Raw genomic sequence first — 70,490 nt, forward strand, 5'->3', positions numbered from 1 at the left:
CAGGAATGGCTTCCTCACAGTGACCTTTTCACCTCCTTGCTGTTGGCAGGCCTTCATGACCTCTTGGTGCAGCCCAAGATCTTCTACTTTTGATTAATTATTATGAAACCCAGGAACTGTTCTTAGTTCTATTGGTCTCAGTGAGTTTCAATTTGTTTTGATGACAGTTCATTTATTCTGTTTCCTCCTAAAAACAAAACTTTTAACACAATATCATGGCAAATAATGCATCACTTAGCTCTGGCTTAGGCATCTACTAATCATAAACTTGCCTTTTTTTTCTACTCTATAACTTAGTTATAAAAATTTCTCCTAATTCTTCATTAGAATCTTAACCTTTTAGAACCTTGACTTAGTCACCCCATGGGGAATCATGGAATCAAGGAGCCCATTGTGGCACAGCGAGGCCGCATGGAACCAATGGTCCATTGTTACACTGCGGATTCAAGAAGACCATGGGGACAGCACGGAACCTCATGGAACCATACGTCCATTGGGACACAGCAGGGCCGCATGGAAACAAGGGGACCATTGTGGCAAAGCAGGGCCTCATGGAAGCATGGAGAGCATTGTGACATTGTGGGGAATCATGGAAGCATGGAGAGCATTGTGACAGTAAGGAAACTCATGGAACCAAGGCGACCAGTGGGACACAATGGAACCACATGGAACCAAGGCTCCATGATGACTTTGTAGGGCCTCATGGATCACAGGATCCATTGTGACACAGCAGGACCTCATGGAACCAAGGAGCCTTTGTGATACTCCAGATCCTCATGGAACCCAGGGTGCACTGAGACACAGCGGGGCCTTGTTGGAACCAAAGACACCTCTGCAAAAAGCAGGGGAGCTCATAGAACCAAGGAGTGCATTGTTACAGTAGAAAACCTATGGAACCAAGGAGCCATTGTGACACTCTGGGCCTCAATGGAAAAAGGACATTGTTGATAGCAATGAACCTCATCGAAACTATGGGACATTGTGACACTACAGAAACTCATGGAGCCAAGGAGACCACATAGAGGAACCTTTTGGGACCAAGGGGCCATTTTCACACTACGGAACCAAGGAGACCATTGTTGATGGTACAAACCTCAGGGAACCAAGGGGCCATTGTTATACTGCGAGGCCTCATGGAACCAAGGGGCCATTGTGACACTGCAGGGTCCTGTGGAACCAAATATTCATTGTGACACAGCGGGGCTGCTTGTAACCAATTGTGATACTGTGGATCCAAGAGACCACGGGGACACTACGGCACTTCATGGAACCAAGGGGCTGTTGTGACACACCAAGGCCTCGTGGAACCAAGGAGAACATTGTGGCAGAGCAGAACCAAGGAGGACAGTATGGACCCTAAGGGAGCCAAGGCTCCATTGTTATACAGCAGGGCCTCCTGAAACCAAGGAGCCATTGTGAACCTGTGGGGCATCATGGAGTCAAGGGCACCACTGCTACTGAAATCTGCTGGAGAGAAATCTTCTCACACAGTTTGGAGGATTTGAAAGCAGCTATTCTTTATTACAGCATGGTGGTCACTTGGGTGATCCTTCATGCATGTGAGTGCACTGAGCATGGAGTGACCAGAGTTTATATCAGACACACTGATTACATATTCATTAGCTATCCCTACTTCCTTTGACTTTATTGGACATAGGTGTAGCCCTTATCAGAAGTGCTATCTATTTCTCCAAGGCTGTGCTGTTCTGTCCTACTGTCCTTGATCAATGTTGTTCTGTCCTACTGTCCTTGTCACAGTGCTCGCCCCACATGAGGGGTGTCTGCAACCCCCCCCAGCCAATGGGCTTGGGCTGGGCAAGTGTTCCCAAGGGAACAGGGATGGGACAGCTGGGCTGGACTGACCCAAGGGATGTTCCATTCCGTGTCACACCGTGATCAGCAAGAAACTGAGAGAAGCAGGAGGTGGAGGGCATTAATTTCTTTTGTAAGACATTTTTCTTTCAAACAGCACCTACACATACAGAACCCTCTCCTGCCTCGAGGTGGTTGAGGATTTTCTGCTGATAGGAGACTTCCTGTGCATTTGCTTTGCCTCTGTTTGCGGTTTTTGCTTTTTGTGGTTGGTTTATTTGTGGGGTATTTGTGTGATTTTGGGTGGGTTTTGCTTTGGTATTTTTGGTTGGTTTTTGGTCTTCTTCCCTATTGAACTGCCTTTCTTCTGATGCATATGTTTTTTCTCCCTTTTCTTGTGGCTTGGTTGGCACCTGATGGCAAGACAAATGTATCCAACTCAGTCCACTTGCCCAATTATGTTTTGCAGTCACCATTAACTAGATGAGTTTGGTCACAGACTCCCTGTAACTTGGCAGCATCCACAAAGGCATTGAAAGTGCATTTCATCCCATTGTAGAGAGAATAGAAATGTTCCCCAGTGGTGCTCAAGGGCTGGCCACTGAGGGATGGCACCAGGGAGTGGCTGCCAAGAGGACTCTGGACCATGGATGACATTTGACCCTCATTGTTCAGCCCAATTCCCACCCACTCCATGTTCCATTTCTTCAGCCCAGCTCCCACCAACCTGGCTCTGAGGAGACCCCAGCAGAGCCTGGCACAGGCCTGGCTGGAGTCTGGGCACACAACATGCCCTTCTTTGCCCTCCCACAGGGCTTCTGCAATCCCTGCCTTGTCCTGCCAGTGCCTGCAATGGCTGCAGGAGGATTTGCCACATGCCCTTCTGTCTTGGTTTTGAAAGGTGTCTGCTAAGGAAGGCAGAAGCCTCCCTTGAAGTGGCAGATATAAGCCCTTTCCCTCTGAGTTATTATAATTTTGAAATCAAGGGCCTTTAGGCAAAGATGTGGGAAAATAGGAGTAACAGTTCTTTACTCTCTCTCTCTATATATATATATATAACCAGTCAAACAAAAGAACAACTATGGCAGTAGCAGCAATCACAAACCCAGTCCCAGCCTTCTCAGCTGTCAGGCCCTTTCCCCTCGGGTGCAGTTCCGCTCGCAGCCGGCAGGGGCGCTGGCGGCTCCCGGTGAGCAGGGCAGGTGCGATGGTTCCCCCGCGGCTGCAGGGGGCGCTCCGGAGCGAGCTCGGGGAGCACGCGGCACTGGTGCCCTGGGATCCCGGGGAAGGATGGAACAAAGGCTTCCCAAACCGCTGGGCAGCTGATCCCGGACTCTCGGGAACAGCAGGCTGGAGCGGCAGGCTGGAGCAGCAGGCACAAACACAAATCCCGGGTGGCAGATGAGATGTATCCAAAAGGGGAACCCCCCGGAGGTCTGAGCAGGCAGGGCAAGCACAGCTACAATGCAGCGAAAGCTCGAAGCAGGAGCGGGGCAGGGCGGCCACAGCCCGGCCTCCAGCAGGGCAGGGAAAGCGGCTTTTGGGATCCCGGCGTTGTTTCCAGCAGAAAGAAAAATGGCCGAAAAAAGGAACCAGCAGCTCCTTTCTCTCCAGCTTCTCTCTCCGGATGCTGAGAGCGAACTGAACCCACACCCAGGTGAAACAAAAGAGTGGCCAGGCCCTTTTGTTTCTCTTAAGCACCCAGCGATTTATCGTCTTAATAACCGAATAGGGGAAAATTCCTTTAACAGAAAAAAACTAGATCTCTTAAAACCCCAACATTATCCACCTTGATTTTTTTCCCATACTAACATGTTACATGAAACTTAACCTTTTTAACCATATAAATACATGCATCACCCAAATTATATACATATATACATGCTCATACTGATACAAGTACAGAGCCACGTGTAGTTCACTCTAAAACAAGGTCTCCTTGCGGTATGCATCGGGTCTCTCCATGCCTTTGCATCACCCACCAGGTGCAACCTGGTCCCTGAGCAAAAACAACCCCACAGATGGGTTTGTCTTTGCTCAAGGCAGACTTTACCCAAACAGTTTTTCCAAGCATACCTCTCATGTGCACCACTGGAACCTTATCCCCGTCTGTTGTTTGTAGGGGTTCGGATTGGGCAGGGCCTGCTCGGCTGGTGGAGCCTCGGGTGTTAACTAACCAGGTGGCTCTTGCTAAATGCACCTCCCAGTTTTTGAAAGTCCCCCCACCCAGTGCCTTCAAGGTGGTTTTAAGCAGTCCATTACACCGCTCAACCTTCCCAGCTGCTGGTGCATGGTAAGGGATGTGGTACACCCACTCCATGCCATGTTCTCTAGCCCAGGTGTTAATAAGGCTGTTCTTGAAATGAGTCCCATTGTCAGACTCGATTCTCTCAGGGGTGCCATCCCTCCAAAGGACTTGCTTTTCCAGGCCCAGGATGGTGTTCCGGGCAGTAGCGTGAGGCACAGGGTAGGTCTCCAGCCATCCAGTGGTGGCTTCTACCATTGTGAGCACAGCACTTGCCTTGGCGGGTTTGAGGCAGTGTGATGTAATCAATCTGCCAGGCCTCCCCATACTTGTATTTGGACCATCGCCCACCATACCGCAAGGGCTTCACCCGCTTGGCCTGCTTGATCGCAGCGCATGTCTCACAATCATGGACCACCTGGGAGATACTGTCCATGGTCAGATCCACCCCTCGACCTCGTGCCCACTTATAGGTGGCATCTCTGCCCTGATGACCTGAGGCATCATGGGCCCATCGAGCTAGGAACAGCTCTCCTTTATGTTGCCAAACCAAGTCTATCTGGGACACCTCTATTTTCGCAGCCTGATCTACCTGCTTGTTGGCACGATGTTCTTCATTAGCCCGGCTCTTGGGGATGTGAGCATCTACATGACGGACCTTCACGGATAGCTTCTCTACCCGAGTGGCAATGTCTTTCCACTCCTCAGCAGCCCAGATTGGTTTTCCTCTGTGCTGCCAGTTTGCCTTATTCCACCTTTCCAGCCAACCCCACAAAGCGTTGGCTACCATCCATGAATCAGTGTAGAGGTAGAGCTTTGGCCACTTCTCTCTTTCAGCTATGTCCAGAGCTAATTGGACAGCTTTGAGCTCAGCAAATTGGCTCGATCCACCTTCTCCTTCAGTAGCCTGTGCAACTTGTCATGTGGGGCTCCATACAGCGGCTTTCCATTTCCGGCTAGCGCCTACAATTCGGCAGGAACCATCAGTGAAGAGGGCATATTGTCTTTCACTCTCTGGTAGCTCGTTATATGGTGGGGCTTCTTCGGCACGTGTCACCTGCTCCTCTTCTTCCTCAGAAGATAACCCAAAAGTCTCACCTTCCGGCCAGTTCGTAATTATTTCCAAGATCCCAGGGCGACTTGGGTTTCCAATTCGGGCACGCTGCGTGATGAGGGCGATCCATTTGCTCCAAGTAGTGTCGGTGGCGTGATGCGTGGAGGGAACCTCTCCTTTGAACATCCACCCCAGCACCGGTAGTCGGGGTGCCAGGAGGAGTTGTGCCTCTGTGCCAATTACTTCTAAGGCAGCTTGGACCCCTTCATAAGCTGCCAAGATTTCTTTCTCTGTGGGAGTGTAGTTGGCTTCAGATCCTCTGTAGCTTTGGCTCCAGAATCCCAGTGGTCGGCCCTGAGTCTCACCAGGCACCTTCTGCCAGAGGCTCCAGGACAGACCATTGTTCCCGGCTGCAGAGTAGAGCACATTCTTCACCTCTGCTCCTGTCCTGACTGGGCCAAGGGCTACCGCATGAGCGATTTCCTGCTTGATCTGGACGAAGGCTTGCTGCTGTTCAGGGCCCCAGTGGAAATCGTTCTTCTTGCAGGTAACCAGGTAGAGAGGACTCACGATCTGGCTGTACTCCGGAATGTGCATTCTCCAGAAACCTATGGCACCTAGGAAAGCTTGTGTTTCCTTCTTGTTGGTCGGTGGAGACATTGCTGTGATCTTATTGATGACCTCAGTGGGAATCTGATGCCGTCCATCTTGCCACTTTACTCCCAGGAACTGGATCTCTCGGGCAGGTCCCTTGACTTTGCTCTTCTTGATGGCAAAACCAGCTTGCAGGAGAATTTGAATTATTCTCTCTCTCCAACACTTCTGTTGCGGTGTTCCCCCACACAATGATGTCATCAATGTACTGCAGATGTTCTGGAGCCTCACCCTTTTCTAGTGCAGCCTGGATCAGTCCATGACAGACGGTGGGACTGTGCTTCCACCCCTGGGGCAGTCGGTTCCAGGTGTACTGCACACCCCTCCAGGTGAAGGCAAACTGAGGTCTGCACTCTGCTGCCAGAGGAATGGAGAAAAATGCATTGGCAATGTCAATAGTGGAGTACCACTTCACTGCTTTGGACTCCAGCTCGTACTGGAGCTCCAACATGTCAGGCACGGCAGCGCTCAGCGGTGGAGTCACTTCATTCAAGGCATGATAGTCCACAGTCAATCTCCATTCCCCATCAGACTTGTGCACAGGCCAGATGGGGCTGTTGAAGGGTGAGTGGGTCTTGCTGACCACCCCTTGACTCTCCAGCTCACAGATCATCTTGTGGATGGGGATCACATTATCTCGATTTGTCCGATACTGCCGGCGGTGCACTGTCGAGGTGGCAATTGGCACTCGTTGCTCTTCCACTTTCAGGAGCCCAACTGCAGAAGGATTCTCTGATAGTCCAGGCAGGGTGTTCAATTGCCTAATGCCCTCTGCCTCCACAGCAGCAATCCCAAATGCCCACCTGAGTCCTTTTGGGTCTTTGTAATAGCCATTCCAGAGGAAGTCTATGCCCAGAATACACGGGGCCTCTGGGCCGGTCACAATCGGATGCTTTTGCCACTCCTTCCCAGTCAGGCTCACCTCAGCTTCCAAAAGGGTCAACTGCTGTGATCCCCCGGTCACCCCAGCGATGGATACAGGTTCTGGCCCCACATGTCCCGATGGCATTAAAGTACACTGTGCCCCAGTATCGACCAATGGATCACATTTTTGTGGCTCCGATGTGCCAGGCCATCGAATCCACACCGTCCAGAAAACTCGGTTCTCCCGTGCCTCTTCCTGGCTAGAGGCAGGGCCCCTCTGGCCGTGGTTATCATTCTTTCCCTGGGCGTACATGCTCGAGGTACCTTCAAGGGGATCTGACATATCATCCTCCCTTCTGTAATACCTGGCAGCTCGGTCACGGGGGGCTGAGGCTACCTTCACCTTAGTGGAACCCCCTCGGTTAGTGCCTCCCTCCTTGAGTTCACGCACCCGCGCTGCCAGGACAGAGGTGGGTTTCCCATCCCACCTTCTCATGATTTATCGTCCTAGTAACAGAATAGGGGAAAATTCCTTTAACAGAAAAAAACCTAGATCTCTTAAAACCCCAACATCTTCCCTGCTGAGCCTGACCAGTCTGGGACTCTCCCAACACCTGGATGAGAAGGCCAGTTCTTTCCCATAGGAAGGAAAGCACAGAGCCCTGGTGTTTCAGGGGCAGATTAGAGGCAACAACCAGAGGCCAAGTCCAGCCAGAGCTGTCTGTCCTGGCAGCTTTTGTCTGGGAGAAACCCTTGCATATAGGCAATTTGGAGGAGAAGTACCAGTTTTGGCCATGGGTGCTGGGACAGGAGGGATGGATCTTTTCTATAGGAAGGAAAGCCCAGAGCCCCAGTGTGTGAAGGCAGGTGAGAGCCAGCTCTCAGGAAGCCAAGGGCAGCCAGACTTGCTGGTAATGGCAGCTTTTGTCTGGGAGCAATCCCTGGATATAGGGAATTTTGGAGGCAGAATCCCATTTCAGCCATGAGTGCCTGAAGAACAGTTCTTTTCCCTTTGAAGGAAAGCCCAGAGGCCCAGGGTTTCAGGGGCACATGAAAGAGACCCTTGACATGCCAAGGTCAGTTGGAGCAGTCGGGCCAAGCCAACCACACCTGTTACCTGTTCCCTCGGATCCACGGGGCCCCGCAGTGTCACAATGTTGGTGTCATACTGGGTTCTTGGTTCCATGAGGCCTCGCTGTGTCACACTGGCCCCTTGTTTCCATGGGGCCCCACAGTGTCCCAATGGTTCCCGCGTTGCTTCCATGGGGCCTTGCAGTGTCACAGGGGTCTCCTTGGTACCGCAGTATCACAATGGACTCTTGGTTCCATGGGGATTCACAATGTCAGAAGGTTCCTTGGTTCCACAAGGTCCTGCACAGCCCCTTGATTCAACGAGGCCTTGAAGTGTCATAATGGTCTTCAGAATTCCATGAGGCCCCGCAATATCACCATGGACCTTTGATTCCATGAATCCCCACACCGTTACATGAATCCTTAGTTCCAAGGGGCCCTGTAGTGTCACAATGCTCTCCTTGGTTCCATGGTGCCACACAGTGACACAACGGCCCCTTGGCCTGAGAAGGTCCCATAGTGTCACAATGGTTCCTTGCTTCCATGAGGCCTTGTAGTGTCACAATGGACTCCTTGGTTCCATGGGGCTGCAAAGTGTCACAATGGCCCCTTGGTTCCATGGGGCCTGTGGTGTCACAACAGTCTCCGTGATTCCATAAGGCCCTGGCAGTGTCACAGTCGACCATTGGTTCCATGAGACCCCACAGTGTCACAAGGGCCCCTTGGTTCCATTGAGCCCCACAGGATCACTATGGTCACCTTGGTTCCACAAGGCCCTGAAGTGCCACAAGGGTCCTTTGGTTTCACAAGGCCTCAAAGTGTCAAAATGGCCCTTTGGATTCATGAGGCCCCACTGTGCCACAATGGACCCTTGGTTCTGCAGTGTGAGAATGCCCCCTTGGTCCCTTGCAGCCTCACAGTGTCACTGTTGTGCCCTTGGTTCCACAAGGCCCTGCAGGGCCACAATGGTCCTTAGGTTCCACGAGGCCTCCAAGTGTCACAATGGTCTGCATGGTTCCATGAAGCCCCACTGGCTCACAGTGGTGAAAGGAATGAGATCAATTTGTCTTTACAAACAAACTGTGGCTCTGCTCATAGGTAAAAGCCAGATACTGAGAGGTCAAAGAAACAGTGGGAGGAATTCCACTGATTGATGGAAGGAGTGAGAGGGATTTGTCTTTACAAACAAACTGTGGGGTCTGCTGATAGGTAAAGATGGATACTGAGAGATGAAAGAAGCAATGGGAAGAACCATAAATTCCATAAGAATAAAAAAAAGGGAGGGGTATACATTAGATGGGGTCTGTGTTAAGTGATTTGGGAAGTCTGTACCTCTCAAGTACCTCAGCCAATGGGGAAAGAGAGAGGGAAATGCAGCCAGGAAATCAGGAGAGAAAGGAGGCTGCATCCTCTAACAATTTGACAGATCCCAGGGGAATGCCCCATGGCCTCTCCCTTTATTCAAATACAGTAATGGGACTCCTCTATTTCCTTTGTGGACATAAACCTCTGGTGTTTTTGGGTTAATTTTCCTGACAGTGGCTTCCTTGGTTCCATGATGCCCTTTAGTGTAACAATGGTGTCCTTGGATCCACGGTGTCAGAATGGACCCTTGGTCCCATGGAGCCCCTCAGGGTCACAATGGTGCCCTTGATTCCATGAGGCCCTGCCGTGCTGTAATGGCCCCTTGGTTATAGGAGGCTCTGCAGTGTCACAATGGCCCCTTGGTTCCAGTGGGTCCCAAAGTGTCATCATGGTCTCCATTGTTCCATGAAGCCCCGCAATGTCACTGTGGTCCCCTTGGTTCCACAGGGCCCCACAGGGTCACAATGGACCCTTGGTTCCATGAGGTTCCTCAGCCACAAGGGTCTCCTTGGATCTGCAGAGTCACAATGGCCCATTGGCTCCATGTGGCCACTCTGTGTCACAGTGGCTCATGGTTCCATGAGCGTTCATACTGTCAACAACCATCTCCTTGGTTCCACAGTGCCACCATGGATCCTTGGATCTGCACTATGACAATGGACCATTGGTTCCATGGGGTCCCACAGTGTCACTGTTGACTCCTTGGTTCTGTGAGGCCCCGCTGTCACCAAATCTCCAAAATATCAGCATAAGACTCCTTAACACTGATTTGGTGTTAAAGAGAGCATCATTTATTCAGGCCTGAGCTCCAGCAGGGGATAACTCCTAACCTTACGTGGACACGTGACTCTACAAGTGTGTTGCTCACATACAGTCGCTACATGCGTATTACAATTCACCCATTTCCTTAAAACCCACCCCAAGTTCCCAGATTCAGTCCTTGTTTTTTCTAGCACTGCACCCTTGAGCCAGGTGTCTTCTTCTTCTCGTCCAACCGTCCCTGCTGGGAAAGCAGCCCCTGCATGCCTTGTTCCTCTGCTAAAAGTTCACAGACACGGTAAAAATGGAATGAACCCTTTTGGTATCAAGCGCAAGGCTTTGTGTGCCAAGGCAGAGGCAGGCAGGAGGCAGAGCTGCCAGCAAAGGAAGGGGCCAGCCAGGTGGGGCAGCCGGGGGGATGAGGACAGCCTGCAGGGACAGAGGCGCAGGGCAGGGACAGCGTGGCACAGCCTGGGCTGGAGAGGGCAGAGGGATGGGCAGCAGCTGCCAGGCCCTGACAGAGCCAACTTGTGCAGCACTTGGGCCACGGCTGCTGGCCCTGGCCCTGAGGCCAGCAGGAGACAAGGGACCCTTGCAGCCCTGGGGCCTCAGGGCCTCCTTGTCCCTGCTCAGCAGCCTGGCAGGGGCCGCCCCATGGTGCTGTCCTGGGCACTGCCCATCCCCACATCCCAGTGCCCCGGCAAGAGCCCTGAGCACTGAGGGAGGGACAGGATCTGCCTTGCCAGGGGCTGGGGCTCAGGCCTTGGCCCTTTGCATTCCTGAAACACATCCAGCTTTGCTCAGCATCAGAGACACCTTTCCCTTGCTTGTCCCCCCCTGTCATCACTGCCTGCAGTGTTCTGCTCTCACTGGAACCTGGGGACACTTTCTCAGTCCTGTCCCTCAGTGGGAGTGGAGGAAGCTCAGATTTGCACGAGGCTGCTCTGAGTGCCAGGGGTTGGAGGAGGGAAATGGTGGGGTGGGCGTAGGGACAAAGTGTGATTGATTGTCAGCCATAAAGGGCCTTGATGTTCAGATCTATTCCGACTGCATTAGGAGGAGCCAGGATCAATATCAGCTGGAGATCCCCGATATCAGTGTATAACAGGAAGAAGGTAAACAGGGCACAGAAGAGAAATCATTTCTCCTTGTATTGTTACCACAGTACATTCACTTTGAATAGACTTCTGAAATCTGTCTAATTAACCACAAAAGAATTGAAGGCAGAAATGATTCCCAGAGGCTTGTCCTGTTAGGGTGTTTTGAATTGTTAATGTATAAACAGGAAAAGAATAAACTGGGGAAAAGTTATTATTTCATTAATTTTTTAATATAATATGTTCACTTTGAAAACACTTCCAGAATTGCTCTAATTAACCACAAAGGAATTGAAGACCTCAGTCATTCCCGGGGCTTGTCCTGTTAGGGTGTTTTGAATGTTAATGGTCCTTTGGCACTGAATTCCTGACCTGAAGAGCTGAAGGCTGAAGAAGCCTCTGCAGAAGTAAAATTGAGCAGCAACCTCCAGGTTGCTGAGGATGTCAGCAGCCCCCACTGAGGCCATCGCTGCCAAGAGACCGTGGGGGCAATGAGCAGACAAGGAGAGCGTCCCTGGGGCTGGGGAAGCAGAACTCAGAGGCACCCCTGGCTCCAGGTGGGAAATGGGCTCTGGGATGGGGCTGTGAAAGCCCTGCCTGGGCTTGGCCAAGCAGCACAGCCAAGCCCTGACCCCATCCCCTGGCAATGGGCATCGGTGGCCTCACAGGATGCTCGTGGCTGTCCCGCAGCACTGGGATGTGGGGTGTGCGATGGGGAGGGCAGGAGAGCAGCAGGAGCCCTCCAAAGCTCTGTGGGCTGTGGGAGGAGGCCACAAGCCCTGGGGCTGGCAGGAACTGGTGTCTGCTCATGGGCCTCAGTGCCAGGGACAGCAGCCACAGCCAGGGGACACAAATCTCACTGCTGGGCTGATGAGGCCGACAGCTGGACTGGGGCCTCACAGAATGAGACCTAAAGACAGTCAGAATTGACCCGTGAGAATATGACAGGGACATTTTGCAGCTTCAGTGAAAGCCACAGAGAAGGCCAAGAAGATAATCCATGAGAGAAAATGTTCTGGACACAAGGAGAGGATGTTCTTGTAATGGGACCTTGAGAGTGTACAAGGAAGAGCTTGTGGATCATATGTAGCAGCTCTACCTTTGCTTGTACAGCTGATTGTTTTACTGCCTGAATGGTCATTGCTTGTTAGACAGCCTTGTCATTGTTTGCCCAGCAGCCAATCTCAATAGGCCACAGCCATTGTGAAGAGGTGTAAGAATAGCAGGAGAGAAAATCAAAACTTCTACCACTTTGGATTACAACAAGTGTGTGCTGTTCTGTCCGCCTGCACAAAAGCCACAGCAGACTTTGGCCCATTCAAGAGACTTATTTGGAGAGTTCCTTGGGAAGCAGCCCTTAAAAACAAAGGGGTCCAGGAAAGATGGAAGTGCTTCAAAACAGAAATCTTGAAGGCGCAGGAACAGACTGTCCCTGTGTGCCAAAAGATGAGCCAACAAGGAAAACAAACAGCCTGGATGGGCAAGGAGTTTTGAAGGCACTCAGGGAAAAAAGAGGGTGCACCACCTTTGGAAGGAGGGTCAGGGGTCTCAGGAAATGTTTAAGGGAGTTTTTAGGTCATGTAGGAAAAAAAAGTAGAGAGGCAAAAGCCCAGTTAGAACTCAATCTGGCCACTGCTGAGAAGGACAACAAAAAATACTTTTATAAACACATTAATGGCAAAAGGAAGGGCGAGGAGAACCTCCATTCTCTGTTAGATGGGGGAGGGAATTTAGGAACTAAAATGAGGAAAAAGCTGAGCTACTTAACCGAGATGAGGGAGCTGCTGGATGAGCTCCCCAAGTGTGGATTTCAGTGTCTTCATTGATGATCTGGATGAGGGCATTGAGTCCACCACCAGCCAATCTGCAGATGCCACCAAGCTGGGTGCGAGTGTGGATCTGCTGGAGGGTAGGAGGGCTCTGCACAGGGACCTGCACAGGCTGGATCCAGGGCCCAAATCCAACCATGGGAGCTTCAACAAGACCAAGTGCCAGGTCCTGCACTTTGGCCACAACAACCCCTGCAGTGCTACAGGCTGGGGACAGAGTGGCTGGACAGCGGCCAGGCAGAAAGGGACCTGGGGGCACTGATGGACAGCAGGCTGGACATGAGCCAGCAGTGTGCCCACGTGGCCTAGAAGGCCATTGGCTCCTGGCCTGGATCAGGAATGGAGTGGCCAGCAGGACCAGGGCAGGGATTCTTCCCCTGGACTGGGCACTGGTGAGGCTGCACCTCGAGTGCTGTGTCCAGTTCTGGGCCCCCAATTTAGGAAGGACACTGAGGGGCTGGAGCGTGTCCAGAGAAGGGCAACAAGGCTGGTGAGGGGTCTGGAGCACAAGTGCTGTGAGGAGCAGCTGAGGGAGCTGGGGTTGTTTATCCTGGAGAAGAGGAGGCTCAGGGGAGACAAGGAGGTGTCAGGGCACGGCTTGGGCTTGATGATGTCCAAGGTCTTTTCCAGCCTGGTTGATTCTGGGATTCTCTGAAACCCCCTTGAAGCAGCTGCAGGATGAGCCCTGGGCCTCCTCTTCAGAAGGTCCAGCAGCCCCTGTCCCTCAGCTTCTCCACACGGGCCCCAAAGCCCATCCTGTCAGTCCTGCAGAGCCTCTCCAGCTCCTCCTCCCTGCCCCACAACAGGGAGCCCCACAGCCAGACACAGCAGCCCAGATGTGCCCCCCTGGCCTCTGGTGCCTCTGGCAAGGGAACAGCTCGAGGCACTGCAGGGCCCTGCAGACAATTCCTGCAGCACTTGTAGGATGATCCTGCTCCCCAAGGGACCGTGGTGCCAAGGCAGGAACTGCAATGGTGAGTGTGGCCAGAGAGGAAAGGGCAAACAGGGCTGGGCTGTTTGCAGGGGAGGGGACAGGGATGGGCAAGAGCAAGAAATGTGGATCAGGAAAGAGGAAAGAATGCAAAGGTGAAGCAGAGGAAATGCTCAGGGCTCTTTGGGGGTGGCTGCCAGGCAGCCCTGGCTCTGAGCAACAACGTCTGCAGTGGGACAGGAAACTCAGAGCTGATGGGAACAAACTTTCTGGCTGACTTGAGAGGCCCCGACAAAGCTGAGAGGTTTCCCTGCCATCCCCCAGCCCTTGCTCGCCCCCAGGGGCTGATGGCATTTGTGCTCACTCAGGTTCATCTCCCCACAGCAACAGCGTGGGGTGCTCACGCCTGGGCTGTGCAGTGCAAACAGGGGCTCCTGAGCCAGTCCTGCCGTGTGTGTGCCTGCAAGGATCCAGCCCCTCTGGGAGCTGGGCAGAGGCCAGGGCTGCAGAGGGGGGATGTTGCTGGCAGCTGCATGAGGCCGCTCTGGGACGCTGCCCTGGGGTGTCCAGCGCAGGGGGGATGGATCAGCCCCTGCTCTGCTGCTCCTTCCCGGCTCCCCCAGGGACCCTGCAGAGCACCAGCCCTGCTGGTTGCCCCCACCCTGCCCACGGCCACCCTGGGGCTGCTCACGGGGGTTTTCTCTGCTGAGCACTGGCCTGGGCGTGCTCTTGAGAGAGCCCGGGCAAGGAGCCTGGAGCCCCCAGGCCCTGCCCTGAGGCGTCAGCGCTGCCCCAGCAGTGCCCATGGCCTGTCCCTGCTGCAGCCCCGGCACTGCCAGCCCAGGGCTGGGAGCGAGCCCCAGAGCACTCAGGCCCTGCAGCAACACGAGGGGCAGGAGGGCAGCGGGGCAGTGGCACGGGAGCAGCACTGGCAGCACCAAGGGCTGCTGCTCCTGGCCACAGCTGCTGTGCCCCCCTGAGCTGCCCCCAGCTCTGCACACAGACATTGCTGCTGCAGCTCCACACAAGGCAACTAAAGGGGCATCTCTGCTGGAAACTTTGCTGGCACATCCTTGAGTTCATTTAAAGGCACCGAGAGCACAGCTCCTCATTGACACAGGCTGGGGCCACAGCCAAGGTGGAGAGAAACAAAAGGAGAAACGGAAGAAAGATTGCCCTTGCTTTGTGGAAAACAATAAATAACTGAAGACAGAAAAAATAACCCCAGAACCAAACCAACAAGAACTATCAAAGACGAGTTTTATTACAAGTGATTTGCAGCAATTGGCAACCAGTTTAATGTTTCTTAAATCGTCCAGCCATCAGTGTCCACACTGCAGCCTTGAGCTCCTGGTTCCTCAGGCTGTAGATGAGGGGGTTCAGGGCTGGAGGCAGCACCGAGTACAGAAGTGACAGGGCCAGATCCAGGGATGGGGAGGAGATGGAGGGGGGCTTCAGGTAGGCAAAAAAGCCAGTGCTGAGGAACAGGGAGAGCACGGCCAGGTGAGGGAGGCACGTGGAAAAGGCTTTGTGCCTTTGTCCCTGCTCCGAGGGGATCCTCAGCACGGCCCTGAAGATCTGCACATAGGAGAAAACCATGAACACAAAACAGCCAAAACCTAAGGATAAACTAACCCAAATGAGCCCAATTTCCGGGAGGTTGGAGTGTGAGCAGGAGAGCTTGAGGATGTGTGGGATTTCACAGAAGAACTGGCCCAGGGCATTGCCCTGGCACAGGGGCAGGGAAAATGTATTGGCCGTGTGCAGCAGAGCAGTGAGAAAGCCACTGGCCCAGGCAGCTGCTGCCATGTGGGCACAAGCTCTGCTGCCCAGGAGGATCCCGTAGTGCAGGGGTTTGCAGATGGACAAGTAGCGGTCATAGCACATGATGGTGAGGAGACAATACTCTGCTGAGATGAAGAACACAAAGCAAAAGAGCTGAGCAGCACATGCTGAGTAGGAGATGTGTCTGGTGCCCCAGAGGGAATTGTGCATGGCTTTGGGGACAGTGGTGCAGATGGAGCCCAGGTCAGTGAGGGCCAGGTTGAGCAGGAAGAAGAACATGGGGCTGTGCAGGCGCTGGCCGCAGGCTACGGCACTGATGATGAGGCCGTTGCCCAGGAGGGCAGCCAGGGAGATGCCCAGGAAGAGGCAGAAGTGCAGGAGCTGCAGCTGCCGCGTGTCTGCCAATGGCAGCAGGAGGAAGTGGCTGATGGAGCTGCTGTTGGACATTTGCTGCCTCTGGCCATGGGCATCTGTGAAAAAGTAATCATGGAATAGTTGGCTTTGCAGAGGACTTTCAATATCCCAGCCCAGCTTGGTGGCACTTTCCCCCCACTGCCTGCCCAGGGCTCTGCTGCCTGGGGCTGTCCCTGCCAGCAGCTGCTCCCTGTGCCCAGGCCTGGGCCCTGCCAGTGCTGCCAGAGCCCAGCCCGGCCCTGGGGGCTCAGCTCTGCCCTGCAGACCCCTCCCAGCCCAGGCCACTGCCCAGGGGCAGCTCTGGCTCTGCAGGCTCTGATGCCAAAGTCCGAGCACCCCTGAGGAGGCTGCAAAAGCGACGCTGATGCTGCCTGGAAGGGACCCTGTGCTGATTTCTGTCACTGCCCGGTTTCTTCAGATCTCAGAGAAAAATTTTTTGATTTTTCTCAACCTGAACTGAGAGATGAACATCTATGTGCAATTTCCCTTCCAGACAACCCAGAGCAGTCGATTAAAAAATCAGGATTCTTCTCTTTTATGCAATCCCTGCCTTGCTATGCTCCCTGTATAATCTACTAGGGAATATCCTGGAGTTAAATGTCCTGCTGGGAGCAGTCCTGAACAATGCAGCATCCCCACCACACAAGAAGAACACTTGCAAGGCTGACCAGCTGTCTCCTTCCACCCACACCTTGTCCCCCAGCACTGAGAGCAGCTCCCCGGGCCGGCTGAGAGCTGCCCCTGGCAGGCAGCAGAGTCCCTGCCCCAGCTCAGCGCCCTGGGCTGCAGGACCCTGCTCTGCAGGACAGCCCTGGGCACCCTGGCTGCTGTAGCCAGGAGATAATCAGAGGATGGACTTACAGAATCTGCAGGCATTGGGATGTTGCAGCTTGAGGAGATCACTGCAGGAGCTGCAGCTGCCTTGTCCTGCAGCCAGAGGCTTCCTGTGTCAAGGGCTGGCCATGATTCTCGCGCAGTCACTTCTCAGCATCTTCCCAGCCCTGACTGACTGAAGCTCTCTGTGCCTCTGTGCTGTGCCCGGGCTGGCTGCAGGCAGTGGCCCAGCCCTGCTGGGCTGTGCCCAGGAGCTGCTCCTGGCCAGAGCTGTCTCTGTGCAGCGCTGCCGCTTGCCAGGAGCTGCCTCTGTGCCAGGAGCCCGGCCCAGCTCAGCAGCACAGACACAGCACAAGGACTGTAATGACCCTCTCGGGGCTCTGGTGCTGAGGCCCTGAACATCAGTCCCTGAGAGGGAGATGAAGAAACCTCTCAGGAATTCAAAGTCACAATCAAACTCCAAAGTTTCTTGAAGTTTTAATGGGTGCCACTGAGGGACAGGACTGAGCAAGTGTCCCCAGGTTCCAGTGAGAGCAGAACACTGCAGGCAGTGATGACAGGGGGGGACAAGCAAGGGAAAGGTGTCTCTGATGCTGAGCAAAGCTGGATGTGTTTCAGGAATGCAAAGGGCCAAGGCCTGAGCCCCAGCCCCTGGCAAGGCAGATCCTGTCCCTCCCTCAGTGCTCAGGGCTCTTGCCGGGGCACTGGGATGTGGGGCTGGGCAGTGCCAAGGGCAGCACCATGGGGTGGCCCCTGCCAGGCTGCTGAGCAGGGACAAGGAGGCCCTGAGGCCCCAGGGCTGCAAGGGTCCCTTGTCTCCTGCTGGCGTCAGGGCCAGGGCCAGCAGCCGTGGCCCAAGTGCTGCACAAGTTGGCTCTGTCAGGGCCTTGCAGCTGCTGCCCATCCCTCTGCCCTCTCCAGCCCAGGCTGTGCCACGCTGTCCCTGCCCTGCGCCTCTGTCCCTGCAGGCTGTCCTCATCCCCCCGGCTGCCCCACCTGGCTGGCCCCTTCCTTTGCTGGCAGCTCTGCCTCCTGCCTGCCTCTGCCTTGGCACACAAAGCCTTGGGCTGCTCCAGACTCCTTCTGGGGGACGTGTTGCACCACAGCCCTGCCCTGGGATGGAAATTCCTTTCTCTTCATGTCCTTTTTCAATCCAAGCTCCAGCTGAGGGCTGGAGGGAAGGAAAGGATGGCACCAGGACATTCCATGTCCAACCCAGCAGAGCAGGGACAGCTCTGGTGGCACAATCCCTCCTGGCCCAGGACAAAAGTTTGGGAAGGTCTTTCCATGCAAAGGCTTTGCTTCAGCTAAGGAAAGCTCCTTGCTCAGGGTCACCTTTCCTGCTCAGCCAGACACTCTGAGTTCCCCAGCAGGAGAAGAGAATTCCAGCATTCCCACAAGCTGGCACAGAAAGGGGAGATTTCCACCTTGAGAGATGCTCATATTCCAGTTTTTGCATTCAGGCAGCTGCAGGTCCCTCAGTTTTGGTTCCACAGCAGCTGGAAATACAATCCAGGGGCTCTGTTCATGCCCAGCCACAGCAGGTGACACAAGGACAGGGCACTGCCAGTGGGACAATTGCAGGGAGCGCCTGCAGTGAGCGCTGGTGGCTGGAACTCAGTGCAGAAAACACCCCAGGGGCCTCCACGGCACCCAGGCAAAAGGATCAGTTCTGGCCTTGCTAGGGAGGACCAAAATCACTACTTTTCACCCCAAGGTTCCACTGCCGGGTGTTCTTCGACCCCCAGAGGAGACCCCCGAGGGGCACGAAATGAGCCCCTACCTGTGATGCAGGAGGGTTCGGGGCAGAGGAAGGGCTGCAGGAGCCGGGACACGGCTGAGATGCGGCTGCCACAGCGGTGCCCCGAGCTGGCAGGGCCATGGTCACTCAGGGTCAGCAGCCGGTCACTTCTGTTGACTGGAGGCGGGTCTGGACGCTTCTCTTGGAGCGTCCCCAGGGATGGAACGTTGGGGCTGCCACTGCTGTGTCACACAGCCGGGAATGCCGGGGCTGCCCTGGTCCTGTCCCACCCCCACAGCTCTGCCAGCTCCTCGTGGGGACAGAAAGGCTGAGCCAAAGGCTGAGAACTGCACAATGGGCTGAGCTGGGAGGGACCCACCGGGATCATCGAGTCCAACCCCTGGCCCTGCCCAGGACACCCCAACAATCCCAGCCTGGGCCTGGGAGCGGTGTCCAAAGGCTCCTGGAGCTCCGGCAGCCTCGGGGCCGGGACCATTCCTGGGGAGCCTGGGCAGTGCCTGAGCCCCCTCTGGGGGAAGAAGCTCCTCCTGCTCTCCAGCCCAGCCCTGCCCTGGCCCAGCCCCAGCCGTTCCCTCGGGTCCTGTCCCTGCTCCCCCAGGACAGAGCTCGGAGCTGACCCCGCGCTGCCCCTCGGGAGGAGCCGCAGCCCCGGGGAGCTCTGAGCTCCGCCTGCTCTGCTGGGGCTGAACAAACGCAGCGCCCGCAGAGCTCCAGGGCAAGGTCCTGCCCCCGGCTCAGGGCTTGGCCGCTGCCACTGGGAGAAAATCAACTTCAGCTTTTGCCCAACAACAGGGAGGAGAAGCAATTCTTGGATCAGAGAGACTCTTTCCAAGCGCCTGGAGGGACAGGACAAGGGGGAACAACTTCCCACTGCCCGAGGGCAGGGTTAGGTGGGATTTTGGAAAGGAATTCTTCCCCTGTGAGGATGCTGAGGCTCTGGCACAGGTTTCCCAGAGAAGCTGGCTGCCCCAGCCCTGGAAGTGTTCCAGGCCAGGCTGTAGAGGGCTTCCTGCCCAGGAGGGTGGGATGTGTTGGGGTGGGGATTGTGAGGGTGGGATGGGGCCTGGATGAGACAGCTGAAGGCTGGGGATGATGAGGCCGAGTGGGACCCCATTCCTGAGTGGGTTCTGGGGTATCCCCACACTCCTGAAGGAATTTCAGAGTATCTCCTGTTCCTGTGCACACCAGGTCATGGTTACAGGACCAGGAACAGCCCCAGCCCGGCTCCCTGGGACTCTCTGAGGGCTGATTGGGTTTGTGGTCTATGGGGGATGCAGCGCTGAGACCCCTCCACTGTCCCCATCAGGTTCTTCTTCCCCAACTGGTGAGGACTGGGACAGTCCCAGCGCTTCCAGCTGCTGAACGACCGGGCCGGGCCTGTCCTGGCCTACCCCATCACTGATTACCCTTTTGCCCAGGTGAGCCCTGCCAGGCTGGGTCCTCATCCTGCTCCTCCTCCTCCAGTGCCCACCGGTGCCTGAAGGATTTGGATGCTCTTACCTGGCTCACCTGGAGCTGCTCATAGCCATCCCACAGTGAGCACAGGCCAACCCAGATTGCCCAGATGGGGGTCACTGTGTCCCCTGAGGGGGACATGCCCCAGGGATGGAGGCAGGGAAGCAGCAGGAAGCCAGAGTCTGGGGCAGGATGTGATTCACGTGGGCACTGGGACACGAGGACGATACAAGCACGGGCCAGGGGTCTTGGGGTGCCTCAGGTGTCCTGGCACAGCAGGAGACGGGAGAACCCCCCAAACCCTTGTGTCCTGCCCAGTCCCGCAGGGATTTCCTCAGGGGCTGCGTGGTCGTGGGGCTGAGCCTGCCCACACAGGAGGAAGGGCTGAGCCTGGCTGTGCTGGACATGCTGCACATCGCCGAGGAGGAGCAGCAGAGCCCCGGACAGGTCTGCAGCCATGTCAGGTGAGCCGGGGTCTGGGGGGACAGTGTGGCACCCATGGGACAGCCCAGCATCGCTGGGGACAGCCTGGCATCCATCAGGTCAGCCTGGAACCCATGGGGGTAATGTGACACCCATAGGGACAGCCTGGCACCCCCTGGGGCAGCCTGAAAACCACGGGGGCAGCCTGGAAGCCACTGGACAGCCTGACACCCATGAGGACAATGTAGCACCATGGGGACAGCCTGGCATCAATCAGGACGGACTGGCACCTATGGGGACAGAGTGACACCCATTGGGACAGCCTAGCACCCATCAGAACAGCCTAGAACTCCTAGGGACAGCCAGGCACCTCTGGGGACAGCCTGGCATCATTGGAACAGCCTTGTATACCTGGGGACAGCGTGGCATCCCCTGGGAGAGCCTGACATCCATGGGGACATTCTGGCATCCCCGGGGACAGCCTGGCACCCCTGGGGACAGTCCGACACCCTTGGACTGCCTCCTGTGCCTCCTGTCCCGGGCAGCTCCATGTCCTGGATCCCGGTGCCGCTGCAGAGCCACATCCAGCGGCACAACTTCTTCCCCTGCCAGGGCCCCCGCTGCAGCAAATCCCTGCGGGAGCTCGGGGGCTGCCGGACAGACGGACCCGGTCTCAAGCTCCAGCCCGTGCTGGCCCTGGAGTGGCTCCAGTGCCACTGGCCTGAGGAGACTCCATGTCCCCTGCCCAGGATCTGCCCCGGACCTTGCCATCCCCATGCCCGGAGACAGTGGCGTGTCCTGGAGCTGCGGCGGCTCCGAGGCACTGGCAGTGGCTGTGGCGGGGGTCCCGCAGTGTGGGGACACAGGTAGCTGTGGTGTCACCCCAGCAGTGTCCCCACAGAAGTGCCAGCACTTGTGCAACTTCCCCAACATCACCGACATCAGCCCCGAGCAGGCAGTGAGCCGGGAGGACAGCCCCGTGGAGACCCGGCTCATCACCCTCCCCAAGGAGGACAAGCGGGTGCTGTGAGCTGGGGGGGTTTGGGGAGCCCCCAGGGGGTCCCCGCCCCGCTGAGCCCGGCGGTCCCTCCACAGCCACGCTCCAGCCGGGATTCCAAGCGGTGCCAGCTCCGCCAGGATGAGGAGGGGCACTTGTGGCTGTCGGGGGTGGCGCGGAGGTTCTGCAGCCTGCGGGAGCTGCTGGGCACCTCCGGGTGCCGGGGGCTGCAGGCAGAGTGGGCTGAAATGCACCTGGAGGCCATCTGTCCTTCCCACCCAAAAGGTGACACCAGGGGATGTCCCAGAGAGGGCTGTGAAATCACTGAGTGGCTGTGACATCATGGAGGGGCTGTGTGACATCACAGAGTGGGGTGTGGCATCACAGGGCAGCTATATGACATCATAAAGTGAGCTGTGACCTCACAGAGAGACCTGTGACTTCATAGGATGTCTGTGTGACCTCATAGGATGTCTGTATGACATCACTGAGTGGTCTGTTACATCACAGGGCAGCTGTGTGACATCACAGAGCAGGCTGTGACTGAATGACATCAAAGAGTGAACTGTGAGGTCACGGGACAGCTGTGTGACGTCACAGCACCAACTCTGACATCACAGTGAAAGGTGTGACATCACCGGGCACACTGTGACATCAGAGAGTGGGCTGTGACATCACAGCGGGGCTGTGTGAGGTCCCTGGGTACACGAGGGTCTTGGTTTAAAAGACAGATGTCTGCCCAGGAAAGCGGGAACTTTCCTGCAATGGAAGGATCACCCCCTCATTCCGAATTGTCACTTCGTGATACCAGGAGCTCCCAGGCAGAAATATGGCAAAAGGAATAACTCTCTGTACATACATACACATACATCTGTATTCCTGTCAGAGGAGATCACACAACAACCGAGCAGTGACAGGAGTTCCCCCGTCGGGCTCCCCTTCCCCCGTGGCTGCAGTTCTGGCCGCTCCCGGCAGGGGGCGCTGGGGGCCCGGCGGGGCGGGCGCTGTCTCGCGGCCAGCAGGGGGCGCTCCGGTAGCGGGGCGGGGCCTTCCCGGGCGGTGATGGCGGAGAAAGGGACCCGGCGGGGACGGCCCCGGCCCAGGCGGCCCCGCACGCGCTGGCTCCGGGCCCCCGGGCGGCAGGGAGCAGCGAGGAGCAGGCCGGCTTCGGGGGCAGCGCCGAGAACCCCAGCGCAGCAATACCCGGGCCAGCCACACCCACTCCGCCACCCACGCGGCCGCTCCTCGATCCCGAACGGAAGGGAAGGGGCAGCCCCAGACCCACCCCCGCAGGGTCCCGGCCGAGCTCACACCTCTGGCGATATCCCCCAAGATGCAGGAGGTCCGGGGGCAACAGTGACAATTCCCGGCACAAACGACCATGAGCCACCCCCAGAGACAGGATTGGGGCCGAGGGGATTTGGTGTTGGATCCACTGAGATTTGGGGTTGGATCCACTGAGATTTGGGGTTGGATCCAACAGGCTTTTCTGTTGGATCTGTTGGGATTTGGGGTTGCATCCAATGGGATTTTGTGGTGGATCTGATGGGATTTGGGCTTGGATCCAATGGGATTTGGGGCAAAAAAGGGCAAATTCTGGAAATCCCAATGGATCCTGAGGGAAGGAAGCTCCTCCCAGTCACCCCTCAGCTGCCCCGAACCGGAGGCATTTATTGATGGCTCTTGGAGACTCATGGAGATTCCTGGAGATTCGTGGAGATTCCCAACTACTCCAGAGACACCTCCAGCACTGGCCAGAAGTTCTCATTGCTCATCCTCATTGTCTTCGGCCTCGCAGGGCTGAGCAGATGCTCCTTGGGATGGGGATCCTCAGGAATGCTGGAGCCGGAGCTGGATGCTGACAGCACTGCAATCACCGGTGTTTGGAAGCTCCAGGGATCCTGAGGATGGATCCGCTTGGATTTCTCCTTCTTCTTTACCTCTTCCCCATCTCCTTCTCCTCTTCCTCCTCTGGAGCGTGGAGTTTTGGCCGTGTGCATCTGGCGCCGGCGCCTGCAGCGGTCCCGTTGCTGTCCGGCCTTTGGAATCTTGGGATGATCCCTGGAAGGATCCAATGAGAAAGGTCATCCCAAGCTAGGGGACACCAGCTTGTCCCAAAGCCTTCGGCCTCACCTGTCTGGGCACTTCTCCGACTTCTTCTTCCTCCCCTCAGTTTCCGACTTTTCTGACTTTTCCAACTTCTCCAGTTTTTCCTGCTTTTCCTTCATCCCTTCGGATTCTGACTTTTCCGACTTCTCCTTTTTCCCCAGTTCACATTCTGATATTCCCGATTTCTCCTTCCTCCCCAATTCAGTTTCCAACTTGTTTTTCCCCAGTTCAGTTTCTGACTTTCCCAACTTTTCCTTCCTCCCCAATTTAGTTTCTGATTTCCTTTTCCTCAATTTGGTTTCCGACTTTCCTGACTTTTTCTCCTTCTTTGCCAGCTCCATTTCTGACTTCCTCTCCTGCTGCTTCCTCCCCTGGGTTTTCTGGTTTTCTGGAGTTTCTTTCTCAGGTTGTTCCTCTGCTCCTGATATTCCAGAAGCTGCCTCTGGAATTGGGAAGGAGAGGCCAAATCAGAGGTGACATCACTTGTCCCATTTCTTCCCTTTTTTCCCCCCATTTCTTTGCTCTTTCCCTATTCCTTTACTTTCCCCCCTTTCCTTCCCATTTTTATCCATTCCTTTGCATTTTCCCTCGTTTCTTTGCCTTTTCACTCTCATTCCCCTTGGCCCTCTCCCCCATTTTTTCCTGTTTTTCCTTTTTTCTTGATTTTTCCCCAGTTTCTTTCCTTTCTCCCCTTTATTTGCTTTATTATCCCCAAAAATTCCCATTTCCCCATTTTTTGCCGTTTCCCCTCTTTTCTTTGGTTTTTCTTTCCTTTCTGCCCACTTCTTTTCTTTAGTGTCCCAATTAATTTCCATTTCCGTTTTTTGCTATTTCCACCTTTCCTTGATTTTTCCCCAGTTTTTTTGCTTTATGTCTTGGGGTGGTTTGATGATGATGCTCTGTTCCCTAACTGTGCTTTGTGCCCAGAAAACAGCTGCTGTAGCTTTAGGATGGGCCCGGGGCGTGGGGCCGGAGCCTTGGGCTCCTGCGCGGTTCGCTTCAGTCTCTCTCTGGCGTGGTCGGCGGCTGCACGGGTTGGTACTTCGCTGCCTTTGCTGGATTGTTTTTGCCAATTTAGGCAGGAAGCTTCTGAGGTTTTGGGGTTTTTTTTCCCTTCCCCTGGCCTGGAGGCTTTTCCCCGGCAAATCCTTTTGGTGGCTTTTTGGGTTTTTTTCCTTGAACCGTCTCAGTTTGTTTTTTTCTTCTGCCCGAGGAGCCTGCGGGGGCGGCCCCGGCCAGTCCGGACCCCGGAAAGACGGAGCCAGCAATGGAAGGGACATTAAACTCCACCACCTTCGCCTGCTGCGAGGAGGAGACCAGCGCCAGAAACCCAACAGGTTCCCAGCTGCCACGGGAACTCCTCCTTTTCTCCCCCTTCCCAGAGACAAAGAAGGGCAGCCGCCGTCTTTGCCTCTCGGCCACGCGGCGAGGTGGGGGTGGGTGTAAGGTTCAGTTTTCTCTTTTTCCTGGGCCTTGTGGGTATCTTGCTTTGTTAATAAACAGTTTCACTTTTTTTTCGCTTTCATCCCCTGGTATCCATTTCTCTCACTGGCAGAAGAAAAGGGAGTTATTGAAACCCTTTCCCCCTAGAGGCTCATTCCAGGGCACTTCCTCCTGAAATTTGTCTCCAAAACTGAGACCCTTTATTATCCCCAAAGATACCCATTTCCCCCATTTTTTGCTATTTCCCCCCTTTCTTTGATTTTTTCCTCTGTTTCTTTCCTTTCCGCCATTCCTGTACTTTATTATCCCAGTTAATTCCCATTTCCCCTTTTTTTCCTATTCACCTTTTTTTTTTCTTTTTCCCCATTTCTTTGCATTTTTCCCCATTATTTTTTAATTTTACCTTTTCTGTCTCTCCCAGGTTTCCTGCCTTTCCCACCTTTCCTGATCCGTGGCCCCAATTCTCCCCTGGGATGTGGGGTCTCCTTGGGGAGGTTCTGGAGGCTCTGGAGCAGCAGCATCCTCGGAAGCGGCACCTGGACCATTTCCCTCTCAAACCTGGGTGGGAAACACCGGGATCACCCCGGAACAACCCTGGAATCATCACGGTTTTCCCCAAATCCATTACATTTCCCCCTCAATTCACCACATTTTCCTTAATCCACCTTGTTTTTTCCCCCAAATCCACTATAGTTTTCCCTAAATCCACCACGTTTTCCCTAATCCACCTTGTTTTCTCCAAAATCCACCTGATTTTACACATATCCACCTTGTTTTCCCCAAATCCACCTTGTTTTTTCCCAAATCCACCATATTTTCCCCCCAAAGCCACCATGTTTTTCCCAAAGCCACCAAGTTTTTCCCAAATCCCCCTGTCATAGGTTGGCAAGCATAGTCCCGGAAGGGATGTCCTTGCTGAGGGTACTTACAGTTTCCTCTGGGACCTGATAGAACCTATCAGCTGGCCAGTTTGAATATGGACAATTCTCTAAGCCACTTAAAGTTGTGACCACCTCTGTGATCCACCTTTAAGAATAGGCAAACTCCCCCCCAAGCTCTCTCTCGTTTCCGGCGCTGGCACAGGTGGCTGCGGGCCCCGTGTGGGGGCCAGCGGGCCCGGCCCAGGCCCTGCACAGGCCAGGCCAGGCCAGGCCGGGCCACGGCCATCCTGGAGCCATGGACCTGTTCCAGCCGTGGAACCCCCCCCACTGCCTTGCCGTGGGCAGCCGGAGCGGCTCGGCTCTCCCCCCTCTCCACTGTGATAAGAAACATTCAACATTCCAGCTGCAAAGCTGCAAGGCCGAGGTGAGATTAACCCTTTTATTGCTGTGAAGAGCTGAAAACCTGAGGGAAGAGAGAGAGGAGATGCTTAAAGCTGAAATTCTGTTGTGAAGCTATGATATATCAGAGTATCCTGTTGTAATTTCATGAAGATATGGGGGGTGGAGTGTTCAACTCGTAAGCAAAAGCACCTGTGCTGAGATAGGCAGATGCTGATGCAGCTGTAATTTCATGAGAAGTTTGGACAGGGAGAGATGAACCAGATGAGGATTTTTGCTCCAAACGGGAAAGAAGAAAACCTCAGTTCCTAGAGATGGACCAGATGAGGACTTTGGCTCCAAATGGGAAAGGAGAAAACCTCAGTTCCTAGAGATGCTCCCAGAGATAGTCCTAACGATGAAGATGAGGAAGACCCTTTGCTCCCAGGGAAGGAGAAGGGCCTCTGGTTTTGTTTCTGAACGGCTCAACCTTAAAATTGTACCCCAAAAACCTTCCAGAGTGGACCCTCGAAAGCAGTTGTGGGAAAAGCTGCAAGTCGGGGGAAGGGACTCACACGCAGGCAGAGAGACTCCTCTTCCTAAATGGACTGAACAATATTTGGAAGTGGGCGGCTGTCTCGTTGTGATAATGTTTTCATAGCACGAGCAAGAAGAGACTTCTCTTTCTAAATGGACTGAGCAAGGTTATTATGGAAGTGGCAAACAGACTGAACATCTTAAGGGTTGTCTTTTTCCATTGTCAGTGGGAGAAGGGAGGAAGGTGGGGGGAGGAGGAGAGTTCTGAAGGTGGTATAATTTTTTTTCTTCTTTTAGGTCTGTTAATAAACTTCTTTATATTCTTTCAAGTTTGGTGCCTGCTTTGCATTTCTCCTAATTCTTATCTCACAGAAGATAAACAGTGATGAGTATTTTGGGCCAAACCACTACACTAAATTGGTGTTTCCGCCCGGTTACAAACCCAACCCGCTACACCCCCCATTATCCCCAGATCCATCACATTTCCCCAAATCTGCCTTGTTTCCCCCCAAATCCAACACATTTTCCTTTATATACTTTGTTTTTCCCCAAATCCAGCTTGTTTGTCCCAAATCCATCATGTTTTTCCCAAATCATCCCATTTTCCCAAATCCACCACATTTTCCTTAATCCACCTGGTTTTTTTCTAAAATCCGCCACATATTCCCCCAAATCCACCCCATTTTCCCAAAACCCACCACAGTTTTCCCAAAATCCACCATCCCCCAGACCCACCCAGCGCAGAATTCCAGGCCCCCTAAATCCAAGGAATCCTGGAGTGGGTTGGGTCAGACCCTGTTCCGGTCCCACCCCAGCGTCCCCCCCTTCCCAGAGCCCCGGGATCGCCCCTGGACGCACTCAGGAAAGACGATGATGGAGCCAAACGAGGTCAGGGCAGCCACGGGGACCCCCCGAGGCACCACCATGTCCAGGAGCTCCTGGATCTGCAACGGCAGAGAACAGGGATGGGACCTTCTCCTGGGGATGAGCAGCTCAACATTAGAAGACCCCAAAGATGGTGGGATCTTCTCATCATGGATGAGGAGCTCAGCACTGGGGGAGCCCCAAGATGGCCGGAGCTTTCTACCATGGATGCGGGCCTCCACAATGGAAGACCCCAAAGATGAAGAACATAGTGTTGGAGGAGCCCAAAGAGGACCCCAAAGATGGTGGGACCTCCTTAAAATGGGTGAGGGCATGTTGGAGGAGCCCAGAGATGGTGGGATCTCCTCAACATGACCAAGGGGCTCAGGGAACCCAGAGGTGGTGGGACCCCCTCAATGTGGATGAGGAATTCAGCATTGAAGGAGACCAAAGATGGTGGGATCTTCTCCTCAAGGATGAGGAACTCAGCATTGGAGGAGCCCAAAGAGGACCTCAAAGACGTTGGGACCTTCTCCATGTGGATGAGGAAATGTTGGAGGATCCCAAAAATGGTGGGATCTCCTCAACATGGCCAAGGGACTTAAGGACCCCAAAGATGGTGGGACCTTCTCCCCATGGATGAGGGAATTTTAAAGGACCACCCCACTCCCATCCCCCAATCCCCTCAACCCCCTCACCTTGAAGACCCCCTTTGCCAGGTTCTCCTTCCCGGCCACTGCCCCCAGGAAGTCATGATAGAACCTCATCCGGACCTTGCGCCGCTCCACCAGCAGGACTCCAATGTCTCTTAGGACCAGGGCCACGTCCTGACCTGTCCCCAAGCACCGCGACAGGAGGGACGTGGTGGCCTGGAGGGCGCCCTCCACCCTGCGCCGGGGCAGCCCCAGTGCCGCTGCCACCGCAAACGTCCGCAGGGGATCCAGGTTCCCTGGCAGGACATGGAAGATGGGGGGATTTGGGGTATTCTTGGGGGGTTTGGAGTTTTCTGGTGGGGTTTTGGGCGTTTCTCAAGGTTTTATGGCGTCTCCTTGTGGCTATTGGGGTCCTCTCATGGTTTTTTGAGATTTTTCAGGGTGTTTTGGAGTCTTCTTGTGGGGTTGTTTTGGTCTCCTGGTGGTTTCTGAGGTCTTCTTGTGGTTTGATGGGATTTTTCTCATGCTTTTTTGGGGTCTCCTCATGTTTTTTTGGGATGTCCACATGATTTTTTGGGTTTTTTGGGAATCTTCTTAGGAGTTTTGGAGCTTTCTCCTGTTTTGGGGGGATTTTCTTGTGAGTTTTTGAGGTTTTCTCATGTTTCTATTGGGTCTTCTCATGGGGTTTTTGGGTCTTCTCTTTGTCTTATAGGGTCTTCTCATGGGTTTTGGGGTCTTCTCATGGTTTTATGGAGTATCCCTGTATTTTTGGGGGTTTTCTCATTGATTTATGTGCTTTTTTGTTTGGGTGTCCTCATGATTTTTGGAGTCCTCTTGTGTTTTTTGGGGTCTCCTCATCGGTGTAAGGGTCACCTGATGGTGTTTTGGGGTCTCCTGGTTATTTTTCGGGTCTTCTTGTGGTTTTGGGGGAGGGGGGTTCCTTGTGGTTTTCAGGGTTTGTTTTTTTTTTTGTGGTCTTACTGTGTAATTTTTGGGTCTCCTCATGATTTTGAGGGTCTCCTCATGGTTTTTTTGGGTGTCCTCATGGTTTTATGGGGTCTCCTTGTGAGTTCTGGGGACTTATTGTGGTTTTTAGGGTGTCCACAAAATTTTTGGGGTGCCTCATGCGTTTCAGGGTCTTGTGATTTTTAGGGCCTTCTCGTGGGGATTTTGGGGTCTCCCCATGTTTTTTGGGGTTCTTGTGAATTTGGTGGTCTCCTTGTGGGTTGTTTGGGGTCTTCTTGTGTGTTTGGGGTCTTTCTGTGTTTTTTTGGGGTCTTTTTGTGGGTTTTGGGGTCTTCCTGTGTTTTTCTGGGGTATCCCTATGTTTTGGGGGATCTCCTCATTGTTTCATGGGATCTCCTTGTGGTTTTGAGGTCTTCTTGTTGTTTTTCCTTGTCTCATGGTTTTTTGGGTCTTGCCATCTGCTTTTTCAAGGTCTTGTAATGTATTTTGGGGGTCTCCTCATGGTCATTTGTGGTCTTCTTATGGTTTTATGGGGTCTCTGTGTGCTTTTTGGGGGTCTTCTTGGGGTTTTTGGGGTCTCCTTATGATTTTTGTGGGCTTCTCATGTTTTTTTGGGTTCTTCTTATGGGTTTTGGGGGGTTTTCCCATGGGTTTATGGGGTCTTCTCATGTTTTTTGGGGTTTTCCCATAGGTTTATGGGGTCTTCTTCTAGTTTTTTGGGTTCTTGTCATGTGCTTTTTTGGGGTTTTGTAATATATTTTTGAGTCTCCTCACAGTTTTTCTGGGTCTCCTTGTGATTTTGGGGTTCTTCTCATGGGCCATTTTAGGGTGTTCTCATGGGTTTGGGGGCCCCTCATGCATTTTTTTTGGATCTCTTCTTGGTTTTTGGGGGGTTTCCTTGTGATTTTGGGATCTCCTTGTATTTTTTAGGGGTCTCCTTGTGGTTTTTTGCATCTCCTCATGGATTTTTAGGGTCTCCTCACATTCTTTTGGTTTCTTCTCCCACCTTTCAACTCCCCATTTTCCACCCCTTCCCTCAACTCTCCCCCTCCATCCGTGTCCACCTCAGAATGCCCATGGTCCTACCGGGCTGGAATTCCCAGTCATCCATCAAATTGTGGCTCTGGACCAAACTCCTGGCCAGGCAAAAAATCGGCCTCTGCGTTGTCACCTCCATGTCCCCAACCTGCGCCTGCCAGGGCACCACATCCAAGGCGCCAAGGGTTGGGATCCGCACCCCCTGCAACCAGAATTTTTGGGATTTTGGGATCTGCTTCCCCCCAGAAGTGGAATTTTGGGATTTTGAAGTGGAAATTTGGGATTTTGGGGTCTGCACTCCATGGAACCGGAATATCGGCATCTTGAGATCTTCACCCTCTGCAAGCAGAACTTTGGGATTTTGGGATCTGCTGGAAGTGGAATTTCAGGATTTTGGAATGAGCCAGAGGTGACCTTGACCCCCAGGAGGGGACACAGTGGGGGAACTGGGGTAACCTTGTTCCGCAGCAGGAGCTGGTCCAGGACAAAGTCGGCCACCACGTCCCAAATTTTCTTCCACTCTGGGAATTGAGGGAAACTGAGTCAGGATTCTGACAGATCTGACATTCCCAGGGGTCCAGGGGGTGCCGGTACCTTTGGGGGTGGTGGCTGAAGCCACCTCTGTCCTCCCCCAGAGCTCCACCTTGGTCCTCCTGGTGGTGGGAGGGTGAGAGGTCATTCTGCACTCTCTCAGGATGTGGGATCAGGATGGGGGGGGTCTGGGATGTCCCACCACCAGACTAGCTCCTGTTGTGTCCCCAGGACACTCGGTGACACTGCTGGTGGCACTGTGACTTCGGCGGGGCCTCTGTGACATCGTGGTGACACCGCGGGGTCACGGGCAGGGATACGGGGCTGGGGCAGGGAGGAGGGATGGGACATGGAATGGGGGACATGGAATGGGGGACATGGGGGTGTGGGACAAATGGGATGGTGAGGGAGGTATCTTTTCAGCTTTTTACCGGCTAGTGCTAGTAGTTCAATGCCTTAGAAAGCCTCGAACAACCCAGAGAGGTAGCACGGGCAATCCAGCGTTTCAGTAGCTCTAAAATCGGTACCTGTGTCAGCTGCAAAGCAAATACCTCCAGCAGAAGCAAAGAGGGAGAAATACAGCTCTCTGCTCGCTCAATTTCCCACAGTTAGAAGCTTTCAAAAGAAACAGACGACAAGAGATGTTCGCAGAAAGGGTAGCAGAGCCAAGAGAGGGCGGGGCCTCCCTTGATCTTCTCTTTTATTCGGAGAAGGGGAAAGGGGAGGACTGGGGGCGGACCCGGGGTGACCGGCCAATCAGACACTGCTAAAGAGTCTGAGTTACATTTGGTTTTGCCCACGCTTAGAACAAAGGGGCTCAGAGCACATGGCAGAGGCAAGTGTCTTGGGGAGGGGGAGGGGACGCTCAGAACAGGCAGCAACAGGATGGGACAGGGAAGGGGGGACATGGGGGTGTGGGACAATGGGATGGGACATGGAATGGGGGATATGGGGGTGTGGGACAATGGAATGGGGGATATGGGGGTGTGGGACAATGGGATGGGACATGGAATGGGGGATATGGGGGTGTGGGACAATGGGATGGGACATGGAATTGAAGACATGGGATGGGCATATGGGGGATGTGGGATGGGGCACATGGAATGGGGACAGTGGGGATGTGGTGGATGGGAGGTGGGGATGTGGTGGATGGGAGGTGGGGATGAGGGACACGGAATGGGGAGGGAAATGTGGGGCATGGGGGATGTGGGGCATGGGGGATGGGACATGGGATGGGGGACAAGGGGACGTGGGAGATGGGACATGGAATGGGGGCCACAGGATAAGGACATGGAATGGGGAACATGGGGGATATGGAGGACATGGAACGGGGGAATGGGATGAGGGACATGGAGGATGGGGGAACTAACTGGGGGACAAGAAATGGGGGACATGAAATGGGGGACATGGAGTGGGGACTTGGAGGATGTTGGATGGGGGACACAGAATGGGGGACAAGGGAAACCTGGGGGACACAGTCTCCAGGTGTTCAAAGAGATTACAATAAGCAGACACAATGACAAAGCAATTTTTGAGGCATTTTTCTTATTATCAGGTCCTTACACCCGGTCAATGCCCAAATCCGGGGACAGGGATCCCAGTTTCTTGGCTTCACCACCATCCAGCTCCACATGGGAGCTGCGATATCCCAGCACGGAGCAGCTGGGTCACCCGGGGCTCTCCCGACTGGCGGCTGAAATCTTTTCACGCATCTCGCAGCTCACCTGGGGACCGGGAGCGGGTGATTATCTGTGGCCTTGCCTCTTCCTCCTGTTGTGAGGGCCCTGCCTCTTCCTCTTCATCCCTCACTGAGGGACTGGGGATGATTTGGTCTCAGATTTCTTCTCCTGTATAGCAGGAGCTGCTCCGGCAGGGGCTGTTCCCCTGGCTCAGCTGCAGTTGAGGTGCCCACGGTGCCTGTTGCTCTGCTTTCCTCCTCCTCCCCCTGAGGGTGCTGTCCAGTGACCAGCAGTGTCGCAGAAACAGTAGCCAGGGCCCAGCAGGCTGCACCACTTTGCACCTCTCTGGAGCTGCTGCAGCATTTCCCTTCACATATTCTATCACTTTAACGGGGTCCTGTGGCTGTTCAGGGGTGAACTTCCAAACCATTGGAGGAGAGGAGTTCTCCAAATACTGGCCCATTCCCTCCCACATTCCATGCCACTCGTGACTATCCACCCTCGGGGCAGGTCTCTGAATGACTGTCCTGGAAACCTCTGTCCTGACCCTAAACATGGTGTGGACCCCACTGAGGAGACCCGGCAGACTCAGCAGCAAGAACAGGATTTCCTTAACATCCAGAGGGAATTCAGAATTCCAAAAGCTGTTGGAAAAGGCCTGAAGGAGGAGAAAGGGGTGAAAGGCTGGGCAAAATCACCCTCCCCTGTTCCCCCCACAGGCTGGGCACAATTATTAATGAATTCCCAGAGGTAGCAGCCGAGGCCAGGGCAGGAGAGCAGCACTGGAGACACATCCCAAATGACCCCCACTGCCCTTGATGTTCTCACATCACAAACTGGTATCCCGCAGCACAGCAACAAAGCAATCCTGGTGCCTCTCCCTGCTCTGGAAAAGATCCCTGAGAGGAGCACAGACAGGAATATGCACAGGCTGAGGTCCCACAGCCCCATGAGCAGACCAAGGCACATTGTGCCCAGGGGCTCTGTCCCTGATACAGCAAATGCTCAGATCAAATTTGCTTCCAACCTGCTCTGTGCAGATCTGGTGTTTTACAACCCAAATGCCCCACATTCTCCCCAGAAAGGTGCTGTCCCCCATCCACACAGCCCCTTTGCAATCACAACCTGCTATAATTTCCCCTTTGCCCTTCATCTCTCAGTGTTCACACGGGGATTGTGAAGCCCCTTCTGCTCCAGGAGCCTGGTTGGGAAGCAATTGGCCCCATAACCTGGGGACAAGATATTAATGACAAAACTGCTCATCCCAGCAGAGACAAGACAGGGGCAGAGGAAAAGGGAGAGCCAGGCCCAGGAGACAGGGCTGGAATGGTGATGGCTGTGAGGTCACTCCCAGTGCAGCAGCCTGGCTGGCCCTCAGCAGACATTGTGGCCAGGAAGCACTGTGAGGTCACCCAGCACATCAGAGACCCCACACAACAGGAATTCCATCCCTGGGGAGGTGAAGGAGTGAGGCAGCAGGGAGAGGCCCCACCTGGGCTCTGATTCTGGGGCACCTCTGTTGCACAACCTGACCAGCCCTGGCACCAGCCCTGGAGGCCGGCCGGGCTCATGGCCACCCTGCTCTGCACCAGCCCTGCAACCAGGGAAAAATCTTTCCTCATCTCCTGGCTGAATGTCCCATTTCACCCAACACGTCTTTCATCCTCCTCACACGCTCCAGCCAAGCTTTCCCTGCCTAAAAACAACAAAGGCACCATTTCTACATTTCCCCTTTGCAAACTGTCCTTGCTGTCACCTCCTGGCAGTGGCCTCATGGGCCCTGTCAGAGCCCGCCCTGTCCCTGCCCTGCCCCAGCTCTGCTGCCCCACAGCTGCTGGATCAGGAGGGGCAGAGCCATGGGGGAGGGAAATGCACAGCGACTCTTCCTGGGAGGGACCTTGGGAGGTTTCCAGGCCAGGCCAAAGCCCAGCCAGCAGAGAAAGGGACCCAGGGATGGGCTGTTTGTGTGCTCTGCCATGGCAGGAGAAGATGCAGAGCCACCAGCTCCCTTCATCCCGTTCTCTCTCTGTTTTCTCATGCTTGTGCCCCTACAAACCACCATGATCCCTTCCTTTCCCTTCCTGTATCCTTTTCTAGGCATCCCTCAGGAAGTCTGGAAAATGCTCTTTCTGTCTGACCTCCATGAGTCTCAGACCCAGAGGCAAAACCCCATCCTCATCTGTGAGGCCATCCTGGGAGAGTCTGCCACTGACCCACGTGGGGAATCTTTCATGCAGAAATGTTGGAACATTCTCTGACTTGTTTTAGACCATTCGAATTTTGAATTGTTTCTGCACAAATATGGCAATTCATGTCCCTGGTATGGCAATTCTTTGATTTTCATGGAAATGTTGGGGATTAGGTGAGATGAAAATGCTAACATGGTGAAAGTAGGTATTTGCAGCCCTGTGGAGAAGGAGTTGGTAAAATAAGAATCAAAGAATGATGGGGCTGAGAGACCTCAAGTACAGGATCAGTATGTGGAGGTGGAGATCCCTGGGCTCAGTGGTTTGGAGACTGAGGACAGAACAGGAGAAACCCAAGAGGGATTGAAGGGTGGATTCAGAGATGGTGGAGTTGAGATGTCAGCAAAGGAAGGGGCCAGCCAGGTGGGGCAGCCGGGGGGATGAGGACAGCCTGCAGGGACAGAGGCGCATGGCAGGGACAGCGTGGCACAGCCTGGGCTGGAGAGGGCAGAGGGATGGGCAGCAGCTGCAAGGCCCTGACAGAGCCAACTTGTGCAGCACTTGGGCCACGGCTGCTGGCCCTGGCCCTGAGGCCAGCAGGAGACAAGGGACCCTTGCAGCCCTGGGGCCTCAGGGCCTCCTTGTCCCTGCTCAGCAGCCTGGCAGGGGCCGCCCCATGGTGCTGCCCTTGGCACTGCCCAGCCCCACATCCCAGTGCCCCGGCAAGAGCCCTGAGCACTGAGGGAGGGACAGGATCTGCCTTGCCAGGGGCTGGGGCTCAGGCCTTGGCCCTTTGCATTCCTGAAACACATCCAGCTTTGCTCAGCATCAGAGACACCTTTCCCTTGCTTGTCCCCCCTGTCATCACTGCCTGCAGTGTTCTGCTCTCACTGGAACCTGGGGACACTTTCTCAGTCCTGTCCCCCAGTGAAACCCATTAAAACGTCAAGAAACTTCAGAGTTTGATTGTGACTTTGAATTCCTGAGAGGTTTCTTCATCTCCCTCTCAGGACTGATGTTCAGGGCCTCAGCACCAGAGCCCCGAGAGGGTCATTACAGCCCTTGTGCTGTGTCTGTGCTGCTGAGCTGGGCCGGGCTCCTGGCACAGAGGCAGCTCCTGGCAAGCGGCAGCGCTGCACAGAGACAGCTCTGGCCAGGAGCAGCTCCTGGGCACAGCCCAGCAGGGCTGGGCCACTGCCTGCAGCCAGCCCGGGCACAGCACAGAGGCACAGAGAGCTTCAGTCAGTCAGGGCTGGGAAGATGCTGAGAAGTGACTGCGCAAGAATCATGGCCAGCCCTTGACACAGGAAGCCTCTGGCTGCAGGACAAGGCAGCTGCAGCTCCTGCAGTGATCTCCTCAAGCTGCAACATCCCAATGCCTGCAGATTCTGTAAGTCCATCCTCTGATTATCTCCTGGCTACAGCAGCCAGGGGTGCCCAGGGCTGTCCTGCAGAGCAGGGTCCTGCAGCCCAGGGCGCTGAGCTGGGGCAGGGACTCTGCTGCCTGCCAGGGGCAGCTCTCAGCCGGCCCGGGGAGCTGCTCTCAGTGCTGGGGGACAAGGTGTGGGTGGAAGGAGACAGCTGGTCAGCCTTGCAAGTGTTCTTCTTGTGTGGTGGGGATGCTGCATTGTTCAGGACTGCTCCCAGCAGGACATTTAACTCCAGGATATTCCCTAGTAGATTATACAGGGAGCACAGCAAGGCAGGGAATGCATAAAAGGGAAGAATCCTGATTTTTAAATCGACTGCTCTGGGTTGTCTGGAAGGGAAATTGCACATGGATAATTCATCTCTCAGTTCAGGTTGAGAAAAATCCAAACAATTTTCTCTGAGATCTGAAGAAACCGGGCAGTGACAGAAATCAGCACAGGGTCCCTTCCAGGCAGCATCAGCGTCGCTTTTGCAGCCTCCTCAGGGGTGCTCTGACTTTGGCATCAGAGCCTGCAGAGCCAGAGCTGCCCCTGGGCAGTGGCCTGGGCTGGGAGGGGTCTGCAGGGCAGAGCTGAGCCCCCAGGGCCGGGCTGGGCTCTGGCAGCACTGGCAGGGCCCAGGCCTGGGCACAGGGAGCAGCTGCTGGCAGGGACAGCCCCAGGCAGCAGAGCCCTGGGCAGGCAGTGGGGGGAAAGTGCCACCAAGCTGGGCTGGGATGTTGAAAGTCCTCTGCAAAGCCAACTATTCCATGATTACTTTTTCACAGATGCCCATGGCCAGAGGCAGCAAATGTCCAACAGCAGCTCCATCAGCCACTTCCTCCTGCTGCCACTGGCAGACACGCGGCAGCTGCAGCTCCTGCACTTCTGCCTCTTCCTGGGCATCTCCCTGGCTGCCCTCCTGGGCAACGGCCTCATCATCAGCGCCGTAGCCTGCGGCCAGCGCCTGCACAGCCCCATGTTCTTCTTCCTGCTCAACCTGGCCCTCACCGACCTGGGCTCCATCTGCACCACTGTCCCCAAAGCCATGCACAATTCCCTCTGGGGCACCAGACACATCTCCTACTCAGCATGTGTTGCTCAGCTCTTTTGCTTTATGTTCTTCATCACAGCAGAGTATTGTCTCCTCACCGTCATGTGCTATGACCGCTACGTGTCCATCTGCAAACCCCTGCACTACGGGACCCTCCTGGGCAGCAGAGCTTGTGCCCACATGGCAGCAGCTGCCTGGGCCAGTGCCTTTCTCAATGCTCTGCTGCACACGGCCAATACATTTTCCCTGCCCCTGTGCCAGGGCAATGCCCTGGGCCAGTTCTTCTGTGAAATTCCACACATCCTCAAGCTCTCCTGCTCACACTCCAACCTCAGGGAGTTTCTGCTTATTGTGCTGAGTGCTCTTCTGTATTTTGGCTGTTTTGTGTTCATGGTTTTCTCCTATGTGCAGATCTTCAGGGCCGTGCTGAGGATCCCCTCAGAGCAGGGACAAAGGCACAAAGCCTTTTCCACGTGCCTCCCTCACCTGGCCGTGCTCTCCCTGTTCCTCAGCACTGGCTTTTTTGCCTACCTGAAGCCCCCCTCCATCTCCTCCCCATCCCTGGATCTGGCCCTGTCACTTCTGTACTTGGTGCTGCCTCCAGCCCTGAACCCCCTCATCTACAGCCTGAGGAACCAGGAGCTCAAGGCTGCAGTGTGGACACTGATCGCTGGACGGTTTAAGAAACATTAAACTGGTTGCCAATTTCTGCAAATCACTTCTTATAAAACTCGTCTTTGATAGTTCTTCTTGGTTTGGTTCTGGGGTTATTTTTTCTGTCTTTAGTTATTTATTGTTGTCCACAAAGCAAGGGCAATATTTCTTCCACTTCTCCTTTTGTTTCTCTCCACCTTGGCTGTGGCCCCAGCCTGTGTCAATGAGGAGCTGTGCTCTCGGTGCCTTTAAATGAACTCAAGGATGTGCCAGCAAAGTTTCCAGCAGAGATGCCCCTTTAGTTGCCTTGTGTGGAGTTGCAGCAGCAATGTCTGTGTGCAGAGCTGGGGGCAGCTCAGGGGGGCACAGCAGCTGTGGCCAGGAGCAGCAGCCCTTGGTGCTGCCAGTGCTGCTCCCGTGCCACTGCCCCGCTGCCCTCCTGCCCCTCGTGTTGCTGCAGGGCCTGAGTGCTCTGGGGCTCGCTCCCAGCCCTGGGCTGGCAGTGCCGGGGCTGCAGCAGGGACAGGCCATGGGCACTGCTGGGGCAGCGCTGACGCCTCAGGGCAGGGCCTGGGGGCTCCAGGCTCCTTGCCCAGGCTCTCTCAAGAGCACGCCCAGGCCAGTGCTCAGCAGAGAAAACCCCCGTGAGCAGCCCCAGGGTGGCCGTGGGCAGGGTGGGGGCAACCAGCAGGGCTGGTGCTCTGCAGGGTCCCTGGGGGAGCTGGGAAGGAGCAGCAGAGCAGGGGCTGATCCATCCCCCCTGCGCTGGACACCCCAGGGCAGCGTCCCAGAGCGGCCTCATGCAGCTGCCAGCAACATCCCCCCTCTGCAGCCCTGGCCTCTGCCCAGCTCCCAGAGGGGCTGGATCCTTGCAGGCACACACACGGCAGGACTGGCTCAGGAGCCCCTGTTTGCACTGCACAGCCCAGGCGTGAGCACCCCACGCTGTTGCTGTGGGGAGATGAACCTGAGTGAGCACAAATGCCATCAGCCCCTGGGGGCCAGCAAGGGCTGGGGGACGGCAGGGAAACCTCTCAGCTTTGTCGGGGCCTCTCAAGTCAGCCACAAAGTTTGTTCCCATCAGCTCTGAGTTTCCTGTCCCACTGCAGACGTTGTTGCTCAGAGCCAGGGCTGCCTGGCAGCCACCCCCAAACAGCCCTGAGCATTTCCTCTGCTTCACAGTTGCTTTCTTTCCTCTCTCCTGCTCCACATTTCTTGCTCTTGCCCATCCCTGTCCCCTCCCCTGCAAACAGCCCAGCCCTGTTTGCCCTTTCCTCTCTGGCCCCACTCCCCATTGCAGTTGCTGCCTTGGCACCACGGGAACGTCCCTTGGGGAGCAGGATCATCCTACAAGTGCTGCAGGAATTGTCTGCAGGGCCCTGCAGTGCCTCAAGCTGTTCCCTTGCCAGAGGCACCAGAGGCCAGGGGGGCACATCTGGGCTGCTGTGTCTGGCTGTGGGGCTCCCTGTTGTGGGGCAGGGAGGAGGAGCTGGAGAGGCTCTGCAGGACTGACAGGATGGGCTTTGGGGCCCGTGTGGAGAAGCTGAGGGACAGGGGCTGCTGGACCTTCTCAAGAGGAGGCCCAGGGCTCATCCTGCAGCTGCTACAAGGGGGGTTTCAGAGAATCCCAGAATCAACCAGGCTGGAAAAGACCTTGGACATCATCAAGCCCAAGCCGTGCCCTGACACCTCCTTGTCTCCCCTGAGCCTCCTCTTCTCCAGGATAAACAACCCCAGCTCCCTCAGCCGCTCCTCACAGCACTTGTGCTCCAGACCCCTCACCAGCCTTGTTGCCCTTCTCTGGACACGCTCCAGCCCCTCAGTGTCCTTCCTAAATTGGGGGCCCAGAACTGGACCCAGCACTCGAGGTGCGGCCGCACCAGTGCCCAGTCCAGGGGAAGAATCCCTGCCCTGGTCCTGCTGGCCACTCCATTCCTGATCCAGGCCAGGAGCCAATGCTCTTCTTGGCCACGTGGGCACACTGCTGGCTCATGTCCAGCCTGCTGTCCATCAGTGTCCCCAGGTCCCTTTCTGCCTGGCCGCTGTCCAGCCACTCTGTCCCCAGCCTGTAGCGCTGCAGGGGTTGTTGTGGCCAAAGTGCAGGACCTGGCACTTGGTCTTGTTGAAGCTCCCATGGTTGGATTTGGGCCCTGGATCCAGCCTGTGCAGGTCCCTGTGCAGAGCCCTCCTACCCTCCAGCAGATCCACACTCGCACCCAGCTTGGTGTCATCTGCAGATTTGCTGGTGGTGGACTCAATGCCCTCATCCAGATCATCAATGAAGACACTGAAATCCACACTTGGGGAGCTCATCCAGCAGCTCCCTCATCCCGGTTAAGTAGCTCAGCTTTTTCCTCATTTTAGTTCCTAAATTCCCTCCCCCATCTAACAGAGAATGGAGTTTCTCCTTGCCCTTCCTTTGCCATTAATGTGTTTATAAAAGTATTTTTTGTTGTCCTTCACAGAAGTGGCCAGATTGAGTTCTAACTGGGCTTTTGCCTCTCTACTTTTTTTTCCTACATGACCTAAAAACTCCCTTAAACATTTCCTGAGATACCTTGTTGGGGAAGACGAAACAGGAAGGCCTTATAAATATGATTGCCTGACAGAAGATTTTGGGAATATGAAAACTATAAGTGACATCGAAATGAAAGCCACCTTTGAGATACCAAGTCTTAGTTACTGAACAACTGGAAAACAATGGTATGGCCAACTGAAGGTAATCCCCTCTTGATTGAACAATACCCTCTGCTTGCAGGCAGGTCCAAGGGTCAGAGCAGACCCTACTAGCTCAGCAGAAGGGGTCCAAAGAGTAGTTTTTAGAAGTTAAGATGTAACACTCTATGGTAATATAAGAACTCTTATAGGCTGTATGTAAATGCTAGAGGATTTGTATCTTGTATTAGATTGGTTAGTGACAATTAGAATATTCAGTACAGAAGATGATTTATTGTATTGTAACCAGGACTTCAGACACTCTTACTATACACACTCTTACTATACACTCTTACTATACTCTCTTACTAGACACTTTTTACTACACTCGTGCTCTCTCTTACTATACACTCTTACTATACACTCTTACTGTAGACTCTTACTATTCTCTCTTTGCTTACCCACTTACTCTCTTGCTCTCTTGGGCCTGCTCAGAGCTGCCAGCTGCAGCTCTAAGCAGTGCCCCTGTACCCACACCCTTTGCAATAAACCGCATGTTCCAAGATCTGACTACAGAGATCTCTCGTCACCATCCACCCGTCTCCATCCGTCCCATCCGTCCGTCTACGCCCGGTCCCGACCGACCGAACCACCCAAGCTCCTACAATACCTGACCCTCCTTCCAAAGGTGATGCACCCTCTTTTTTCCCTGAGTGCCTTCAAAAGCTCCTTGCCCATCCAGGCTGTTTGTTTTCCTCGTTGGTTCATCTTTTGGCACACAGGGACAGTCTGTTCCTGCGCCTTCACGATTTCTGTTCTGAAGCACTTCCATCTTTCCTGGACCCCTTTGTTTTTAAGGGCTGCTTCCCAAGGAACTCTCCGAATAAGTCTCTTGAATGGGCCAAAGTCTGCTGTGGCTTTTGTGCAGGCGGACAGAACAGCACACACTTGTTGTAATCCAAAGTGGTAGAAGTTTTGATTTTCTCTCCTGCTATTCTTACACCTCTTCACAATGGCTGTGGCCTATTGAGATTGGCTGCTGAGCAAACAATGACAAGGCTGTCTAACAAGCAATGACCATTCAGGCAGTAAAACAATCAGCTGTACAAGCAAAGGTAGAGCTGCTACATATGATCCACAAGCTTTTCCTTGTACACTCTCAAGGTCCCATTACAAGAACATCCTCTCCTTGTGTCCAGAACATCTTCTCTCATGGATTATCTTCTGGGCCTTCTCTGTGGCTTTCACTGAAGCTGCAAAATGTCCCTGTCATATTCTCACGGGTCAATTCTGACTGTCTTTAGGTCTCATTCTGTGAGGCCCCAGTCCAGCTGTCAGCCTCATCAGCCCAGCAGTGAGATTTGTGTCCCCTGGCTGTGGCTGCTGTCCCTGGCACTGAGGCCCATGAGCAGACACCAGTTCCTGCCAGCCCCAGGGCTTGTGGCCTCCTCCCGCAGCCCACTGAGCTTTGGAGGGCTCCTGCTGCTCTCCTGCCCTCCCCATCCCACACCCCACATCCCAGTGCTGCGGGACAGCCACGAGCATCCTGTGAGGCCACCGATGCCCATTGCCAGGGGATGGGGTCAGGGCTTGGCTGTGCTGCTTGGCCAAGCCCAGGCAGGGCTTTCACAGCCCCATCCCAGAGCCCATTTCCCACCTGGAGCCGGGGGTGCCTCTGAGTTCTGCTTCCCCAGCCCCAGGGACGCTCTCCTTGTCTGCTCATTGCCCCCACGGTCTCTTGGCAGCGATGGCCTCAGTGGGGGCTGCTGACATCCTCAGCAACCTGGAGGTTGCTGCTCAATTTTACTTCTGCAGAGGCTTCTTCAGCCTTCAGCTCTTCAGGTCAGGAATTCAGTGCCAAAGGACCATTAACATTCAAAACACCCTCACAAGAAAAGCCCCCGGGAATCTCTAGAGTCTTCAATTCTTTTGTGGTAATTAGAGCGATTCCAGAAGTGTTTTCAAAGTGAACATATTATATTAAAAAATTAATGAAATAGTATCTTTTTCCACAGTTTATTCTTTTCCTGTTTATACATTAACAATTCAAAACACCCTAACAGGACAAGCCCCTGGGAATCATTTCTGCCTTCAATTCTTTTGTGGTTAATTAGACAGATTTCAGAAGTCTATTCAAAGTGAATGTACTGTGGTAACAATACAAGGAGAAATTATTTCTCTTCTGTGCCCTGTTTACCTTCTTCCTGTTATACACTGATATCGGGGATCTCCAGCTGATATTGATCCTGGCTCCTCCTAATGCAGTCGGAATAGATCTGAACATCAAGGCCCTTTATGGCTGACAATCAATCACACTTTGTCCCTACCCCCACCCCACCATTTCCCTCATCCAACCCCTGGCACTCAGAGCAGCCTCGTGCAAATCTGAGCTTCCTCCACTCCAGGCTGTGCCTGCAGCTTTCAGCTCCTTGGCACCAACTCCCACCTGCTCTCCTTGGAGAAGGAGCTGCCCGAGACACAGAGGGATGTTCATTTCTTGTTAGCAAACAGAACCAAGGGAAGGCACAGCTCCATAAAAAACAGAAGTCCAGCCCAAGGAGTGCTGGGGAATGGAGTCACATCCAGGGCTGGCCCCAGGGCTCAGCATTGGGGCCAGCTCAGTTCAATCTCTTTCTTGCTGATCTGGACGAGGGCATCAAGGGCACCCTCAGCCAGGTCCCAGGTGACCCCAGGCTGGCTGGGAGTGTGGCTGTGCTGGAGGGCAGGAAGCTCTGCAGAGGGACCTGGACAGGCTGCAGCGATGGGCCCAGGACAGCTGGATGAGGTTCACCAAGGCCAAGGGCCGGGTCCTGCCCTGGGCTCACAACCACCCCAAATCCCTGGCCGGGCCCTGCCCCTGATCCCCACAGCCTGTCCTGTTCCCTTCACCCCTCCATTGCCAGGGACTTTCTGGGACAGGGGAGCTCTGCTCTGGGTATGGAGGGAGGTCTGAGTGCCACCACTGGAGTGGGAACCACAACTCATCAGGTTTGTGTCCTTTGGGGTCAGGAACTGCTGAGACTCAGAGGCACAGAAAGTTTCTCTTCATGGCCCACATCAAAAAATGTAAACATGATACAATTTAAAAACCATCAAAACTCTTCCCTCAGCTTTGAGAGAGGTCCCAGCAACATCTGAATTTTCCACCATTCTCAAGGGATTTCTATAAAGGAACAGTTTTATACAAAGGCATAAGAAAAGGTGATTCTAAAAGATAGAAACACAATTAAGGTGTTGACTGATGAGTTATTTAAACTTCAGAAAGTCTAGGAAACTCCCCGATGCTCCAAGTGTGAAGGCAGTCAATGGAGAGGCACTGGAATGAACTAGAGAGGAACTGGAGGAGGAAATCTGGGAGCAATGGGAAGGACACAGATCCTGCTGCTCTGGTGAACAGATGTCCTTAGACATGGCCATTAAACAGGAGAGGTGGAAACACCTGAGTGAAGAGGGACATGAAATAATAGACAGAATAGTGGTAACACAAGGAGAGGGGAAGATCAGTGTTTCTTCTCCTGCCATCCGTACACATCCTGGAAATTCCTGTTCTCTCCTGGTGGGAAAATTTGCCATTTCCTAAAAGCACTCAAATGACCCAGCTAATGAGGATGTGCTCGTGCACCTCGCAAGCTGCAGGTCCTTGACAGCCCCAGAGGGCTCCTGTCCCATAAACATCTGCTCTGCTCCAGTCTGAAACAGGGAGCAGCATCGTCCTGAGATCATCAGAGAGCTGAGGCTGGAAGGGACCTCAGCAAGTCTGCAGCCCAACCTGGCAGAAACTGGCTCAGACCAAGGCTTGATTTGCTCTGGATTAGAAAATCCCAAAGGACAGGAATGGGGCAGCATCTCAGCACCTGGCTGAGCCCATGGGAACAAAGGCTTCCTCATGTCCTGGCTGAACCTCCCCTCATTCCCCTGCCACCCATTGGCTTTTGTCTCCCACCAGGCCCCCGGGGAAGAGCCTGGCTCTGTGTTCTCCATCACCTCCTGGGTGGCACTGCCAGGCTGGGATGAGGAGCCCCTCAGCCTTCCCTTCTTGGGGCTGGACAAGGCCAGCTCCCTCAGCCTCTCCTCAGAGCCAAAGGGCTCCAGCCCCAGCTTGGAGGCCCTTCCCTACCCCTGCTCCAGCTGCCAGACATCTTTGCTGCCCTGGGGAACCCAAACCAGGCCACAGTGACCGGGATAATGCACGTCCTTGATGTCCTGGTCACACAGCCCCGGCCCCTTTTCCCCATGTCCAGCTCTGGGGGTTGATTTGTGGAACCTCCTTGGGGGAGGCTGCAGCGCTGGGGGACAGGAGGGAGCTGGGGGGAGAGGGGACCCTGCTCTGCACGAGCAGCAGGGGAGACTTCTCTGGGGGGTGGAAATTTGCGGGGGGCCGGAGCGGAGTGACCAACCCAGTGACCTCCCACAGCCTCTCTGTGATGTCACACAGCCCCCCTGTGATGTCACAGCCCACTCTGCTATCACAGTTTGCTCTAGGATTTCACAGCCCTCTCTGTGATGCCACGGCATGCTCTGCGATGTCTCACAGCCCCCCTGGGATATCACAGCCCACTCTGTTATGTCCCACAGCTGCCCTGGCATGTCCAAGCCTGCTCTCTGATGTCATACAACTGCTCTGTGATGTCACACAGTCCCCTCTATGATGTCAGAGCTGCTCCATGACCTCACATAACCCACTCTGTGGTGTCAGAGCCCACTCTGTGACCTCCCACAACCCATTCTGTGATATCACACAGCCCCTTTCTGACATCACTCCTGCTCTGTGCCTCTATCACACACAGCCACAGAGGTGCCTCTGTGACACAGCCCCCTCTGGGACATCACACAGCCCCTCTCTGACCTCACAGCCCCCTCTCTGGAATGTATCCGTGATTTGTTAAATCCCGATATCCATGGACAAAAGACCCTCTAACTAATTAAAGTTAGAAAGTGGTGTGTTTATTCAGGCACCAGCGGGCAGCATGGGAGCAGCCTCCTAAAGACATGCCAGCCAAGTACAAGGTTCTCTGTTCTCTATTACTCAAAGTTTTACATCTTCTACATATGTATGACCCCAGCACCTCCCATCCTCTGCTTCATATTAAAATGAGATCATTGGTCTTTCACGCATGCACAGTTTCTCTCTTGAATTGGGTCGGTGGTCTCCAACTGGGTCAGTGGTCCTGAAAGATGAAGTCAGGAATGTCTTCCTCTCAGTGACCTTTTTACCTCCTTGCTGTTGGCAGGCCTTCATGACCTCTTGGTGCAGCCCAAGATCTTCTACTTTTGATTAATTATTATGAAACCCAGGAGCTGTTCTTAGTTCTATTGGTCTCAGTTAGTTTCAATTTGTTTTGATGACAGTTCATTTATTCTGTTTCCTCCTACAAACAAAACTTTTAACACAATATCATGGCAAATAATACATCACTTAGCTCTGGCTTAGGCATCTACTAATCATAAACTTACCTTTTTTTTCTACTCTATAACTTAGTTATAAAAATTTCTCCTAATTCTTCATTAGAATTTTAACCTTTTAGAACCTTGACTTAGTGACACCATGAGGAATCATGGAATCAAGGAGCCCATTGTGACACGGAGAGGCCGCATGGAACCAATGGTCCATTGTTACACTGCAGATTCAAGAAGACCATGGGGACAGCACGGAACCTCATGGAACCATAGGTCCATTGTGACCCAGCGGGGCCTCATGGAAACAAGGGGACCATTGTGGCAAAGCAGGGCCTAATGGAACCATGGAGAGCATTGTGACACTAAGGAAACTCATGGAACCAAGGCGGCCACTGGGACACAATGGAACCACATGGAACCAAGGCTCCATGATGACTTTGTAGGGCCTCCTGGAGCACAGGATCCATTGTGACACTGCGGAACCTCATGGAAGCAAGGAGCCATTGTGACCCAGTGGGGCCTCATGGAATCAAGGAGACCATTGTGACACAGGTGATGCACATGAAGCCAAGGAGCCATTGTGACACTTTGGGCTTCTTCCCTTGAGCTCTGCAGCGGGGTGTCCCAGCCCACTGCACCATGTGCCACGTGCTCTCCTCAGGGCTCTGCCTGCACACAGGCCCAGGAGAAGTTTTCCTGTTTGTAAGGAAAGAATGGAAAAGCCGGAGCAGGTTTCCTAAACAACAAACCCCACATGCTCAGTCCGGGCTGCCTGGAATGATGTCCCCTTTCTACAAGGGACACTGTGAGCAGGAATGATCTGTGGGAGCAGAATTGTCGCAGTCTTTCCACTGAATCCTCTGTCCCTGTCCTTTCCCTGGCTCTCTGTTGCAGATGGAAGCTGCTGGTGCCATTCTCAGCTTGAAGCCCGCTTTTGATGCAAGCACATGCTCCCAGGTGTGTTCAGCAGCTGTTGCTCAATGTTGATGCAAAGCTTTTGTGTTCCTCATTTTGTGTTCCTCACCAAGGAGCCATTGTGACACTGCAGGGGCTCATGGCATCAAGGAGACAATTGTGACAGTACAGAACCTCCTAGAAACAAGACTCCATTGTGACACTGTGGGGAATCATGGAATCAAGGAGCCCATTGTGACACAGAGAGGCCGCATGGAACCAATGGTCCATTGTTACACTGTGGATTCAAGAAGACCATGGGGACAGCACGGAACCTCATGGAACCATAGGTCCATTGGGACACAGCGGGGCCGCATGGAAACAAAGGGACCATTGTGGCAAAGCAAAGCCTAATGGAACCATGGAGAGCATTGTGACACTAAGGAAACTCATGGAACCAAGGCAACCAGTGGGACACAATGGAACCTCATGGAACCAAGGCTCCATGATGATTTTGTAGGGCCTCATGGATCACAGGATCCATTGTGACACAGCAGGACCTCGTGGAACCAAGGAGCCTTTGTGATACTCCAGATGCGCATGGAAGCCAGGGTGCACTGAGACACAGCGGGGCCTTGTTGGAACCAAAGACACCTCTGCAAAAAGCAGGGGAGCTCCTAGAACCAAGGAGTGCATTGTTACAGTAGAAAACCTATGGAACCAAGGGGCCATTGTGACACAGCGGGGCCTCATGGAAGCAATTGTCCATTATGACAATGCAGATCAAAGGAGACCATGGTGACACTGCAGAACCTCATGGAAGCAAGGAGCCATTGTGACACAGTGGGGGCCTCATGGAATCAAGGAGACCATTGTGAAAATCTGGGCCTCAGTGGAAAAAAGGACATCGATAATCGTAATGAACCTCATGGAAACTATGGAACATTGTGACACTGCAGAACCTCAGGGAGCCAGGGAGACCACACGGAGGAACCTTATGGAACCAAGGGGCCATTTTCACACTACGGAACCAAGGAGACCATTGTTGACGGTACAAACCTCATGGAACCAAGAGGCCATTGTTATACAGCGAGGCCTCATGGAACCAAGGGGCCATTGTGACACTGCAGGGCCCTGTGGAACCAAATATTCATTGTGACACAGCGGGGCTGCTTGAAACCAATTGCGATACTGCGGATCCAAGAGACCACGGGGACACTACGGCACTTCATGGAACCAAGGGGCTGTTGTGACACACCAAGGCCTCGTGAAACCAAGGAGAGCATTGTGGCAGAGCTGAACCAAGGAGGACAGTATGGACCCTAAGGGAACCAAGGCTCCATTGTTATACAGCAGGGCCTCCTGAAACCAAGGAGCCATTGTGAACCTGTGGGGCATCATGGAGTCAAGGGCACCACTGCTACTGAAATCTGCTGGAGAGAAACCTTCTCACACAGTTTGGAGGATTTGAAAGCAGCTATTCTTTATTACAGCATGGTGGTCACTTGGGTGATCCTTCATGCATTTGAGTGCACTGAGCATGGAGTGACCAGAGTTTATATCAGACACACTGATTACATATTCATTAGCTATGCCCACTTCCTTTGACTTTATTGGACATAGGTGTACCCCTTATCAGAAGTGCTATCTATTTCTCCAAGGCTGTGCTGTTCTGTCCTACTGTCCTTGATCAGAGTTAATGTTGTTCTGTCCTACTGTCCTTGTCACAGTGCTCGCCCCACATGAGGGGTGTCTGCAACCACCCCCAGCCAATGGGCTTGGGGTGGGCAAGTGTTCCCAAGGGAACAGGGATGGGATAGCTGGGCTGGACTGACCCCAGGGATGTTCCATTCCGTGTCACACCATGATCAGCAAGAAACTGAGAGAAGCAGGAGGTGGAGGGCATTAATTTCTTTTTTCAGGCCTTTTTCTTTCAAACAGCACCTACACATACAGAACCCTCTCCTGCCACAAGGTGGTTGAACATTTTCTGCTGACAGGAGATTTCCTGTGCAGTTGCTTTGCCTCTGTTTGTGGCCTTTGCTTTTTGTGGTTGGTTTGTTTGTGGGGTTTTTGTGTGGTTGTGGGTGGGTTTTGCTTCGGTATTTTTGGTTGGTTTTTGGTCTTTTTCTCTACTGAACTGCCTTTCTTCTGATGCATATGTTTTTTCTCCCTTTTCTTGTGGCTTGGTTGGCACCTGATGGCAAGACAAATTGATCCAACTCAGTCCTCTTGCCCAATTATGTTTTGCAGTCACCATTAATGAGATGAGTTTGGTCACAGACTCCCTGCAACTTGGCAGCATCCACAAAGGAGTTGAAAGTGCATTTCATCCCATTGCAGAGATAATAGAAATGTTCCCCAGTGGTGCTCAAGGGCTGGCCACTGAGGGATGGCACCAGGGAGTGGCTGCCAAGAGGACTCTGGACCATGGATGACATTTGACCCTCATTGTTCAGCCCAATTCCCACCCACTCCATGTTCCATTTCTTCAGCCCAGCTCCCACCAACCTGGCTCTGAGGAGACCCCAGCAGAGCCTGGCACAGGCCTGGCTGGAGTCTGGGCACACAACATGCCCTTCTTTTCCCTCCCACAGGGCTTCTGCAATCCCTGCCTTGTCCTGCCAGTGCCTGCAATGGCTGCAGGAGGATTTGCCACATGCCCTTCTGTCTTGGTTTTGAAAGGTGTCTGCTAAGGAAGGCAGAAGCCTCCCTTGAAGTGGCAGATATAAGCCCTTTCCCTCTGAGTTATTATAATTTTGAAATCAAGGGCCTTTAGGCAAAGATGTGGGAAAATAGGAGTAACAGTTCTTTACTCTCTCTCTCTCTATATATATATATAACCAGTCAAACAAAACAGCAACAACTATGGCAGTAGCAGCAATCCCAAACCCAGTCCCAGCCTTCTCGGCTGTCAGGCCCTTTCCCCTCGGGTGCAGTTCCGCTCGCAGCCGGCAGGGGCGCTGGCGGCTCCCGGTGAGCAGGGCAGGTGCGATGGTTCCCCCGCGGCTGCAGGGGGCGCTCCGGAGCGAGCTCGGGGAGCACGCGGCACTGGTGCCCCGGGATCCCGGGGAAGGATGGAACAAAGGCTTCCCAAACCGCTGGGCAGCCGATCCCGGACTCTCGGGAACAGCAGGCTGGAACGGCAGGCTGGAGCAGCAGGCACAAACACAAATCCCGGGTGGCAGATGAGATGTATCCAAAAGGGGAACCCCCCGGAGGTCTGAGCAGGCAGGGCAAGCATGGCTACAACGCAGTGAAAGCTCGAAGCAGGAGCGGGGCAGGGCGGCCACAGCCCGGCCTCCAGCAGGGCAGGGAAAGCGGCTTTTGGGATCCCGGCGTTGTTTCCAGCAGAAAGAAAAATGGCCGAAAAAAGGAGCCAGCAGCTCCTTTCTCTCCAGCTTCTCTCTCCGGATGCTGAGAGCGAACTGAACCCACACCCAGGTGAAACAAAAGAGTGGCCAGGCCCTTTTGTTTCTCTTAAGCACCCAGCGATTTATCGTCTTAGTAACCGAATAGGGGAAAATTCCTTTAACAGAAAAAAACTAGATCTCTTAAAACCCCAACATTATCCACCTTGAATGTTTTCCCATACTAACATGTTACATGAAACTTAACCTTTTTAACCATATAAATACATGCATCACCCAAATTATATACATATATACATGCTCATATTGATACAAGTACAGAGCCACGTGTAGTTCACTCTAAAACAAGGTCTCCTTGCGGTATGCATCGGGTCTCTCCATGCCTTTGCATCACCCACCAGGTGCAACCTGGTCCCTGAGCAAAAACAACCCCACAGATGGGTTTGTCTTTGCTCAAGGCAGACTTTACCCAAACAGTTTTTCCAAGCATACCTCTCATGTGCACCACTGGAACCTTATCCCCGTCTGTTGTTTGTTGGGGTTCGGATTGGGCAGGGCCTGCTCGGCTGGTGGAGCCTCGGGTGTTAACTAACCAGGTGGCTCTTGCTAAATGCACCTCCCAGTTTTTGAAAGTCCCCCCACCCAGTGCCTTCAAGGTGGTTTTAAGCAGTCCATTACACCGCTCAACCTTCCCAGCTGCTGGTGCATGGTAAGGGATGTGGTACACCCACTCTATGCCATGTTCTCTAGCCCAGGTGTTGATAAGGCTGTTCTTGAAATGAGTCCCATTGTCAGACTCGATTCTCTCAGGGGTGCCATGCCTCCAAAGGACTTGCTTTTCCAGGCCCAGGATGGTGTTCCGGGCAGTAGCGTGAGGCACAGGGTAGGTCTCCAGCCATCCAGTGGTGGCTTCTACCATTGTGAGCACAGCACTTGCCTTGGCGGGTTTGAGGCAGTGTGATGTAATCAATCTGCCAGGCCTCCCCATACTTGTATTTGGACCATCGCCCACCATACCGCAAGGGCTTCACCCGCTTGGCCTGCTTGATCACAGCGCATGTCTCACAATCATGGATCACCCGGGAGATACTGTCCATGGTCAGATCCACCCCTCGACCTCGTGCCCACTTATAGGTGGCATCTCTGCCCTGATGACCTGAGGCATCATGGGCCCATCGAGCTAGGAACAGCTCTCCTTCATGTTGCCAAACCAAGTCTATCTGGGACACCTCTATTTTCGCAGCCTGATCTACCTGTTTGTTGTTACGATGTTCTTCATTAGCCCGGCTCTTGGGGATGTGAGCATCTACATGACGGACCTTCACGGATAGCTTCTCTACCCGAGTGGCAACGTCTTTCCACTCCTCAGCAGCCCAGATTGGTTTTCCTCTGTGCTGCCAGTTTGCCTTATTCCACCTTTCCAGCCAACCCCACAAAGCGTTGGCTACCATCCATGAATCAGTGTAGAGGTAGAGCTTTGGCCACTTCTCTCTTTCAGCTATGTCCAGAGCTAATTGGACAGCTTTGAGCTCAGCAAATTGGCTCGATCCACCTTCTCCTTCAGTAGCCTGTGCAACTTGTCATGTGGGGCTCCATACAGCGGCTTTCCATTTCCGGCTAGCACCCACAATTCGGCAGGAACCATCAGTGAAGAGGGCATATTGTCTTTCACTCTCTGGTAGCTCGTTATATGGTGGGGCTTCTTCGGCACGTGTCACCTGCTCCTCTTCTTCCTCAGAAGATAACCCAAAAGTCTCACCTTCCGGCCAGTTCGTAATTATTTCCAAGATCCCAGGGCGACTTGGGTTTCCAATTCGGGCACGCTGCATGATGAAGGCGATCCATTTGCTCCAAGTAGTGTCGGTGGCGTGATGCGTGGAGGGAACCTCTCCTTTGAACATCCACCCCAGCACCGGTAGTCGGGGTGCCAGGAGGAGTTGTGCCTCTGTGCCAATTACTTCTAAGGCAGCTTGGACTCCTTCATAAGCTGCCAAGATTTCTTTCTCTGTGGGAGTGTAGTTGGCTTCAGATCCTCTGTAGCTTCGGCTCCAGAATCCCAGTGGTCGGCCCCGAGTCTCACCTGGCACCTTCTGCCAGAGGCTCCAGGACAGACCATTGTTCCCGGCTGCAGAGTAGAGCACATTCTTCACCTCTGCTCCTGTCCTGACTGGGCCAAGGGCTACCGCATGAGCGATTTCCTGCTTGATCTGGACAAAGGCTTGCTGCTGTTCAGGGCCCCAGTGGAAATCGTTCTTCTTGCGGGTAACCAGGTAGAGAGGACTCACGATCTGGCTGTACTCCGGAATGTGCATTCTCCAGAAACCTATGGCACCTAGGAAAGCTTGTGTTTCCTTCTTGTTGGTCGGTGGAGACATTGCTGTGATCTTATTGATGACCTCAGTGGGAATCTGATGCTGTCCATCTTGCCACTTTACTCCCAGGAACTGGATCTCTCGGGCAGGTCCCTTGACTTTGCTCTTCTTGATGGCAAAACCAGCTTGCAAGAGAATTTGAATTATTCTCTCTCTCAAACACTTCTGTTGCGGTGTTCCCCCACACAATGATGTCATCAATGTACTGCAGATGTTCTGGAGCCTCACCCTTTTCTAGTGCAGCCTGGATCAGTCCATGACAGACGGTGGGACTGTGCTTCCACCCCTGGGGCAGTCGGTTCCAGCTGTACTGCACGCCCCTCCAGGTGAAGGCAAACTGAGGCCTGCACTCTGCTGCCAGAGGAATGGAGAAAAAAGCATTGGCAATGTCAATAGTGGCGTACCACTTCACTGCTTTGGACTCCAGCTCGTACTGGAGCTCCAACATGTCCGGCACGGCAGCGCTCAGCGGTGGAGTCACTTCATTCAAGGCATGATAGTCCACAGTCAATCTCCATTCCCCATCAGACTTGTGCACAGGCCAGATGGGGCTGTTGAAGGGTGAGTGGGTCTTGCTGACCACCCCTTGACTCTCCAGCTCACGGATCATCTTGTGGATGGGGATCACAGCATCTCGATTTATCCGATACTGCCGGCGGTGCACTGTCGAGGTGGCAATTGGCACTCGTTGCTCTTCCAGTTTCAGGAGCCCAACTGCAGAAGGATTCTCAGATAGTCCAGGCAGGGTGTTCAATTGCCTAATGCCCTCTGCCTCCACAGCAGCAATCCCAAATGCCCACCTGAGTCCTTTTGGGTCTTTGTAATAGCCATTCCGGAGGAAGTCTATGCCCAGAATACACGGGGCCTCTGGGCCGGTCACAATCGGATGCTTTTGCCACTCCTTCCCAGTCAGGCTCACCTCAGCTTCCAAAAGGGTCAACTGCTGTGATCCCCCGGTCACCCCAGCGATGGATACAGGTTCTGGCCCCACATGTCCCGATGGCATTAAAGTACACTGTGCCCCAGTATCAACCAATGCATCATATTTTTGCGGCTCTGATGTGCCAGGCCATCGAATCCACACCGTCCAGAAAACTCGGTTCTCCCGTGCCTCTTCCTGGCTAGAGGCAGGGCCCCTCTGGCCGTGGTTATCATTCTTTCCCTGGGCGTACATGCTCGAGGTACCTTCAAGGGGATCTGACATATCATCCTCCCTTCTGTAATACCTGGCAGCTCGGTCACGGGGGGCTGAGGCTACCTTCACCTTAGTGGAACCCCCTCGGTTAGTGCCTCCCTCCTTGAGTTCACGCACCCGCGCTGCCAGGACAGAGGTGGGTTTCCCATCCCACCTTCTCATGATTTATCGTCCTAGTAACAGAATAGGGGAAAATTCCTTTAACAGAAAAAAACCTAGATCTCTTAAAACCCCAACATCTTCCCTGCTGAGCCTGACCAGTCTGGGACTCCCAACACCTGGATGAGAAGGCCAGTTCTTTCCCATAGGAAGGAAAGCACAGAGCCCTGGCGTTTCAGGGGCAGATTAGAGGCAACAACCAGAGGCCAAGTCCAGCCAGAGCTGTCTGTCCTGGCAGCTTTTGTCTGGGAGAAACCCTTGCATATAGGCAATTTGGAGGAGAAGTACCAGTTTTGGCCATGGGTGCCTGGACAGGAGGGATGGATCTTTTCTATAGGAAGGAAAGCCCAGAGCCCCAGTGTGTGAAGGCAGGTGAGAGCCAGCTCTCAGGAAGCCAAGGGCAGCCAGACTTGCTGGTAATGGCAGCTTTTGACTGGGAGCAATCCCTGGATATAGGGAATTTTGGAGGCAGAATCCCATTTCAGCCATGAGTGCCTGAAGAACAGTGCTTTTCCCTTTGAAGGAAAGCCCAGAGGCCCAGGGTTTCAGGGGCACATGAAAGAGACCCTTGACATGCCAAGGTCACTTGGAGCAGTCGGGCCAAGCCAACCACACCTGTTACCTGTTCCCTCGCATCCACGGGGCCCCGCAGTGTCACAATGTTGGTGTCATACTGGGTTCTTGGTTCCATGAGGCCTCGCTGTGTCACACTGGCCCCTTGTTTCCATGGGGCCCCACAGTGTCCCAATGGTTCCCCCCTTGCTTCCATGGGGCCTTGCAGTGTCACAGGGGTCTCCTTGGTACCGCAGTATCACAACGGACTCTTGGTTCCATGGGGATTCACAATGTCAGAAGGTTCCTTGTTTCCACAAGGTCCTGCAGAGCCCCTTGATTCAAGGAGGCCTTGAAGTGTCATAATGGTCTTCTGAATTCCATGAGGCCCCGCAATATCACCATGGACCTTTGATTCCATGAATCCCCACACCGTTACATGAATCCTTAGTTCCAAGGGGCCCTGTAGTGTCACAATGCTCTCCTTGGTTCCATGGTGCCACACAGTGACACAACGGCCCCTTGGCCCGAGGAGGTCCCATAGTGTCACAATGGTTCCTTGCTTCCATGAGGCCTTGTAGTGTCACAATGGACTCCTTGGTTCCATGGGGCTGCAAAGTGTCACAATGGCCCCTTGGTTCAATGGGGCCTGTGGTGTCACAACAGTCTCCGTGATTCCATAAGGCCCTGGCAGTGTCACAGTAGACCATTGGTTCCATGAGACCCCACAGTGTCACAAGGGCCCCTTGGTTCCATTGAGCCCCACAGGATCACTATGGTCACCTTGGTTCCACAAGGCCCTGAAGTGCCACAAGGGTCCTTTGGTTTCACAAGGCCTCAAAGTGTCAAAATGGCCCTTTGGATTCATGAGGCCCCACTGTGCCACAATGGACCCTTGGTTCTGCAGTGTGAGAATGCCCCCTTGGTCCCTTGCAGCCTCACAGTGTCACTGTTGTGCCCTTGGTTCCACAAGGCCCTGCAGGGCCACAATGGTCCTTAGGTTCCACGAGGCCTCCAAGTGTCACAATGGTCTGCATGGTTCCATGAAGCCCCACTGGCTCACAGTGGTGAAAGGAATGAGATCAATTTGTCTTTACAAACAAACTGTGGGTCTGCTCATAGGTAAAAGCCAGATACTGAGGGGTCAAAGAAACAGTGGGAGGAATTCCACTGATTGATGGAAGGAGTGAGAGGGATTTGTCTTTACAAACAAACTGTGGGTCTGTTGATAGGTAAAGATGGATACTGAGAGATAAAAGAAGCAATGGGAAGAACCATAAATTCCATAGGAATAAAAAAAAGGGAGGGGTATCCATTAGATGGGGTCTGTGTTAAGTGATTTGGGAAGTCTGTACCTCTCAAGTACCTCAGCCAATGGGCAAAGAGAGAGGGAAATGCAGCCAGGAAATCAGGAGAGAAAGGAGGCTGCATCCTCTAACAACTTGACAGATCCCAGGGGAATGCCCCATGGCCTCTCCCTTTATTCAAATACAGTAATGGGACTCCTCTATTTCCTTTGTGGACATAAAACTCTGGTGTTTTTGGGTTAATTTTCCTGACAATGGCTTCCTTGGTTCCATGATGCCCTTTAGTGTAACAATGGTGTCCTTGGATCCACGGTGTCAGAATGGACCCTTGGTCCCATGGAGCCCCTCAGGGTCACAATGGTGCCCTTGATTCCATGAGGCCCTGCCGTGCTGTAATGGCCCCTTGGTTATAGGAGGCTCTGCAGTGTCACAATGGCCCCTTGGTTCCAGTGGGTCCCAAAGTGTCATCATGGTCTCCATTGTTCCATGAAGCCCCACAATGTCACTGTGGTCCCCTTGGTTCCACAGGGCCCCACAGGGTCACAATGGACCCTTGGTTCCATGAGGTTCCTCAGTCACAAGGGTCTCCCTGGATCTGCAGGGTCACAATGGCCCATTGGCTCCATGTGGCCACTCTGTGTCACAGTGGCTCATGGTTCCATGAGCGTTCATACTGTCAGCAACCATCTCCTTGGTTCCACAGTGCCACCATGGATCCTTGGATCTGCACTATGACAATGGACCATTGGTTCCATGGGGTCCCACAGTGTCACTGTTGACTCCTTGGTTCTGTGAGGCCCCGCTGTCACCAAATCTCCAAAATATCAGCATGAGACTCCTTAACACTGATTTGGTGTTAAAGAGAGCATCATTTATTCAGGCCTGAGCTCCAGCAGGGGATAACTCCTAACCTTACGTGGACACGTGACTCTACAAGTGTGTTGCTCACATACAGTCACTACATGCGTATTACAATTCACCCATTTCCTTAAAACCCACCCCAAGTTCCCAGATTCAGTCCTTGTTTTTTCTAGCACTGCACCCTTGAGCCAGATGTCTTCTTCTTCTCGTCCAACCGTCCCTGCTGGGAAAGCAGCCCCTGCATGCCTTGTTCCTCTGCTAAAAGTTCACAGACACGGTAAAAATGGAATGAACCCTTTTGGTATCAAGCCCAAGGCTTTGTGTGCCAAGGCAGAGGCAGGCAGGAGGCAGAGCTGCCAGCAAAGGAAGGGGCCAGCCAGGTGGGGCAGCCGGGGGGATGAGGACAGCCTGCAGGGACAGAGGCGCAGGGCAGGGACAGCGTGGCACAGCCTGGGCTGGAGAGGGCAGAGGGATGGGCAGCAGCTGCAAGGCCCTGACAGAGCCAACTTGTGCAGCACTTGGGCCACGGCTGCTGGCCCTGGCCCTGACGCCAGCAGGAGACAAGGGACCCTTGCAGCCCTGGGGCCTCAGGGCCTCCTTGTCCCTGCTCAGCAGCCTGGCAGGGGCCGCCCCATGGTGCTGCCCTTGGCACTGCCCAGCCCCACATCCCAGTGCCCCGGCAAGAGCCCTGAGCACTGAGGGAGGGACAGGATCTGCCTTGCCAGGGGCTGGGGCTCAGGCCTTGGCCCTTTGCATTCCTGAAACACATCCAGCTTTGCTCAGCATCAGAGACACCTTTCCCTTGCTTGTCCCCCCCTGTCATCACTGCCTGCAGTGTTCTGCTCTCACTGGAACCTGGGGACACTTGCTCAGTCCTGTCCCTCAGTGGGAGTGGAGGAAGCTCAGATTTGCACGAGGCTGCTCTGAGTGCCAGGGGTTGGAGGAGGGAAATGGTGGGGTGGGGGTAGGGACAAAGTGTGATTGATTGTCAGCCATAAAGGGCCTTGATGTTCAGATCTATTCCGACTGCATTAGGAGGAGCCAGGATCAATATCAGCTGGAGATCCCCGATATCAGTGTATAACAGGAAGAAGGTAAACAGGGCACAGAAGAGAAATCATTTCTCCTTGTATTGTTACCACAGTACATTCACTTTGAATAGACTTCTGAAATCTGTCTAATTAACCACAAAAGAATTGAAGGCAGAAATGATTCCCAGGGGCTTGTCCTGTTAGGGTGTTTTGAATTGTTAATGTATAAACAGGAAAAGAATAAACTGGAGAAAAGTTATTATTTCATTAATTTTTTAATATAATATGTTCACTTTGAAAACACTTCCAGAATTGCTCTAATTAACCACAAAGGAATTGAAGACCTCAATGATTCCTGGGGGCTTGTGCTGTTAGGGTGTTTTGAATGTTAATGGTCCTTTGGCACTGAATTCCTGACCTGAAGAGCTGAAGGCTGAAGAAGCCTCTGCAGAAGTAAAATTGAGCAGCAGCCTCCAGGTTGCTGAGGATGTCAGCAGCCCCCACTGAGGCCATCGCTGCCAAGAGACCGTGGGGGCAATGAGCAGACAAGGAGAGCGTCCCTGGGGCTGGGGAAGCAGAACTCAGAGGCACCCCCGGCTCCAGGTGGGAAATGGGCTCTGGGATGGGGCTGTGAAAGCCCTGCCTGGGCTTGACCAAGCAGCACAGCCAAGCCCTGACCCCATCCCCTGGCAATGGGCATCGGTGGCCTCACAGGATGCTCGTGGCTGTCCCGCAGCACTGGGATGTGGGGTGTGCGATGGGGAGGGCAGGAGAGCAGCAGGAGCCCTCCAAAGCTCTGTGGGCTGTGGGAGGAGGCCACAAGCCCTGGGGCTGGCAGGAACTGGTGTCTGCTCATGGGCCTCAGTGCCAGGGACAGCAGCCACAGCCAGGGGACACAAATCTCACTGCTGGGCTGATGAGGCTGACAGCTGGACTGGGGCCTCACAGAATGAGACCTAAAGACAGTCAGAATTGACCCGTGAGAATATGACAGGGACATTTTGCAGCTTCAGTGAAAGCCACAGAGAAGGCCAAGAAGATAATCCATGAGAGAAGATGTTCTGGACACAAGGAGAGGATGTTCTTGTAATGGGACCTTGAGAGTGTACAAGGAAGAGCTTGTGGATCATATGTAGCAGCTCTACCTTTGCTTGTACAGCTGATTGTTTTACTGCCTGAATGGTCATTGCTTGTTAGACAGCCTTGTCATTGTTTGCTCAGCAGCCAATCTCAATAGGCCACAGCCATTGTGAAGAGGTGTAAGAATAGCAGGAGAGAAAATCAAAACTTCTACCACTTTGGATTACAACAAGTGTGTGCTGTTCTGTCCGCCTGCACAAAAGCCACAGCAGACTTTGGCCCATTCAAGAGACTTATTCGGAGAGTTCCTTGGGAAGCAGCACTTAAAAACAAAGGGGTCCAGGAAAGATGGAAGTGCTTCAAAACAGAAATCTTGAAGGGGAAGCAACAGACTGTCCCTGTGTGCCAAAAGATGAACCAACGAGGAAAACAAACAGCCTGGATGGGCAAGGAGCTTTTGAAGGCACTAAGGGAAAAAAGAGGGTGCACCACCTTTGGAAGGAGGGTCAGGTGTCTCAGGAAATGTTTAAGGGAGTTTTTAGGTCATGTAGGAAAAAAAGTAGAGAGGCAAAAGCCCAGTTAGAACTCAACCTGGCCACTGCTGAGAAGGACAAAAAAAATATATTTTTATGAACACATTAATGGCAAAAGGAAGGGCAAGGAGAACCTCCATTCTCTGTTAGATGCGGGAGAGAATTTAGGAACTAAAGATGAGGAAAAGGCCGAGCTTCTTAACCCCTTCTTTGCCTCAGTTTCCAACATTAAGACAGGTCATCCTCAGGACAACTGGAGTCCTGGGCTGGTAGATGGGGACAGGGAGCAGAACAGCCCCTGTAATCCAGGAGGAAGCAGCTGGTAACTGCTGAGCCCCTCAGATGCTCACAGGTGTCTCTGGGAGCAGATGGGATCCATCCTAGGGGGATGAGGGAGCTGCTGGATGAGCTCCCCAAGTGTGTATTTCAGTGTCTTCATTGATGATCTGGATGAGGGCATTGAGTCCACCACCAGCAAATCTGCAGATGACACCAAGCTGGGTGCGAGTGTGGATCTGCTGGAGGGTAGGAGGGCTCTGCACAGGGACCTGCACAGGCTGGATCCAGGGCCCAAATCCAACCATGGGAGCTTCAACAAGACCAAGTGCCAGGTCCTGCACTTTGGCCACAACAACCCCTGCAGCGCTACAGGCTGGGGACAGAGTGGCTGGACAGCGGCCAGGCAGAAAGGGACCTGGGGGCACTGATGGACAGCAGGCTGGACATGAGGCAGCAGTGTGCCCACGTGGCCAAGAAGGCCAATGGCTCCTGGCCTGGATCAGGAATGGAGTGGCCAGCAGGACCAGGGCAGGGATTCTTCCCCTGGACTGGGCGCTGGTGAGGCCGCACCTCGAGTGCTGTGTCCAGTTCTGGGCCCCCAATTTAGGAAGGACACTGAGGGGCTGGAGCGTGTCCAGAGAAGGGCAACAAGGCTGGTGAGGGGTCTGGAGCACAAGTGCTGTGAGGAGTGGCTGAGGGAGCTGGGGTTGTTTATCCTGGAGGAGAGGAGGCTCAGGAGAGACAAGGAGGTGTCAGGGCACGGCTTGGGCTTGATGATGTCCAAGGTCTTTTCCAGCCTGGTTGATTCTGGGATTCTCTGAAACCCCCCTTGAAGCAGCTGCAGGATGAGCCCTGGGCCTCCTCTTGAGAAGGTCCAGCAGCCCCTGTCCCTCAGCTTCTCCACACGGGCCCCAAAGCCCATCCTGTCAGTCCTGCAGAGCCTCTCCAGCTCCTCCTCCCTGCCCCACAACAGGGAGCCCCACAGCCAGACACAGCAGCCCAGATGTGCCCCCCTGGCCTCTGGTGCCTCTGGCAAGGGAACAGCTCGAGGCACTGCAGGGCCCTGCAGACAATTCCTGCAGCACTTGTAGGATGATCCTGCTCCCCAAGGGACGTTCCCGTGGTGCCAAGGCAGCAACTGCAATGGGGAGTGGGGCCAGAGAGGAAAGGGCAAACAGGGCTGGGCTGTTTGCAGGGGAGGGGACAGGGATGGGCAAGAGCAAGAAATGTGGAGCAGGAGAGAGGAAAGAAAGCAAAGGTGAAGCAGAGGAAATGCTCAGGGCTCTTTGGGGGTGGCTGCCAGGCAGCCCTGGCTCTGAACAACAACGTCTGCAGTGGGACAGGAAACTCAGAGCTGATGGGAACAAACTTTGTGGCTGACTTGAGAGGCCCCGACAAAGCTGAGGGGTTTCCCTGTCGTCCCCCAGCCCTTGCTGGCCCCCAGGGGCTGATGGCATTTGTGCTCACTCAGGTTCATCTCCCCACAGCAACAGCGTGGGGTGCTCACGCCTGGGCTGTGCAGTGCAAACAGGGGCTCCTGAGCCAGTCCTGCCGTGTGTGTGCCTGCAAGGATCCAGCCCCTCTGGGAGCTGGGCAGAGGCCAGGGCTGCAGAGGGGGGATGTTGCTGGCAGCTGCATGAGGCCGCTCTGGGACGCTGCCCTGGGGTGTCCAGCGCAGGGGGGATGGATCAGGCCCTGCTCTGCTGCTCCTTCCCGGCTCCCCCAGGGACCCTGCAGAGCACCAGCCCTGCTGGTTGCCCCCACCCTGCCCACGGCCACCCTGGGGCTGCTCACGGGGGTTTTCTCTGCTGAGCACTGGCCTGGGCGGGCTCTTGAGAGAGCCTGGGCAAGGAGCCTGGAGCCCCCAGGCCCTGCCCTGAGGCGTCAGCGCTGCCCCAGCAGTGCCCATGGCCTGTCCCTGCTGCAGCCCCGGCACTGCCAGCCCAGGGCTGGGAGCGAGCCCCAGAGCACTCAGGCCCTGCAGCAACACGAGGGGCAGGAGGGCAGCAGGGCAGTGGCACGGGAGCAGCACTGGCAGCACCAAGGGCTGCTGCTCCTGGCCACAGCTGCTGTGCCCCCCTGAGCTGCCCCCAGCTCTGCACACAGACATTGCTGCTGCAACTCCACACAAGGCAACTAAAGGGGCATCTCTGCTGGAAACTTTGCTGGCACATCCTTGAGTTCATTTAAAGGCACCGAGAGCACAGCTCCTCATTGACACAGGCTGGGGCCACAGCCAAGGTGGAGAGAAACAAAAGGAGAAGTGGAAGAAATATTGCTCTTGCTTTGTGGACAACAATAAATAACTGAGGAGAGAATAAATAATCCCAGAACCAAACCAACAAGAACTATCAAAGACGAGTTTTATTACAAGTGATTTGCAGAAATTGGCAACCAGTTTAATGTTTCTTAAATCGTCCAGCCATCAGTGTCCACACTGCAGCCTTGAGCTCCTGGTTCCTCAGGCTGTAGATGAGGGGGTTCAGGGCTGGAGGCAGCACCGAGTACAGAAGTGACAGGGCCAGATCCAGGGATGGGGAGGAGATGGAGGGGGGCTTCAGGTAGGCAAATGCTGCAGTGCTGAGAAACAGGGAGAGCACGGCCAGGTGAGGGAGGCACGTGGAAAAGGCTTTGTGCCTTTGTCCCTGCTCTGAGGGGATCCTCAGCACGGCCCTGAAGATCTGCACATAGGAGAAAACCATGAACACAAAACAGCCAAAGGCTAAGGATAAACTAACCCAAATGAGCCCAAGTTCCCGGAGGTTGGAGTGTGAGCAGGAGAGCTTGAGGATGTGTGGGATTTCACAGAAGAACTGGCCCAGGGCATTGCCCTGGCACAGGGGCAGGGAAAATGTATTGGCCGTGTGCAGCAGAGCATTGAGAAAGGCACTGGCCCAGGCAGCTGCTGCCATGTGGGCACAAGCTCTGCTGCCCAGGAGGGTCCCGTAGTGCAGGGGTTTGCAGATGGACACGTAGCGGTCGTAGCACATGACAGTGAGGAGACAATACTCTGCTGAGATGAGGAACATAAAGCAAAAGAGCTGAGCAGCACATGCTGAGTAGGAGATGTGGCTGGTGCCCCAGAGGGAATTGTGCATGGCTTTGGGGACAGTGGTGCAGATGGAGCCCAGGTCGGTGAGGGCCAGGTTGAGCAGGAAGAAGAACATGGGGCTGTGCAGGCGCTGGCCGCAGGCTACGGCGCTGATGATGAGGCCGTTGCCCAGGAGGGCAGCCAGGGAGATGCCCAGAAAGAGGCAGAAGTGCAGGAGCTGCAGCTGCCGCGTGTCTGCCAATGGCAGCAGGAGGAAGTGGCTGATGGAGCTGCTGTTGGACATTTGCTGCCTCTGGCCATGGGCATCTGTGAAAAAGTAATCATGGAATAGTTGGCTTTGCAGAGGACTTTCAACATCCCAGCCCAGCTTGGTGGCACTTTCCCCCCACTGCCTGCCCAGGGCTCTGCTGCCTGGGGCTGTCCCTGCCAGCAGCTGCTCCCTGTGCCCAGGCCTGGGCCCTGCCAGTGCTGCCAGAGCCCAGCCCGGCCCTGGGGGCTCAGCTCTGCCCTGCAGACCCCTCCCAGCCCAGGCCACTGCCCAGGGGCAGCTCTGGCTCTGCAGGCTCTGATGCCAAAGTCAGAGCACCCCTGAGGAGGCTGCAAAAGCGATGCTGATATTGCCTGGAAGGGACCCTGTGCTGATTTCTGTCACTGCCCGGTTTCTTCAGATCTCAGAGAAAATTGTTTGGATTTTTCTCAACCTGAACTGAGAGATGAATATCCATGTGCAATTTTCCTTCCAGGCAACCCAGAGCAGTAGATTAAAAATCAGGATTCTTCCCTTTTATGCATTCCCTGCCCTGCTGTGCTCCCTGTATAATCTACTAGGGAATATCCTGGAGTTAAATGTCCTGCTGGGAGCAGTCCTGAACAATGCAGCATCCCCACCACACAAGAAGAACACTTGCAAGCCTGACCAGCTGTCTCCTTCCACCCACACCTTGTCCCCCAGCACTGAGAGCAGCTCCCCGGGCCGGCTGAGAGCTGCCCCTGGCAGGCAGCAGAGTCCCTGCCCCAGCTCAGCGCCCTGGGCTGCAGGACCCTGCTCTTCAGGACAGCCCTGGGCACCCCTGGCTGCTGTAGCCAGGAGATAACCAGAGGATGGACTTACAGAATCTGTAGGCATTGGGATGTTGCAGCTTGAGGAGATCACTGCAGGAGCTGCAGCTGCCTTGTCCTGCAGCCAGAGGCTTCCTGTGTCAAGGGCTGGCCATGATTCTCGCGCAGTCACTTCTCAGCATCTTCCCAGCCCTGACTGACTGAAGCTCTCTGTGCCTCTGTGCTGTGCCCGGGCTGGCTGCAGGCAGTGGCCCAGCCCTGCTGGGCTGTGCCCAGGAGCTGCTCCTGGCCAGAGCTGTCTCTGTGCAGCGCTGCCGCTTGCCAGGAGCTGCCTCTGTGCCAGGAGCCCGGCCCAGCTCAGCAGCACAGACACAGCACAAGGACTGTAATGACCCTCTCGGGGCTCTGGTGTTGAGGCCCTGAACATCAGTCCTGAGAGGGAGATGAAAAAACCTCTCAGGAATTCAAAGTCACAATCAAACTCCAAAGTTTCTTGAAGTTTTAATGGGTCCCACTGAAGGACAGAACTGAGAAAGTGTCCCCAGGTTCCAGTGAGAGCAGAACACTGCAGGCAGTGATGACAGGGGGGGACAAGCAAGGGAAAGGTGTCTCTGATGCTGAGCAAAGCTGGATGTGTTTCAGGAATGCAAAGGGCCAAGGCCTGAGCCCCAGCCCCTGGCAAGGCAGATCCTGTCCCTCCCTCAGTGCTCAGGGCTCTTGCCGGGGCACTGGGATGTGGGGATGGGCAGCGCCAAGGGCAGCACCATGGGGCGGCCCCTGCCAGGCTGCTGAGCAGGGACAAGGAGGCCCTGAGGCCCCAGGGCTGCAAGGGTCCCTTGTCTCCTGCTGGCCTCAGGGCCAGGGCCAGCAGCCGTGGCCCAAGTGCTGCACAAGTTGGCTCTGTCAGGGCCTTGCAGCTGCTGCCCATCCCTCTGCCCTCTCCAGCCCAGGCTGTGCCACGCTGTCCCTGCCCTGCGCCTCTGTCCCTGCAGGCTGTCCTCATCCCCCCGGCTGCCCCACCTGGCTGGCCCCTTCCTTTGCTGGCAGCTCTGCCTCCTGCCTGCCTCTGCCTTGGCACACAAAGCCTTGCGCTTGATACCAAAAGGGTTCATTCCATTTTTACCGTGTCTGTGAACTTTTAGCAGAGGAACAAGGCATGCAGGGGCTGCTTTCCCAGCGGGGACGGTTGGAAGAGAAGAAGAAGACACCTGGCTCAAGGGTGCAGTGCTAGAAAAAACAAGGACTGAATCTGGGAACTTGGGGTGGGTTTTAAGGAAATGGGTGAATTGTAATACGCATGTAGTGACTGTATGTGAGCAACACACTTGTAGAGTCACGTGTCCACGTAAGGTTAGGAGTTATCCCCTGCTGGAGCTCAGGCCTGAATAAATGATGCTCTCTTTAACACCAAATCAGTGTTAAGGAGTCTCATGCTGATATTTTGGAGATTTGGTGACAGCGGGGCCTCACAGAACCAAGGAGTCAACAGTGACACTGTGGGACCCCATGGAACCAATGGTCCATTGTCATAGTGCAGATCCAAGGATCCATGGTGGCACTGTGGAACCAAGGAGATGGTTGCTGACAGTATGAACGCTCATGGAACCATGAGCCACTGTGACACAGAGTGGCCACATGGAGCCAATGGGCCATTGTGACCCTGCAGATCCAGGGAGACCCTTGTGACTGAGGAACCTCATGGAACCAAGGGTCCATTGTGACCCTGTGGGGCCCTGTGGAACCAAGGGGACCACAGTGACATTGTGGGGCTTCATGGAACAATGGAGACCATGATGACACTTTGGGACCCACTGGAACCAAGGGGCCATTGTGACACTGCAGAGCCTCCTATAACCAAGGGGCCATTACAGCACGGCAGGGCCTCATGGAATCAAGGGCACCATTGTGACCCTGAGGGGCTCCATGGGACCAAGGGTCCATTCTGACACCGTGGATCCAAGGACACCATTGTTACACTAAAGGGCATCATGGAACCAAGGAAGCCATTGTCAGGAAAATTAACCCAAAAACACCAGAGTTTTATGTCCACAAAGGAAATAGAGGAGTCCCATTACTGTATTTGAATAAAGGGAGAGGCCATGGGGCATTCCCCTGGGATCTGTCAAGTTGTTAGAGGATGCAGCCTCCTTTCTCTCCTGATTTCCTGGCTGCATTTCCCTCTCTCTTTGCCCATTGGCTGAGGTACTTGAGAGGTACAGACTTCCCAAATCACTTAACACAGACCCCATCTAATGGATACCCCTCCCTTTTTTTTATTCCTATGGAATTTATGGTTCTTCCCATTGCTTCTTTCATCTCTCAGTATCCATCATTACCTATCAGCAGACCCCACCCTTTGTTTGTAAAGACAAATCCCTCTCACTCCTTTCATCAATCAGTGGAATTGCTCCCACTGTTTCTTTGATCTCTCAATATCTGGCTTTTATCTATGAGCAGACCCACAGTTTATTTGCAAAGACAAATTGATCTCATTCCTTTCACCACTGTGAGCCAGTGGGGCTTCATGGAACCATGCAGACCATTGTGACACTTGGAGGCCTCGTGGAACCTAAGGACCATTGTGGCCCTGCAGGGCCTTGTGGAACCAAGGGCACAACAGTGACACTGTGAGGCTGCAAGGGACCAAGGGGGCATTCTCACACTGCAGAACCAAGGGTCCATTGTGGCACAGTGGGGCCTCATGAATCCAAAGGGCCATTTTGACACTTTGAGGCCTTGTGAAACCAAAGGACCCTTGTGGCACTTCAGGGCCTTGTGGAACCAAGGTGACCATAGTGATCCTGTGGGGCTCAATGGAACCAAGGGGCCCTTGTGACACTGTGGGGTCTCGTGGAACCAATGGTCGACTGTGACACTGCAGGGCCTTATGGAATCACGGAGACTGTTGTGACACCACAGGCCCCATGGAACCAAGGGGCCATTGTGACACTTTGCGGCCCTATGGAACCAAGGAGTCCATTGTGACACCACAAGGCCTCATGGAAGGAAGGAACCATTGTGGCACTATGGGACCTTCTTGGGCCAAGGGGCCGTTGTGTCACTGTGTGGCACCATGGAACCAAGGAGAGCATTGTGACACTACAGGGCCCCATGGAACTAAGGATTCATGTAACGGTGTGGGGACGCATGGAATCAAAGGTCCATGGTGATATTGCGGGGCCTCATGGGCCTGGCCAGCAATGGCAAATTGATTTCTCAGAGCTGCCCAGGAAAGGGGGAGATCGGTACCTGTTGGTGTTAACAGATTCCTTTTCAGGATGGCCAGAAGCTTTCCCTACCAGAACTGCCAAAGCACGAGAAGTAACCAAAGTATTGTTACAGGAAATAACACCGCGTTTTGGAGTCCCAGCCACAATGTCCTCAGATAGAGGCCACACTTTATTTCAAAAATTGTGCAGCAAATTAACCACCACTGAGGCAGAGATTGGGAACTCCACACTCTAGATCATCCTCAGTCGAGTGGCCAAGTAGAGAAAATGAACCATTTGATTAAGCAGCAAGTTACAAGATTAAGACAAGTGACAAAATTACCTTGGCCTTGGGTTCTTCCATTGCCATTATTACGAATTTGAACCAAGCTGAGAGTAAAAGAGAAATTGAGTCCTTTTGAAATATTGTACGGGAGGCCACACAGGGTCCAAGAAGGCATCACCCCCACCCAAGTAGGGGAGGAAACCCTACACAAATACATGATGGCCCTAAACAAACAGCTCAAAGAAATTGAAGAACATGCAGCTAGGGCTCGAAACAGAGAATCAGACGGAGCAGTACATGATGTACAACCCGGAGATTATGTCTATGTTAAATCTTTTGCAGAAAAGACCCCAGAACCACAGTGGGAAGGAGCATTCCAGGTGCTCCTGACCACCTTTCCTGCAATCAGGATCAAAGAACAAGCTGCCTGGATTCATCACACCCGAGTGAAGAAAGCTCCTGAAAGATTCTGGAAAGTGACGCCGAGTGACAATGAACTGAAATTAAAACTTACTCAGGAAAGTGAATAGAGTGTGGGTGAAATGTTAGCATAGCTTAACACCTTTTAAAATGAATAGTCAAATGAGCATCATTTGGAAAATGGCAATTTTTTGTGATTATTGTTGTAGCCATAGCTACAGAAGGAAATGCAACGTTGCATGCATATAAGGTGACTGGTGTACATAAATGCCAAAGGAAAGCTTATGACTTTCACTCTCGTCGGTCCCTGAGTCAGATGTTAAAAATTACAAATGCGACTGTTTGGGAAGGAAGGAACATCTGGGGATGTGAATATGCATTTGTTCAAGATGGATTCCATGGGGCTCACCAAGAACCCGTGAAATTTACCCAAATTGGCCCAGAATGCTGTGACAGATGCTTAACTGGCTGTTCTGAGTTCTGACTTAAAATAGAAAGATGTGCAGTTAAAGATTTTAAACTTGACTTTAACGTAACCGAAATTTGTGCTCAAGCTGAGGTTAAGGCTACTCCCATGTTTGGGATCCAAACTGCCCCGTTTTGGCTCCAAAGTCCCCTTTTGGGACCAAACTCGTCCTTTTTGAGGCCAAATTCCCCTTTTAAGGGGTCAGAGTCCCATTGTTTTATTCCTTTTTAGGCCGAAACTGCCCCTTTTTGGTGCTCAAACCCCCAGCTTTGGGCCAAACTGTCCCTTTTGGGGTCCAAACCCCAGTTTTGGCTCCAAACTTTTCATCTGGGCACCCAAATTCCCTTTTTTTGGCCCCAAATTCCCTTTTGGACCCAAATTCTCCCTTTTTGGACACAAACTCCCATTTTTTTGGATCCAAACTGCCTCTTCTTGGCTACAAAGTCCCCTTTTTGGCCAAAATTCTCCCTTTTTTTATGCTGACCTCCCATTTAGGGGTCAAAGTCCCATTTTTTTTAATCCAAATTCCCCTTTTTAGGTTGAAACTGCCCCTTTTTGGTGCTCAAACCCCCAGCTTTGGGCCAGACTGTCCCTTTTGGGGTCCAAACTCCCGTATTTGGGTCCAAACTTCTCATGTGGGCCCCCAAATTCCCCTTTTTTGGCCCCAAATTCCCCTTTTTTGGACCCAAATTCTCACTTTTTCAGCCCCAAATGCCCATTTTGGGGAGCCAAACTCCCCTTTTTTCACCCAAATCGCCCTTTTTAACTCCAAATTCCTACCCTGGATCTCATTGGGTCCCCTGGGTTGAACTTTTAGGGGTCAGGCTCCCATTGTTTTTTAAATCCAAACTCCCCTTTTTAGGTCTAAACTGCCCCTTTTTGGTGCTCAAACCCCCAGCTTTGGGCCAAATTGTCCCTTTTGGGCCCAAACTCCCATCTGGGCACCCAAATTCCCCTTTTTCGGCCTCAAATTCTCCCTTTTGGACCCAAACTCCCATGTTTTGGATCCAAACTGCCTCTTTTTGGCTCCAAAGTCCCCCTTTTGGGAAAAAATTCTCCCTTTTTCATGCTGAACTCCCATTTAGGGGTCCGGCTCCCAGGGTTTTTTTAATCCGAACTCCCCTTTTTAGGTCGAAACTGCCCCTTTTTGGTGCTCAAATCCCCAGCTTTGGGCCAAACTGTCCCTTTTGGGGTCCAAATTCCCCATTTTGGGTCCAAACTTCTCATCTGGGCACCCAAATGCCCCTTTTTCTGCCCCAAATTCTCCCTTTTTGGGCACAAACTCCCATGTTTTTGGATCCAAACTGCCTCTTTTTGGCTCCAAAGTCACCCTTTTGGGACCAAACTCATCCTTTGTGAGGCCAAATTCCCCTTTTTAGGGGTCAGGCTCCAAGTTTTTTAAATCCAAACTCCCCTTTTTAGGTCTAAATTGCCCCTTTTTGGTGCTCAAACCCCCAGCTTTGGGCCAAATTCTCCCTTTTGGGGGCCAAACTGTCCCATTTTTGGGGCCAAACTCCCATTTTTGGGTCCAAACTTCCCATCTGGGCTCCCAAATTCCCCTTTTTTTGCCCCAAATTCTCCCTTTTTGGGCACAAACTCACATGTTTTGGATCCAAACTGCCCCTGTTCAGCTCCAAAGTCACCCTTTTGGGACCAAACTCGTCCTTTTTGAGGCCAAATTCCTCTTTTTTAGGGGTCAGAGTCCCATTTTTTTTTATTCCAAACTCCCCTTTTTAGGTCTAAACTGCCCCTTTTTGGTGCTCAAACCCCCAGCTTTGGGCCAAACTCTCCCTTTTTGGGTCCAAACTTCCCATCTGGGCGCCCTAATTCCCATTTTTTGGAACCAAATTCTCCCTTTTTGGGCCCAGACTCCTATGTTTTGGATCCAAACTGCCTCTTTTTGGCTCCAAAGTCCCCCTTTTTGGGACAAAATTCTCCCTTTTTTATTCTGAACTCCCATTTAGGGGTCAGGCTTGTTGCAGTGGGGATACTGTAACATGCTGTATCAAACCAGGAGGCCCATAGAAAATAAATATATATATGGACAGACACTTGGTAGATGTTTCAGAGATGTTTATTTCTCCAGCCTCATGGCCGGGGCTCTGCCAAGGAACTCCTCAATCCCCAGACCCGAGGGTCCTTGCCCGCGCAGGGGAACACAAAACAACCAATGGGGAACGAGGCTGACCAGGGGCAGGGAAACCCCATCTCTGTTCCAGGGCCCCTCTCCCAGGGCTACATGGCAGGGGGAGGAGACCCCGACATTTCACCTGTTTTATTTTAATAACAGAGATGTAAAATTTGACATTGAAAACAACAAGAACAGTTTCAAAACAAAACAAGCCACCCTCCTGAGTCTTGAAATGTCCAAACAGATTCTCTGGAACATCTTAGGGCTGACAGAAGGGAGACAGAACTCTCTGAGCATGCTTTGTGGGGAAACTGAGGCAGGAGAGGGTTTCATTTCTTCCCTCCCCCTTTTCATCCCCCACTTGGCATTGGAAAGGGATTTTTGGGGAAACAATTGGCAAAGGTATGGTTTTGTGAGGGAAACCATGGATGAAAAAACAGATTGGGAA

At 53.7% G+C, this 70,490-nt stretch overlaps 3 protein-coding genes across 3 annotated transcripts; 1 reads left to right on the forward strand and 2 right to left on the reverse strand.

Annotated features, from left to right (window-relative positions):
* Positions 1-14,977: 14,977 nt before the first annotated feature.
* On the reverse strand, positions 14,978-15,913 carry LOC309584025 (olfactory receptor 14J1-like; the record flags this gene model as incomplete). The annotated part of the gene is made up of 1 exon (XM_082299916.1): positions 14,978-15,913. One exon carries the CDS (start codon positions 15,911-15,913, stop codon positions 14,978-14,980), a length of 936 nt encoding a protein of 311 aa, XP_082156042.1.
* A 20,923-nt stretch (positions 15,914-36,836) lies between these two features.
* Positions 36,837-37,772, forward strand: LOC309584035 (olfactory receptor 14J1-like; the record flags this gene model as incomplete). The annotated part of the gene is made up of 1 exon (XM_082299932.1): positions 36,837-37,772. The coding sequence occupies one exon, from the start codon at positions 36,837-36,839 to the stop codon at positions 37,770-37,772; it is 936 nt and encodes a 311-aa protein (XP_082156058.1).
* A 24,046-nt stretch (positions 37,773-61,818) lies between these two features.
* LOC309584038 (olfactory receptor 14J1-like) lies at positions 61,819-62,754 on the reverse strand (the record flags this gene model as incomplete). The annotated part of the gene is made up of 1 exon (XM_082299936.1): positions 61,819-62,754. The coding sequence occupies one exon, from the start codon at positions 62,752-62,754 to the stop codon at positions 61,819-61,821; it is 936 nt and encodes a 311-aa protein (XP_082156062.1).
* Positions 62,755-70,490: the final 7,736 nt, after the last annotated feature.

The sequence above is a fragment of the Coloeus monedula genome (genome assembly GCF_965178545.1).
Source record: "Coloeus monedula genome assembly, chromosome: 35".
Lineage (NCBI taxonomy): Eukaryota > Metazoa > Chordata > Aves > Passeriformes > Corvidae > Coloeus > Coloeus monedula.